Source organism: Ranitomeya variabilis, chromosome 1 (genome assembly GCF_051348905.1).
Source record: "Ranitomeya variabilis isolate aRanVar5 chromosome 1, aRanVar5.hap1, whole genome shotgun sequence".
NCBI lineage: Eukaryota > Metazoa > Chordata > Amphibia > Anura > Dendrobatidae > Ranitomeya > Ranitomeya variabilis.
In genome coordinates, this window is record NC_135232.1 from 1,122,797,043 (window position 1) to 1,122,869,131 (window position 72,089).

The window sequence follows — 72,089 nt, forward strand, 5'->3', positions numbered from 1 at the left end:
TGGGACTAAGTCCTGCTTTTCTTCTTCTGAGCATACCCAAGGGATGACCTCTCATTGGAGGTCGGGGGTCACATGCGCAGGTCCTGTAGCAGCTCCTATTGGACCACTAGGAAGGTCCCGGAGTGCTTCCGCTATAAAAGGTTCGCATGGCCATGCGCTAGTATAAATGTGTGTGTGTGTGTGTGTGTGTGTGTGTGTGTGTGTGTGTGTGTGTGTATATATATATATATATATATATATATGTGTATATATAAATATATATGGATGTATGTATGTATGTATATGTCTGTTCTGGTGAAAGCTCCAAATCATTCCCATCCCTAGAGTTGTTGAATGTTCGCGAATGTTGGAGCTGCCTAGCACCACTTAGTGCCATCCAGCACAAGGCACAATCTGTACTGCGTCTTACCAGCAGGGTCTGCCAGTGCGGCGCCATGCGCAATTAGTGCACTTTCCTTGCCCTAGTCAGGGTGGTTAGTGGCGTCTGCCAGAGCGACGCTGTACGCACTCACGTGCGGTAAATTTATATTCGTTTTTCGAGCTCTAGCGGTCTAGAGGGACTCTTCCCCCAGTCCTTGGGGCAGAGTTCTGTGACCTCGTTCTAGTGCTCACTTTGCGGTACGGCGGCCCTGTGAAGCAACAGGATTCGTCTCCTTACTCATACCGGGTGAAGCTAACGCGTGTGTGATCACGTTATACTGCCATATAGTGTCCGCCATTACTGAGCAGCAGGAGTTTCTGTTCACGGTGGACCCCGGGCAGCGAACGCACCTTATACCTTTCATATTATTATTTGGTGCGTTCCGCTAGCCCTAACATTCAGTAAATGCGCTCAATACTTGGTCGTGGCTCCTTTTGCATCAGTTACTGCATCAATGCGGCGTGGCATGGAGGCAATCAGCCTGTGGCACTGCGGAGGGGTTATGGAAGCCCAGGTTGCTTTGATAGCAGCCTTCAGCTCGTCTGCATTGTTGGGTCTGGTGTCTCATCTTCCTCTTGACAATACTCCATAGATTCTCTATGGGGTTAAGGTCAGGCGAGTTTGCTGGCCAATCAAGCACAGTGATACTGTTGTTTTTACACCAGCTATTGGCACTTTTGGCAGTGTGGACAGGTGTCAAGTCCTGCTGGAGAATGAAATTTCCATCTCCAAAAAATCTTTTCAGCAGAGGGAAGCATGAAGTACTCTAAAATGTCCTGGTAGACGGCTGCGCTGACTTTGGTCTTGATAAAACACAGTGGACCTACACCAGCAGATGACATGGCTCCCCAAACCATCACTGATTGTGGAGACTTCACATTAGACCTCCAGCAGCTTGGATTGTGTCCTCTCCACTCTTCCTCCAGACGCTGGGACCTTGATTTCCAAACGAAATGCAAAATTTACTTTCATCTAAAAACAACACCTTGGACCACTGACAACAGTCCAGTTCTTTTTCTCCTTGGCCCAGGTAAGACGCTTCTGGCGTTGTCTATTGGTCATGAGTGGCTAACACAAGGAATGTGACACTTGTAGCCCATGTCCTAAATACGTCTGTGTGTGGTGTCTCTTGAAGCAATGACTCCAGCAGCAGTCCACTCCTTGTAAATCTCCCCCAAATTTTTGAATGGCCTTTTCTTAACAATCCTTTCAAGGCTGCGGTTATCCCGGTTGCTTGTGCACCTTTTTCTACCACACTTTTTCCTTCCATTCAACTTTCCATTAATATGCTTGGATACAGCACTCTGTGGACAGCCAGCTTCTTTAGCAATGACCTTTTGTGGCTTACCCTCCTTGTGGGGTGTGTCAATGACTGCCTTCTGGACATCTGTACTGGCTGTGTGTGGCTAATCTGAACTAGCCACTGCACCCTCTGAATCCCTTGTGCATCTATCCCTCTTCTAACTGCTGGTATGTTGCTGCTTTTTCCCTGACTTTAATTCCATGTTTCATACTTCAAGCTTGCTGAATGCATATTGATATGCACATGTTCCTCACACCTAGCTCTATCCACCCATCTTATCCTATCCTTCACCAACCTTGATGCTAATCAAATGTACTATTAACTGCAATCTGTGAATTGCTCCCTGCTGTGAACTATCCCCCACCTCCTTTCTCCTCCCTCTTCCTCTCTTACCTGGCTTCATTTCATGGACTCTTCAAATGGTATAAGTTGCATGGTACTGGTCAGATATGGCCTGGGTCAGATGTACCATCATTTGAAGTGACATCTTTAAAGTGGCATCAGAAATATTGCAGAAATAGTCCAGAAATGGGCCAGACGGTAAGACCAATCACTATCTTCTAAATTTACTTGACTTGCTTTTCCTCCCCTGCTCTTTAACCATGCTCACATTATCCCCACCGTTTTTGCTCCACTAATCCTCATTTTCCTTCACCCACCTGTTTCCCTTTTTCTCCGCTTATTCTCACTGCTGGTGACACATCCCCCAATCCTGCCCCCCGACTCATACATTACTACCCCTTACCCTATCCTTCTCACACTATGAGAAACCACCGCAACCCCTCACACTTAAAACCTGTGCAACTGACCCCCACCACACTGCTTCCGCTATCTGGGGCACTTTGGAATGCTCGCTCTGTCTGCAACAAGCTCCACATGGTCCATGATCTCTTCACTTCTCGCAACCTTTTCTTCCTGGCCCTCACTGAGACCTGGCTGACGCCCCCTGACACGGCCTCGCCTGCAGCACTGAGTTACGGTGGCCTCCAATTTACCCACACTCCTCGCTCCGGCAACAGACATGGTGGAGGAGTGGGTATCATTCTTTCTAAAAACTGCTCCTTCAACCCTATCCAACCCCCACCTTCCCTTATCCTCCCTTCTTTCGAGGGTCACTCTGTCCGTAATTACGCTCCCACCAATCTCCAAATGGCTGTCATATACCGACCACCGGGCTCAGCCACTGCCTTCATCGACCAATTCTCCACCTGGCTTCTTCACTTCCTCTCTGCTGACATCCCCACCATCATCATGGGTGACTTTAATATCCCTACTGACACCCACCAGCGAGCAGCCTCCAAACTACTGGCCCTTACTTCATCCTTTGGACTCACCCATTGGTCCACCACAGCCACCCACACAGACGGACATACACTAGACCTCATCTTCACCCGCCTTTGTTCCTTATCTAATCTCACAAACTCTCCCTTCCCCCTATCTGACCACCATCTACTCACCTTCTCATCCTTGTCCTCCTCACCTGCCCCCCATGTCCAGCCATTACCACATCCTCGCAGAAACCTCGCACATCTAGACATTCACAGACTCTCAGACTCTCTCCTACCCCTGTCCTCCATATCTTCACTGCACGACACGGACAGCGCCACCGCTTTCTATAACTCGACCCTCACATCAGCCATAGACTCAGTCGCCCCTCTCACGCATGGCACAGTGCGACAAACCAATAGGCAACCTTGGCATAACAATGTCACAAAAAAACTTCGACAAGCATCCAGGGTTGCGGAGCGGCGTTGGAAGAAAACACGCCTGCCAGACGACTTCACTGCCTTCAAACAAGCTACATTTGACTTCAAATCAGCCCTCACCTCTGCTAAACAGACCTATTTCACTAACCTTGTATATTCACTATCCTACAACCCAAAACAACTGTTCAGCACATTTAACGCTCTCCTCCGCCCACCACTGCCACCTCCAACTCCCTTCATCTCTTCCGAGGACTTTGCCACCTACTTCAAAAACAAGATCGACCAAACAAGGCAAACCTTTACTTGTCCACCACCCCAACCACTCCATATACCAGACCCCTGCCCTTCCCTAATAACCTCCCTCTCCAACATCACTGAAGGAGAGCTTACTCGCCTCTTTTCCAAATCACACCTCACCACCTGTGCACTTGACCCCATGCCTTCCCACCTGCTCCCCAACCTCACTAACACGCTTATTCCAGCCCTAACCCATCTCTTCAACCTATCGCTCTCTTCTGGTACCTTCCCCTCTGCCTTCAAACATGCCACCATCACACCCATCCTCAAAAAAACTAACCTTGACCCAACTGCTATGCCCAGCTATCGCCCCATATCACTGCTCCCATTTGCTTCAAAACTCCTTGAGCAGCATGTCCATGGTCAACTTTCCTCCCACCTCTCATCTAACTCTCTCCTTGACAACCTCCAATCTGGCTTCCGCCCCCACCACTCCACCGAAACTGCCCTGACAAAAATGACTAATGACCTAGTCACAGCCAAAGCTAACAGTTCTCCATCCTCCTCCTTCTTGACCTGTCCTCTGCTTTCGACACAGTCGATCACTGCCTACTGCTACAGATTCTTTCTTCCCTTGGCATCAAAGACCTTGCCCTGTCCTGGATTGCCTCATACCTATCCAACCGCACATTTAGCGTTTCCCACTCCCACACTACCTCATCATCCCGCCCTCTCTCTGTTGGAGTCCCTCAAGGCTCTGTCCTAGGACCCCTACTTTTTTCCATCTATACCCTTGGCCTAGGACAACTCATAAACTCCCATGGCTTCCAGTACCACCTGTATGCAGTCGACACTCAGCTCTACCTCTCTGGCCCAGATGTCACCTCCCTGCTGTCCAGAATCCCGAAGTGTCTGTCAGCCATATCCTCCTTCTTCACCTCTCGCTTCCTAAAACTCAATGTAGACAAAACCGAATTCATCATCTTTCCCCCATCTCACGTATCCCCCTACCCAATCTATTATGGTGAATGGCATCACGCTCTCTCCCGCTCCTGAAATCCGCTGCCTCGGAGTAACTCTTGACTCTGCCCTGTCCTTCAAACCTCACGTCCAAGCTCTTGCCACCTCCTGTCGCCTCCAACTCAAAAATATTGCCAGAATCCGTTCCTTCCTCAGTCCACAATCTACCAAAACTCTTGTGCATGCTCTCATCATCTCCCACCTCGATTACTGCAACACCCCCCTCTGTGGCCTCCCCGCTAACTCTCTTGCACCACTCCAGTCTGTCCTCAACTCTGCTGCCCGCTTAATCCACCTCTCTCCTCGCTACTCCCCTGCTTCTCCCCTCTGCAAATCCCTCCACTGGCTCCCAATCCCCCAACGAATCCAGTTCAAACTACTAACACTGATCTACAAAGCCATCCACAACCTGTCCTCTCCCTATATCTCTGAACTAATCTCCCACTATCTTCCCTCACGTAATCTTCGTTCATCCCAAGACCTCCTACTCTCCTCCACACTTATTCGTTCCTCACACAATCGCCTCCAAGATTTCTCCCGAATATCCCCCATCCTCTGGAATTCCATGCCTCAACACGTCCGATTATCCACCACCCTCGGATCCTTCAGACGGAACCTGAAAACCCATCTCTTCAGGAAAGCCTACAGCCTACAATAACCGAGCCGCCGCCTCACCACCGCCAGAGCCGCCGCCTTCAGGGTGAATAAAAATCAATGTTTTTTTAAAAAAATCAAAAAAATCGGATTTTTTTGATTTAAATCGGATTTTTTTGATTTAAATCGGATTTTTTTCAATAAACTGCTTTTTGAGGAAAATATTTTACCATCCAAAGGTTCTTCCATCATGAGATAAAGCGGAGTTGTTTAACTCAGTAGAATAAAGGCTGTATATGTGTAACATTCACAATGCCATGCTCTTCCAGAGGTTTCTGTAGGATGCTGACTATCCAACAAGTTTGGGCATGTCAACTGAATGGAAAAAGAAACTAAACCAAAAGTGAAACCAAGCTAGAAGTGTGGAATTAAAGGGGCAGTATGAACAAAATGTGGAGGCTATTAATAGTTTATACAATTAAGACATGCTGCTTTTAAACACCTACCTATTGCCATATAGTAAAACAAAAAAGATTTTTACTTACTTTGGGGTCCCCCCCTCACCCTGGCGTTAGATCGTTGCCCCTAGTTTCGTCCGTGTAACTATGGGCGCACATGCGCACTGCTCTCACTTCTCATTTTAATCGTGATTTATATTAAAAAAAACCTTTTGATTTAAATCAGTGATTTAAATCATGATTAAAATCATGATTTAAATCGATCCGATTTAAATAGAAAAAAATCTTTTGATTTAAATCGTGATTTAAATCATGATTTAAATCGGCGTGATTTAAATCAATCCACCCTGGCCGCCTTACCCCTACCTTCTGTCTCTTCCCCACTATCCCATAGAATGTAAGTCCGCAAGGACAGGGTCCTCTCCCCTCTGTACCAGTGTGTCACTGTAAACCTGTTTACTGTAAATGATATCTATAACTCTGTATGTAACCCCTTTCTCATGTACAGCACCATGGAATTAATGGTGCTATATAAATAAATAATAATAATAATAAATAATAATCTGTCAAGTCAGCAGTCTTCCCCATGATTGTGGAGCTACTGAAACAGACTAAGGGACCTTTATAAACGCTTAGGAAGCCTTTGCAGATGTTGTTCGCTAATTACCGTATATATTCGAGTATAAGCCGAGATTTTCAGCCCATTTTTTTGGGCTGAAAGTCCCCTTCTTGGCTTATACTCGAGTCATACCCAGGGGCCGGCAGGAAAGGGGGAGCGGGGGCTGCCTAATTATACTCACCTGCTCCAGGTGCGGTCCCTGCGGGTGCCTGGTTCCCCGACGCCGCAGCTTCTTCCTGTACTGAGCAGTCACATGGTACCCCTCATTACAGTAATGAATATGCGGCTCCACCTCCCATAGAGGTGGAGCCGCATATTCATTACTGTAATGAGCGGTAACGGTGACCGCTCAGTACAGGAAGCTGTGGCGCTGGGGAACCAGGGACTGCACAGCGCCAGGAGCAGGTGAGTATAATGGGGAGGGGGAGCGCTGCGCGATATTCACCTGCTCCCCTTCCGGGGGCCGCTCCGTCTTCAGCGTCTTCTGCAGTGACGCTCAGGTCACAGGGCGCGGTGACGTGGTTAGTGCACGCCCTCTGCCTGAACGTCAGTGCAGAAGATGCTTAAGATGGAGCGGCGACGGAATGAAGTCAGGTGAATATTGAAAGTGCCGGGGGCTGAGTGACGGAGAGGTGAGCATGTGATTTTTTTTTTATCGCAGCAACAGCAAATGGGGCAAGTGTCTGTATGGAGCATCTTATGGGGCCATAATTAACATTTGTGGAGCATTATATGGGGCAAGTGTCTGTATGGAGGATCTTATGGGGCCATAATCAAGGTTTGTGCAGCATTATATTGGGCAAATGTGTCTATGGAGCATCTTATGGGGCCATTATTCACCTTTATGCAGGATTATATGGGGCATATTTTAATATGGAGCATTATATGGGGCTCCTCATTCAATATGGATATTCAAAAACACTTAACCTACTGATGTCTCAATTAATTTTACTTTTATTGGTATCTATTTTTACTTTTGACATTTACTGGTAGCTGCTGCATTTCCCACCCTAGGCTTATACTCGAGTCATTAAGTTTTCCCAGTTTTTTGTGGCAAAATTAGGGGGGGTCAGCTTATACTCGGGTCAGCTTATACTCGAGTATATACGGTATTCTAATTTACTGAGATAATGAGTTTTCATTGGCTGTAAGCCATAATCATCAACATTAACAGAAATAAACACGTGAAATAGATCATTCTGTGTGTAATGACTCTATATAATATATGGGTTTCACTTTTTGTATTGAAGAACTGAAATAAATTAACTTTTTGATGATATTCTAATTTTGTGAGAAGCACCAGTAGCAATCGTGTGACCAGATCAGGCAGCGATCTGATCAGTCTGGAGTGAGATACAGAGGATTAGGATTTATACCTGCAGCACCGCTCTCCTGATTGTCCGGAGGAGAACAGTGCGGTTAGCAGTAATGCAGTGTCTGCCATAAACCACCGGAGGATCCTCAGGTTCTCTGGTCGGCCTGTCCGATGCTGATCTTATGATCATCGAGATCCGAAGTGTGATTTACAATACAAGTTCCCTTCATTATTTTAACCAGTGCACATCAGATACACAACAACCCAAGTTTCTTACCGTGGATTACAAGATTTACCCCGATCACTGAATCTATTTCCATGTTACCTCCTGTGTATGAACCCCGTCTCCTTCATAAGAAACAACACAGCTCTACAATGGCTTCTTATCCGCGACCCAAAACATGTAAAAGACTTTCTTTATAAAGTGAACCATGATGATAATAATGTTGCACTGTGTAGCGCTACAGCATGCAAACATGAAATAAGTGGAATTGGATCTGCATTACTGCTCTACAAAATAGGAAAAAACAAAGATACTTAGCGCAGAAATTGGCCAATTCTAAGGTGATCCTCTTAGCTGGGAATCTAACCTAAAATGTACCTGTCCTGGGCTGCTAAACTGCAATTATAGGCAACTAGGATCCTGCTGTGATTAAAACTGCCATAGGCTGATGGGTGGAGTGATCGGGCAGTGTGTGATATCCATTTTTGTTTTTTATGGGACCACTGACTTGTATTGGTGAGTTTTTCTGCTGCAGAAAATCAGTCTGCAAATAATAAGGACACGTGAAAAGGCACAGAGATAGGGACGGGTGTTATCTATCGGGAAAAGTAATGAGCAGCACGCGGACCAAAAATAATGATGTGTGTGCGAGGTCTCATTATATGTATTCCGATAGGGTCTGTACACAGAAATATTCCAGGTACCAATAAAATTAGGGGTGGAGATTAGTGATGAGCGAACATGCTGGGATAAGGTGTTATCTGCGCATGCTCGGGTGCTAACCAAGTTGTGCTCTAATAATATGTTCTACTCCCCGCGTATGCTTGTCTCACCGCTGTTTGACAGCCACAACACATGCAGGGATTGCCTAACAACCAGGAAGTCGATGACACTTGGTCAGCACACGAGCGTGCATGGATAAAGCCCTCATCACTAGTGGAGATGCCTCACAATGCTGTGACAAAGATTGATTATGGCATGGAAAGAGTTAAAGGGGTTGTCCAGTACTTTTGATAGCCTAACCATAGAATACGTCATTGCCAATCCTGGTGGCAACCAGATGTGATCAGTTGCAAAACTGCACCGCACAGCTCCGTCCATTTTATGGTGTCTGTTGCGGACTGTTGCAGATCCACCATAATCAATTATCCCACTATACAGCTCCACAAATGGATAACATCGGCTACCGCCGGCACCAGGATCCACTGATCGCCGGGTGTAGCCCCCTACTACTTTGGTATTAATGACCAATCATAAGGGTAGACCATTAATATCAAAGTGATGGATGATCCCTTTACGTGTATGAGAGCCACGTAAGACCCTGGATGTGGTTAATTCTTCAGCCCCGTAATGGGATATGAACACAAGTCTTACCTACCATGCCCAGGAATTTAGGCCAAATTTTCACCTCTTTCCATTAATTTTGCTGTCATTTTATCCTAATTAGAACATGTCCACGACTTCATAAACGACCGTTCAGTCTCTTTCATTGGTGGCGGAGGGACCGATCATAGAGCTCTTGGGTTATTCCCACCTTCACAGATGGATACTATTGGACAGTGAGTGGAAAAACAAGCACTGGTGCCATTTACTGTGTATGAAAATCTGCAGCCGTTCTTGAGATATTACATTATTATTACGTTGCCTCGGAGACCGACCACCGCTGCTGTCCAGCTTGTGCTGAACCTGGCCCACATTAGCAGGTATCATCACGCCCTATGGCTCCTGTCCAGCTTCAAGTTCAATAGAAGAGAGCTTTTAAGGCGTATGTGCTGCTGTCTAGCAGCGGTGGTCGGTCTCCAAGGCAACGAGCTGTAAACAAAAAGAAAAGTGTTAATATCTCAAGAACGGCTGCAAATTTTAACAGGCGGTAAATTGCAAAACGACTTGTATTGAAAAGTCCAATCTGATAAATACACATTCATGAGCATGAGAAGAACCACTTCAGCCCCAGCGCACTGCACAGGGATCAAGCAGAGTATTACACGATGGTGACTGTAATAATAAGCACTTTTACAATTTACTGCTTATTAAAATGTGCGGCCCTTCTTACACATCCAGGGGTAACCACAACATACCAGTCTCTATACACTGGACTCGATTCGCGTTTAGATCAGGCATATACTGAGACAGCTCTGGGGTCCTGACCGTTAGTACTGGTATCAGGCAGTGAAATGAACGCCTTAGGGGTCCTGACAGGTAAGGCCCTCTCAGGCAGTGAAGCAGCCAGCCCCGGCAGCTCTAGTCAGGCAGTGCTCTGGCCAGGTCTCAGCCGCCTGCTATGAATCAGTATCCCGGCGCGACCTGGTGAGTGCGGAGGACCCTGCTGCTTCCCGGCAGTGACAGGGGCAGCCCCCGGCGTCCTCTCCTGACCTCTAGGCTCCTCCTCTTCCTGCCTGTGGCCGCTACCTGGGCCCCTGGCTGTCATTGGTGAAGGACCCGCACCATGTTGCAGGGACGGCTCGTCGCCCGCGCTCTGTGTGAGTCCTCGGGGTGTGCTCGCTGGGACGTGTCATGTGGGGGTCTCCTTGTCATGTTTGGGCTGGGGGATAAATCACTGGTTGTCATGGTGACTGCTGTCTATTAGCGCCTGTTGCTCTCTCCTCTGTGGCCGCGGTGTCAGTGTGCACTGCCCCTGGCATGCTATTCCTCTGCTTACACTGTCTGCTCCCCCCCAAGGTCACATCTGCTGGCCGCTCCTGCTTGCCCTGCAGTGAGGTGGACCCCCTAATACAGGTCCAGGGTGTCCTGGCGGCCGCTCTATACACGAAGTGCCTGGTGTGAGAGTCCTGCAGTGATGCCGCTGTGCCCGGACACAGGGGGCCGCAGCCTCCGCAGGGAATGTTCCCTTCCGCCTTGTTTAGGATTTTTGCTTGCTGTCAGTGAATGGACACCGGACAGACGGTAGCTGGGCGCTCACCATTGTGCCCGGCTCATACAGGGGATAGTCTGGTACTAAGCTGCAGCTCACACCGTGCCAGGGGGCATGCTGAGGGTTGTGGTTCTGCAGCAGCTGATGTGGACCATCCTTTGAGTGCAGTACAGTGGTGACCTCCCGGCTGCGGGGAGTGCGGGGGCCTCGGTCTATTCTGCCGTCTTGATAGTTTGTTAGACGATCAAGATACATTGTAGCAAACCCTCCGCGGCGACAGCTTGTCAGTGCTCTTTTTAGGCTGAAATAGGGTTAAATGTAAACCTCTCATCTGTAGCCTCTTTGTGGGCAGATTGAGCTGTCAATCACTGCAGGGCTATAGGAGCGGAACCCCTGACAATCACCGTCCTTCTGCAGTGGCCTCTACCCCCCCCCCCCATATATTCCAGTGAGGCAGAGTCCCCCAGAGCGACTCAATGTAGATTAGGGTCTTCAGCTGTCACACAACTACAACTCTCAGCATGGCCTGGCGGTGTGAAAACCACTTGACAGATAAAGTGACAGACGCACTTTAATCTTTGTGACTTCTAGAATTGAGATTTAGGGGGGGGCAGATGTGATTGTGTAATGCAGGACACAGAGGAAATGCAGAGGAGCTTTACAGGGAGCAGCTCAGTGTGAAGGATCGCACGCTCCCCAGCGTTCCCATTATCTGGTGCCGCTCTACCCCATCCTCTGCCCCTTCACCGTTGTGTTCTACGGTCACACGGCCATGTTCTGTCCTTGGCAAAAAATAATAAATATTTGTTCAATCGTCTGTGCCAAAAGAATAAAAAAATTTCCGCCTGCACGAGCCCCTTCCATATTATTATTATTATTATTATTATTATTATTTATTTATATAGCACCATTAATTGCAGATGAGTCGCCTATTCCAGTCTAAGGGAGCAGAAAAATATCTGGTCTCGTACAGATCATCCGCATTGCTTTTAATATATAATCTTGAAAAAGTATTCATACCCCGTGAACTTTCACATACTTTTTTTTCATGTTACACCCACAATTTATTTATTTTTTTATGGGGATTTTATGTGATACCAACACAAAGTAGCAAGTATCTGTGAAGTCTAAAGGAAGTGATTCATGGATTAGTCATTATTTTAAAAATATTAATCTGGAAATTGTGTGCATTTGCATTCAGCCCCCCTGAGTCAATACTTTGTAGGACCACCTTTTGCTGCAATTCTTTTGGGGTCTGTCTCTACCAGCTCTGCACATCTAGAGGTGACATTTTTGCCCATTATTCTTTGCACATTCCAAGTCAGTGAGATTGGACGGAGGCGACTGTGAACAGAAATTTTTGAGTCTTGTAACAGACTCTTTGTAGGAGACAAAGCGAGAATGTTGGAGGAGTCTGCTCAGATGAGACCAAAGTAGAATTTTTTGGGCTAAATGCAAATCAATGTCTGTCGCAAACTTAACACTGCACATCACCCTGAAAACACCATCCCCAATGTAACACATGGGGGTGGCAGCATCATGCTGTGGGGAGGCTTTTCTTCAGCAGGGGCAGGGTCAGAGCTGATGGGAGCTAAATACAGGGCCATCCTGGAAGAAAACCTGTTGGAGGCTGCAAAACCTTGAGACTGGGGGGTAGGTTCACGCTCTAGCAGGACGACGACCCTAAACATCCTGCCAGAGCTACAGGTGGAGGGTTTGGATCAAATCATATTCCTGTGTGTGAACGGCCCGATCTCAGACCAGACCGAAATCTCATTGAGAATCTGTGAAAATTTGTGATCACAGACGTCTCCATCCAATCTCACTGAGCGAGTGTGCAAAGAAGGGGCAAAAATGTCACCTCTACATGGGCAAAGCTGGAGAGACAGACCCCAAAAGACTGCAGCAGTAATCGCAGTGAAAGGTGAAATTTTTATGACTTAGAAAATTGTACATTCACACTGAAGGCATCAAAACTATGAATTAACACATGTGGAATTATATACTTAACAAAAAAGTGTGAAACAACTGAAATTATGTCTTATATTCTAGGTTCTTCAAAGTAGCCACCTTTAGCTTTAATGACTGCTTTGCACACTCTTGGCATTCTCATGATGAGCTTCAAGAGGTAGTCACCGGGAATGGTTTTCACTTCACAGGTGTGCCCTGTCAGGTTTAATAAGTGGGATTTCATTGACATTGTTTTTTGGGGGTTTTTTTTGTGTGTGTAATGTGGAAAAGTTCACGGGGTACGAATACTTTTCAAGGCACTGTACATTGTAATTATTAGCACAGGAAACGTTTTGAGCTTGTAATTTTTTTAACTGTCGATTTTTATTTAAAAAAAAAAAGCATTTATATGGATGTAAGGGTTTTTTTTTTTAAAATCTTTATCTTGTGTGGAGGCACCCATAGTCTCGTGCTTGATATGTGAACCAGAATGCACAGGATGACCATATGCTTATAGCTTTGCAAGGTGACTTTTCTTTTTTTTTTCTGCCACTTCCGCACAGTTACTGTATGATCACTACTAATGCCGATCATTACGGCAGCCATAAGAGTTTCTCAGTAGGGGTTTGACAACCCTTTATTTTTCTTTCTAAGGCTTGGTATTCTGCTTGTGAATTAGGAGGCTCAGGATGAATCGTTCTCTAAGCTCATGTTTGATAGTGATTACATATGAGTGCTGCCATCAGGTTGGGTCTGCCATCAGGTTTTTTGTGTCCATTCAGCCGTGGTTCTGGTTGCTGATGGCCTATAGATCCGTAGTGTGACGCCCACAGCATGTCGATTACCCTGCCGGGGCATTATATTGGGGGCCATAGATGGACCTTTCATATATATTGTTCGTAGTAGGGGGTCCGGATCAGTGACCCCCCACCTCGGTGATGCCTATGTTCTCTTTCTAAGCTTACAGACAGGGTTGCCTTCATAATAACAGTAGCAGATTTTTTTTTTCAACTTTGACCAAGTCCGTGTCGTCTGCCTGGATCCGCCGTCTCAGCGCTTATTCCTCCTCTTCACGTCTGTTACTTTTTACCTCGTTAATCTGGAGTAAGAATCCCAAACCGGTTGTGCGGGCAAAGTCCAAGGCTGAAATCCACATACAGTTCCCCTCCACAGACAGGATCTCTCCGGCCGTGAACTGTGCTCTAATGCCGGATCCCCGCTCACCTGTCACACAGTGCAGCAGGTCTTACATTAATACTTTAACCCCGTAGTTGTAAGATGGCTAAAAATTCTAGTATTACAGTCCTATTTTACATAAGCAGTCTGGGCTCTGAATCTTCAGCTTTACCCTAATTTTTGTGACATTTCAGTGGAGTAAGAAGCATTTTTGCTTGAAAAAAAAATCCGAAAATTTAAAGGGCATTTTTGATTTTGCCGAAAATTCATGAACTGCTGAACCAAAAAAGTCAGCGAATGCCACGAGCTAAAGAGAAAGTGCCTTATCAATCCCACACATGATCGGTCACAGTGTATGAGAAAGTGGCATAACTAGTTTGTACAGCAGCTCTGTATACCGACTTGTATGTTCTACGCCTATGTTAGAGCAGAATGGAAAGCCCGCAGAAGTCGTGGTGTAATGGAAGGTTTACTTGGTAAGTAGTTGAGATCCACTCCTGGCACGGATAAGTCACCGGCTTACGTGGTTAAGGCCGACACATTTCTTATTCGTAGCAGGAGCTCAGCACAGGCCTGAAACGCGTGAGCGATGACTTCAGTCTCGGAAGTGGATTTCAGCTCCTTAATAAGTAAATCCTCTGTTTACTGAGATTTTCTCGCTGAATCTGTTAGCGGCCATGTGCCGAGCCCATAGGTCGGATGAGCTGCTGGATGTTCTTCTAAAGACATTTATGTTGCAGTATCTTGACTTGTTGGGAATCGATTCCCGCCTCCCGTTTCCTTGGCTGTTATCGCACCTCCATGTTGTTGCTGTCATTTGCCGACACTATTCGACGTCCAGTAACTTCAAGGAGGATACAGGAGCTCTTCCCGGTGCTCGCCAGTCGCAGAGAACATGCACCTTCTGATTCCCACCCTTAGTAGGGGCTTCTTTTAACTTTCTACTATAGAGTTGATATGATGAGCAAGTGCAGGTCTAATCGCCCCTTGCACCCAATGATGTGACACGCTGACCGGCGTCTGGATTGTGGAGATTTTTGTGTCTCTAGTCCGGGTGTGAGTGTAGACACAAGTGACGAGTGCAAAGTCTGCACATCCCGAGCCTTTCTTAGGATTATCAGTGCGTTACAGGATTTCATTGAAGAGAAAAACGCCCCACTCTGCTTATATATTAGTCATTGTCCAGAAAGCCGGAGGGGGAGCAGCGGCAGGAGCCGGCAGCTGTGAGATCGTACTATCCCTCTTCGTGCAGTCGCTGCACGTCCCTGCATCTCTGTTGTCCTGCTGCGGCACCTCTTCCTGTGTTCAGCGGTAACGTGGTACCGCTCATTAAGGTAATGAATATGCATGCGTCTCCACTCCCATAGGCGTGGAGCGCAACCACGTCATGCTCAGCACAGGAAGAGCTGTCGCGCCAGGACAACGGAGATTTAGGGACATGCAGCGACTGCGCGAGGAGGGTGAGTATGACGGGGGAGGACGTGGAGCCGTGCGTACAACTACGAGACCGGGGGAGCCACACATAGCAGGGCAGGGATGAGGGGACAATGCATACCCGGCTTATACTCGAGTCAATAAGCTTACCCAGTTTTCTGTGGCAAAATGAGGTGCCTCGGCTTATACCCGGGTCGGCTTATACTCACGTTTTATACAGTGTTTTTTTTTTTTTAATTTCTTTTCTTTGTAAAACTGCAACAAAGCAGGGATCCATGCATGACTCTTAAGTTATCAAATTAAGATTTCTTCTGTCACCAAAGTGTTAAGCAGCACTTTACAATTCAGAGGGGACATGTAAAGACATAAAGTAATTCACCAGTTACAGGAGCCGTAAGGGTCCTGCTGCTCACCGGCTTGCTCTCTGTAAGGAAATATGAGGGGACAATAGGGAGAACGTGCTATGTATTAGCCAGCTGTCATTATAGTAAATAGGGGTCACGATATAAAGCAGAATGATCTGGTCCTCAGCCAGTAAGTATCTAAGTGCAGTTACCAAGTGCTGTTGGGCGCATGGAGGATGTGAAGACTGATGGAAAGGAGGGAACAGGGAAGAGGTACATTAATGAGGAGAGGTGATAGACCTGTCTAAAAAGATGTGGTTTAAAAGCACGCTTAAAAACATAGGGGCTAGATATTAATCGGGTCAGCCGGGCTAGTGCCTTCCATAAAACCGATGCAGCATGAAAGAAGTTTTAGTGACGGAGGTATGAGGTTTGGATTATGGAGAACGTTAGTCTTGGATCAGTTGCGGAGTGGAGAGGACAGGTTAGGTGATGGACAGAGATGAGGGAAGAGATATAGAGTGGTGGAGAGATTTGTGGGTGAGAGACGTTTATATTGTACTGTGTAATGGATGGGTAACCAGTGCAAGGACTGGCACAGGGTGGAGGCATTGGTGTATCGACTGGACAGGAATATGATCCTGGCTGTTGCATTCAGGATGGAGAGGGTTTAGTAAGAGGGAGAACAATTCTTAGAGAGTTGCAGTAGTACAGATGAAAATTAATAAGTCGTAGTAAGAGTTTTTGCAAAGTAAAAGGTGAGGAAAGGTCGGTTTCTGGTTCTGGAGATGTTTTTAAGAAGCAGGTGACCTGCGCGAGTGATTGGATATAGGGAATGAAGGAAAGTTCGGTGTCAGATATGTCTGGAAGCGCATTGATGGGGTGTTATGATTGTACCACTGAAGGCAATAGTAATATTGAGTATAGAGGGAGGAGCCTGAGATATGTATGGGGTTATAATATAACGGTGTGCATATGTACATTATTTATATAGCATCATTGATTCCATGGTGCTGTACATGCAAAATACAGATATCACTTACAGTAAACAAGTTAACAATGACAGACTGGTACAGAGGGGCGAGGACCCTGTCCTGGCAGGCTTACATTCTACAGGATAGTGGGGAAGGAGACAGTAAATCGGGGGTTGTGGTAGCTCCGGTAGTGGTGAGGAGGCAGCGGGGTCAGTGCAGGCTGTCGCTTTCTTGAAGAAATGAGTTTTCAGGTTCCGTCTGAATGTGGTGGCTAATCGGCCGAATTGGGGCACAGAATTCCAGAGGATGGGGGATATTTGGGAAAAGTCTTGGAGGCGATTGGGTGAGGAGCGAATACGTGTGGAGGAGAGAAGGAGGTTTTAGGAGGATAAGAGATTATGTGAGGGAAGATATTGGGAGATTTACAGAAGAGAAAGCTTATGGATGGCTTTGCAGGTCAGTGTTATTAGTTTGAACCGGATACGCTGGAGAATTGGGATTCAGTGAAGAGATTTGCGGAGGAGTAGCGAGGAGAGGGATGAATTACTTGGGTGAGGTGCGAGAGTGTTGGCAGGTAGGCCACAGATGAGGAGCTTAAGCATTTTGGTAGATTGAGGGTTAAGGAAAGGATGGACACGGTAATTTGAGCTGAAGTCGACAGAAGGTGGCGAGAGCTTGGCTATGTGGTTTGAAGGACATGGCAGAGTCAAGGGTTACTCCGAGCCATCAGGTTTCCGGTACAGGGGAAAATGTGATGTAATTTATTGTAATAGATCAGGTAGGGAAGTTACTTGAGATGGAGGAAAGATAAAGAGTTAAGATTTGTCCACATTGATCTTGAGGAAGAAGGATATGGCTGGCGGACACTCCAGGATTCTGGACAGCAGAGAGGTGATGTGTGGGCCAGAGAAGTAGATCTGAGTGTTATCAGTGAATAGGTGGTACAAGCCATGGGGCTTTGAGTTGTCCTTAGCCAAGGGTATAGATAGAGATGAGTAGGGGTCCTAGGACGGAGCCTTGAGGGGGTGGGATGATGAGTTAGTGTGGGAATCGGAGACGCTGATTGTGCGGTTGGTAAAGTGTGGACAAGGTGTGTGACACCGAGGGAAGACAGGATCTGTAGTAGGAGGCTGTGGTCAGCTGTGTCAGAGGCAGAGGACAGGTCTAGAAGGAGGAGTATAGAGAATCGTCTGTTGGCTTTGGCTGTAAGTTTGGTCAGGGCAGTCTCAGTGGAATGATGGGGACGGAAGTCATATTGTAGGTTGTCGAAGAGCGACTTAATTGAGAAATGGGAGGAAAGTTTAGAGGGAACGTGCTGCTCAAGGAGTTTGGAAGCAGCGATATGGGGTGATAGCTGGACATGGCGGTCGGGTAGAGGGTTGGCTTTTTGAGGATAGGTGTGATTGTGGCGTGTTTGAAAGCAGAAGGGAAGGTGCCAGAAGTTAGTGATGGGTTGGAAAGATTCGTTAGAGATGGGATAAGTGGTGGTGAGGAGGTGGAATTGGATGGGGTCAAGTGCACAAGTGGTGAGGTGCGATTTGGAGAAGAGATGAGTGAGCTCTCCTTCAGTGATGTTGGAGAGGGAGGTTATGGGGTTTGGGCACTGGTCTGCTATACAAAGGGGTTGTGGTTGTCAAACAGTGAAGACTTGCCTTGTTTGGTCAACCTTATTTTTGAAGTGCATGGCAAAGTCCTCACCAGAGATGAGCGAGTGTGACTGAGGTTGTGGACAGGTGTCTTTTATACTGATAACAAGTTCAAACAGGAGCCATTACTACAGGTAATGAATGGAGGACAGAGGAGCCTCTTAAAGAAGAAGTTACAGGTCTGTGAGAGACAGAAATCTTGCACTTTTTTAGGTGACCAAATACTTATTTTCCACCATAATTTGCAAAATAAATCTTACTAAATGAGACCAGGTGATTTTCTGGATTTGTTTTCTCATTGTGACTCTCATAGTTGTGGTCTACCTATGATGTCAATTACAGGCCTCTCACATCTTAAGTGAGAACTTGCGCAATTGGTGACTGACTAATTACTTTTTTCCCCACTGTATTTAGCAGTCCGAGTTACACAGCAATAACTGGAGTCCATCAATCACTGCTGCAACTTGTAATGCCGCTTAAGTGCCATCTAGTGGTCAGTGTACAGTATTACATGATAGATCATTCATTTTATGCTTTTTCTTATTTTCAGTGCAACAGAATGGAGTGAGACACAGCTCCTACACAGCCTCCCGGAAGAACCTGTACATTAATAAGGACACTAAAATAATATGCCAAGGGTTCACTGGAAAACAGGTACGCCTCACCAGATAACTGAGATTGTGTTGCACATACCGGACTACATTTCCTAGATTAGCAGCATCAAGATTGTCAGATCAGGTTTGCTGTAAGCCATCCCTGGGCCCGTCCCTGTCATGTTACCAGAGACCATTCCTTTTCCTAATTTTACTTGACCTAAACACATTTCTGGCTAATAGTCATTTTGTAGGGCAACATTGAGTTGTGTGTATGTAACGGCTCAAGAAAATTAATGGGAACACTTACAGGAGATGTGCCAAGACTGGAAGTTATTCCCTTTCCTATGTTTAGGGGACGACTTCCCAATCTCTGGGGGTCCGACTGCTGAGACCCCCACTAATCCAGAGAATATGACTTTGAACAGCCTTGTGTGAATAGATTTGAGGCCGAGGGCACACGTTTCCTCCATTTATTCATAATGGGAGCCAGAGACTGTCCAACGCTGTTGTCTTAGGCTACGTTCACATTTGCGTTGTGTGCCACAGCGTCGGCGCCACAACGCAAACAAAAACGCAGCAAAACGCATGCACAACGCTGCGTTTTGCGCCGCATGCGTCCTTTTTTTCATTGATTTTGGACGCAGAAAAAATGCAACTTGCTGCGTCCTCTGCGCCCGGACGCGGGCGCCGCAGGGACGCATGCGGCGCAAAACACAAGTGCGACGCATGTCCATGCGCCCCCATGTTAAATATAGGGGCGCATGACGCATGCGGCGACGCTGCGGCGCCGACCGCAAATGTGAACGTAGCCTTAGGCGTTCTCCTTGAGAATGACTGGAGCCGAGGTTTTCATGATTGACCACCGCTCCATTCACATGCGCCTCCTCAGAACCCTCTTCTCTGGGTCGTTGGGGGGTCCCGGCAGTCAGATCTTCGTAGATTGGGAAGTTATCTCCTATGTTTAAAGGGGTAATATCCAGTCATGGCATAACCCCTTTAAATCACACATTACACTTCAATAACCAACATATTAAACGGTAAACAAAATATTAAAATTGAACATTTTTTTGTGTTTAGTCCAATTATAACAAAAAGACATATCGCCGATCAATGTGAACCAAAATCGTCAACCAAGTGAGGGCTGGATTCCAAGTTACCCCAAAAACCAAAGTAGAAAGACAGAAATTGTAGATGAATTTACTTGGATATGAGCACGTGTCTCAGTAATATGTTTGGCCCCGATGTGCTGGCTCTCTCTCCGGACAATGTCTAGGCTCCTCCACCTGGATCAGGGCCGTATTGGCTCCTGCACTGCCCGTACTGTAACTTGGAGCCATCACTGATACAAAATGTCCCAGAGGTTCTCATTTGGGGGAACATGAAGGCCGGTCAATGGCTTCACCATCTAGGAGCTGCCTACATACTCTGCTCACATGATGCCGGGCATTATTCTGCACCAGGAGGGACCCAGGGCCACTGCACCAGTGTAAGGCCTGAGGATTGTATCCCAGTACCTAACACATTGTCCAACCCTCCCCAGTCCATCACTGACCCAACACCAGCCCAGTCCTGCTGGATGATGTTGCTGGCAGACATTGGTGACATGTACTCGGTGTTAACTGCTCCCATCTGTGAAGACAACGGTGTTGTACCTAACACGTCTGGGGTTCTCTGATGGATGCCAAGTGAGCTGCGCAGTGCTGGACTGTGAACACATTACCCACGACAGGACATGGACCACTCCTGCCTCCTCACCACAGGGTGGTCAGAGACATGCAGACCGGGAGGGCGTTTTGTAGGGGCCTGGCAGTCTCCTGCTGATGCTCCTCACCCTAAGGGTGCAGACAGATGGCTGTATAACTCGTGCAATGATGACATCGCAGTGGACGGACTTGCCCGGCGGCTCGCCTGACCTGATCGTGACAGCATCAGGTCAGGAGATCCAATGGTCAGTACTAGGATACGGCTTGCTAAGGAGCAGATGATGGACCCGTGCTGGGCTGATGTCCGACTCTCATAATGGCCATGTCCTGGTGTCTGCTCCATGCTCTGGAGACTGTGGTGGGAGACGCTGGAATCCTTCTTGTCACACCACATATAAATGCGTCATCCTGGACGAGCGAGTCGATCCTGAATGGGCGGCAGGTACCCTCTCATTAGGAAAACACAAAAATAGAGAAGAATCGGAAGGACAAAGAACCATCTGTGGCCGCCATCTGCAAAACTATTTCCTTTTTTGAGGTTCGTCCTGCGCGTCCTCTCCGGTGCTCCTGCGCATCCTCTCAGGTGGCTGATTCTCAATCGCATAGGATGATCACAGACGCTGCGCCTTTGCTATTTTTCAATCACAGCACCTACCCTTATTTATTATTATTAGAAAAGGCAATAGGACGGCCATGTATATCTCAGAATCCACCGTTCTAACCTACCTCGGACTCTTTACAATTTTTTTTGTTATTTACATTTTTTTTCACCGCTTTAAAAAAAAAAAAAAAAAATACAAATTTGGCATCACTGTAATTGTACTGGTGTGGAGAATCTTATTGTCCTGAATCTCTTTTGTTTTTGTGTTTTTGTTTTTTTAAATCTATGCACAATTCAAGGAATGAATTAAAATCCAAACCCAAAAAACAATAGCAGGCTTGCATGGAATTTTTTTTTTCATTAGTACATCATAATGGTGTAATATAAAGCGGCTATTCCAATAAAAATTCTAAATAAAATTAAAACACAAAACTGGAACTTTGCCAAGTCGTTAAGGGGTTAAAATAAAACCATTTCAGTTTTTTTGTTTTTTTTTCCCCCACTTTTTTTTTTTTTGTGTGTGTTTTGCCCTGACGTCCGATGAACTGGCCGAGCCTGCAGCGTTGTGTGAACACGGCACATTAATCTCGTGCTTCTGAATTCTTCTGTCTTTTATCATCCAGGGCACGTTTCATAGCCAGCAGGCTTTGGAATATGGAACTAGGTTAGTTGGAGGGGTTTCACCTGGCAAAGGCGGCAGTGCCCACCTCGGTCTACCGGTCTTCAACTCCGTGGCAGAGGTAAGTGTCCTAAGTGACTGCATGTGAGTAGGGGGCAACAGGCTGTAAGTCATAGGGATCAGCGGGGTCACCAGATGTCAGACCACCGCCGATCCTGACCTTATGGCATATCCATGTTGGCAATAAGGTGCCCTCAGGAGTCTCACAGGGGCTTCCTAGTCACGAGTGATGGCTTTCTATCCGCACCGCACAGCAGGGAGCTTAGTGGTTTAGTTTCTTGTAAATTGGTCTCACACAAATTTTATGTTTCATCTATCAGTGACGAATCTGTCTACAGCAGGGGTGGGCACAAACCAGAAAAAGTATTGACCCCCTAAAATATAACTATGATAAAGTTATATCCAATAACATCAGCAGTCCATGTTTCATCAAATACAGATATATATAAACAATAAGTATGATAAGGGTCTTATTTAGGGAAAGGTCAAGTTACAATGTGTATGGTCTAATAAGCCCCAAAGAGAATCCATACTGTTTCCTGCCTAACACTGGAGGTTGCCCCCTTAGTTTGTACTGGGTGATGCCCCCACTCATCAGAGGTTTTCCCTTATGACCCTACTCCACTCTTAACATACAATGTGATAGACATTAGTCCCAAAAACCACCCTGACAGCATGTGAAATAAATGTATGGCTGAAGGTGTTTGGAGCGATCAGGTCAAACGTCCACAGGAGGGAGTAAGATGACCTCCCATCACAAAAGCCGGTGTGAAAGGCATAATAGAGGGGAACCCATCCACCTTAGATAGGAAGGCAAATTGTGCATGGTACAATGACCACAGTTCTCTTTCTGCACATAGTGCCCTCACAATCAATATAGGGGAGGATAGGTTTTTAAAAATATTCCTAACATCAGTCTTTGAAGAAAAGCCAAAACATCATAACCCGATATCTGCTGCTTCATGTATTGGAATCTCTAGAGAAATCATCAAGATGAGTATCTGATCACCTAATCTGAGGTCCACCAGATAAGTAGCAGAAGCTCAAATCTCCATTACAGATCCTATATGCTCCATTCCCCGCAGGTATCAGTGCCCGATGCGTTCATCAGGGGATCAGGATCATGTGTGCTGGTTCAGGCAGCTTACCGCCCACCTTTTAAATGCCATGTAGAGATCAAACATCCGTCGCAGGCAGAGGTGCAGAACGCTGGGCGCTCTCCACCACACGGCGTGCACCGGAAATGACGTCACCGGACGCCAGATCCGAGGAGTACATTCCATTGGTGCCACATTCCGGACGTGATGCGTTCCATAAACACGGGCACCGGAAATGACGAGCCACAGGCAGAGATGGACAATTCATTTTCCCGAGGAGCCACATGAGAGATTGTGACTGTTGTGGAGGCCGAACAAATAGGCTGAAAGTAATTCTACTCAATATTAACAAGTTTATAATTATTAATATAAAATAATTATATCCCTTAATATTGAGCAGAATTAAGTATGCTTTGGCTGTCTCTGTCTCCGGGCCGGACTGGAGGTTGCCCCCCTGGTCCACAGACACAACCATGGCTCCTACATGAATGTGGCACTGTTCTTCATTACACAGTCTGTATATTTGGAAAAAATCTCCTACCCCCACCCTAGACCTGCATTTGAAAAACCCATTTTTACACATGCAGTTGGTTTATGTATTTTCTTTCTTAATTTTTTTTTTTTTTTTTTTTTTTTAAACAAACTTTGCTTTACTACGCTCCTGGGGTCCTTCGCCGAGTCTGCAGTGCTGTCGACATGGTTTTAATCACACAGCCCAATGGATTTGCTCGAGTCTACGACATGAGCCGCTGAGCTCGCTTTTTGGCTACAGCGCTGTCAACATGACATCAGCACTGCAGACAATCACAGACACCGGGAGCAGCGGCGGAGACTCAGCAGTGGCCCCAGGGAGGCTGAGAAAAGAACATATATATTATATGAATTTTCGCGGACAACCTGGGCATTAAACAATCCCCTCCAATACTAAATTCACCAATGAAGTCGTAATTAATTTGATAATTATAACTTATATCACCGGTACTTAGCTCCATCTTATACTCTGAATTATTTTTTTTTATGTTCCACTAATACAAAAATAAGTTATGAGTATCTCGCTTGCAAATCCATTTAATGATGGTATAATTTTGTTTGTGATTCAGGCCAAAGCAGCCACCGGTGCCAGCGCCTCTGTTATTTATGTGCCACCGCCCTTTGCTGCTGCTGCCATCCATGAATCTATTGATGCGGAGATGCCGCTGGTAGTTTGTATTACTGAAGGAATCCCCCAGCAAGACATGGTACGGGTCAAGCACAGGCTTCTCCGCCAGCCCACCACCCGACTGATCGGACCCAACTGTCCTGGAGTCATCAATGTGAGTTATTGGGGAAACCTTGTAGAATAGATGGCCTATGTATGATTGCTGGGGTTCTTCATCAATTGCAGTAAACCCTATGGTCCATGTTGTAGTGGTGCTGAATGTGTCTCTGGGCCTGTGGATGTGGCACCAGGCACTCTCCGAATAGCTAGTCAGCCTTTGATGGCCAAGAAGTCTGAAATGTTGCACACGCTTATAACTTGTTTCCTATAACTCCTTTAATGTAAGAGTTTAGTTTTTCACTTACGATTTTTACTCTTTATTTTGTTTTCTAGCCTGGAGAATGTAAAATTGGTATCATGCCAGGACATATCCATAAGAAAGGAAGAATCGGTGAGTAAATAACCGGCAAATGGCAGGGAAGGATGTGAACAACGGCAGTCTGTACAGTACTACGGAATATGGAGGAGCTATTAGACCCCTATATAAATCCTTATACACAACTATGTAGAGGCCGCATGGCTCCATGGGTAGGAATAGATTTTTACTAGTGATGAGCGAGTGTACTCGTTGCTCAGGTTTTCCTGAGCATGCTCGGGTGACCTCCGAGTATTTGTTAGTGCTCGGAGATTGTTTTCATCGCCTCAGCTGAATGATTTACAGCTATTAGCCAGGCTGAGTACATGTGGGGGTTGCCTGGTTGTTATGGAATCCCCACATGTAGGAAAACCCGAGCAACAAGTACACTCGCTCATCACTAATTTTTACCACATTTTCACTCACAAAAAAAAAAATGCAATGCTAATTCAATTATTTGCGGTCCACCCATCGTTTTACAATGGGTCGGCCTTCATATGACTCTGAAAATCATGGACTATCGTGGCAGAGTCGGGAGCAGGGAATGGTCATGGATATGTCAGAAGCTGCAGACAGTTGCAGTGCATCTAGCTGCAGAAGTTCTTTGGCTTTGCAGACACCTTCTTAACCCTTCTGACTCTTTGACTCTGTGGCAACCTTTCTCCAGCTCTAATTGACACAACTGGACCTGGGGGTTTATAGACTCCCAGCCTGCTGCTGGGAATCGCCGGTTATATTTCCCTTTTCCCCTGTTGAGGCTTGGAGCTATAGCAGTTCACTATCTTCCTCTTTGGTGTTGCTGGAGGACATCTGTGTTACATCTGAGTCTACTCAAGATAAGTGTTCCCCTTGTTTGTCTGTCCCAGCTATCTTTAATGGTAGTGGTGATTGACTACACCTTCTCTAAGCGGGGCTTATTGCCAGGGTCAGGCAGGGCTTAGGTTCCTGCTTGGCGATAGGTGCAGAACCTATATAGGGACTTTTAGGTCAGACAGGGTGACTTTAGATCTGCCTAGGGGTCTCCTCTCCCCCCTCCACTAGTATTTGGCTCCCTTCCTCTCATCCCTTCGTGTTACACTTAGTCTTTCCTATAGAGTGCATGACAGCAGCGTGCTGTCGTGCGGGAGCAGGGAGCGTGCGGGAGCAGGGAGCGTGCTGTCGTGAGCAGGGAGCGTGCTGTCGTGCGGGAGCAGGGAGCGTGCTGTCGTGCGGGAGCAGGGAGCGTGCTGTCGTGCGGGAGCAGGGAGCGTGCTGTCGTGCGGGAGCAGGGAGCGTGCTGTCGTGCGGGAGCAAGGAGCGTGCTGTCGTGCGGGAGCAGGGAGCGTGCTGTCGTGCGGGAGCAGGGAGCGTGCTGTCGTGCGGGAGCAGGGAGTCGTACACGGCCAGACATCCCATAGAGAAGACTGAGATGGTTTATTACCTTTGTATACACAGCATGGAGCCTGCTCTATACAGATCTTTGTCCTCATTTTCCAGAAGGGAGCAGAAGCTGCTGGGTGTTCGGAGATCGGCACTACTTGAGGCTGGACTACCACTAACCTAGATACAGGGAAAATCAATAACACGAAAAATAAAATTTAATGTTAAAATGTCTCAAAAAGGTTTATGGGGGTCCAATATATGAGATAAATGTAAAAATAATAAACAAAAAAAAAAAACTGTTACCTATGGTCATGTGACCGAAGCTTAATTGAAAAGTGGAGACCTCGTATAACATATCGTAGAGATTTTTTTTTCTTTGCATTTTCTCCTGATATTGACAAGTATAATAAAAGATAAAAAACCACAAAAATCGGGCTCCACCTATCACAAAAAAGGGGCAGAAATGCTTTGAATATCTGAATGAGAAAAAAAAAATTTCTTTTGATCTCAAACAATGAAGAATTGCCCGTTTATAGTTGATGGAAGATGTTCGGGTCTCGAATTGGGTAGGAGGGCATCCATGTTTCCAATTTAGGAGACGGAGTTTTTCGGCATAAAATCCGACCAGCTGAGCACTATCTAACTTCTCACAGACGTGTATGCTAGCTCCGGCTGAGCGTGCATGTGTGGTCAGTGGGTTACACTCCTTCTTTTCCCCGAGGCCTCCATGCCTCAGCTGAAGCCTGCATCTTGTTCTCTTTCTGCGGATAGCCTCCCACCCCGATGACATACCAGCATTTTATGGCCTCCGCACTATATGTGGGTTGTAAAACTTGGCGCCAAAGTTCTTAACGGTCAATACCAGTTACCGTATATACTCGAGTATAAGCCGACCCGGGTATAAGCCGACCCCCCCTAATTTTGCCACAAAAAACTGGGTAAACTTATTGACTCGAGTATAAGCCTAGGGTGGAAAATGCAGCAGCTACCGGTGAATTTCAAAAATAAAAATAGATGCTCCATACCGTTCATTATGGCCCCATTGCTGTGCCATATAGTGCTCTGCACCATTCATTATTGCCCCATAGCTGTGCCATATAGTGCTCTGCACGGTTCATAATTGCCCCATAGCTGTGCCATATAGTGCTCTGCACCGTTCATTATTGCCCCATAGATGTGCCATAGAAAGCTGTGCCCCATATACAATGCTCTGCACCGTTCATTATGGCCCCATAGATGTGCTATAGAAAGCTGTGCCCCATATACAATGCTCTGCACCGTTCATTATTGCCCCATAGATGTGCCATAGAAAGCTGTGCCCCATATACAATGCTCTGCACCGTTCATTATGGCCCCATAGATGTGCTATAGAAAGCTGTGCCCCATATACAATGCTCTGCACCGTTCATAATTGCCCCATAGCTGTGCCATATAGTGCTCTGCACCGTTCATTATTGCCCCATAGATGTACCATAGAAAGCTGTGCCATAGAAAGCTGTGCCATTGCTGCTGCTGCAATAAAAATAATAAGACATACTCGCCTCTCTTGCTTGCAGCTCCTCAGCGTCCCGTCCCGGCGTCTCTCCGCACTGACTGATCAGGCAGAGGGCGGCGCGCACACTATATGCGTCATCGCGCCCTCTGACCTGCACAGTCAGTGCGGAGAGACGCCGGGAAGATGGCGCGGCGCCCGGCGTGTGGAACGAGGACAGGTGAATATGTAATACTTACCTGCTCCCGGCGTTCTGCTCCTTCCCCCGGACAGCTGGTCTTCGGTGCCGCAGCCTCTTCCTCTGTCAGCGGTCACCGGCACCGCTGATTAGAGAAATGAATAGGCGGCTCCGCCCCTATGGGAGTGGAGTCCAAATTCATTTCTCTAATGAGCGGTCCCACGTGACCGCTGAACAGGGGAAGAGCTGCGGCACCCGGAGACCGTGGGACGGGCAGGGGGAGCGCCAGGAGCCCCGGAAGCAGGTAAGTATGCCTCAGCGCCCTCTCCCCCTCGCCCGCCGACCCTGCCGCCGACCGTGACTCGAGTATAAGCCGAGAGGGGCACTTTCAGCCCAAAAATTTGGGTTGAAAATCTCGGCTTATACTCGAGTATATACGGTAAGTAGAGGAATATTGAAAGTTATACAGTACAGACCAAAAGTTTGGACACACCTTCTCATTTAAAAATTTTTCTGTATTTTCATGACTATGAAAATTGTACATTCACACTGAAGGCATCAAAACTATCAATTAACACGTGGAATTATTTACTTAATTTCAGTTGTTTCAAACTTTTTTGTTATGTTTTATATTCTAGGTTCTTCAAAGTAGCCACCTTTAGCTTTGATGACTGCTTTGCACGCTCTTGGCATTCTCTTGATGAGCTTCAAGAGGTAGTCACCGGGAATGGTTTTCACTTCACAGGTGTGCCCTGTCAGGTGTAATAAGAGAGCTTTCTTGCATTATAAATGGGGTTGGGACCACCAGGTGTGTTGTGCAGAAGTCTGGTGGATACACAGCTGATAGTCCTACTGAATAGACTGTTAGCTGCTTTTTTCTTGCCATAAAACAAATTCTAAGTAAAGAAAAGTGAGTGGCCCTCATTACTTTAAGAAATGAAGGTCAGTCAGTCCGAAAAATTGGGCAAACTTTGAAAGTGTCCCCAAGTGCAGTGGCAAAAACCATCAAGCGCTACAAAGAAACTGGCTCACATGAGGACCGTCCCAGGAAAGGAAGACCAAGAGTCACCTCTGCTTCTGAGGATAAGTTTATCCGAGTCACCAGTCTCAGACATCGCAGGTTAACAGCAGCTCAGATTAGAGACCAGGTCAATGCCACACAGAGGTCTAGCAGCAGACACATCTCTACAACAACTGTTAAGAGGAGACTTTGTGCAGCAGGCCTTCATGGTAAAATAGCTGCTAGGAAACCACTGCTAAGGACAGGCAATAAGCAGAAGAGACTTGTTTGGGCTAAAGAACACAAGGAATGGACATTAGACCAGTGGAAATCTGTTCTTTGGTCTGATGAGTCCAAATTTGAGATCTTTGGTTCCAACCACCGTGTCTTTGTGCGACGCAGAAAAGGTGAACGGATGGACCCTACATGCCTGGTTCCCACCATGAAGCATGGAGGAGGAGGTGTGATGGTGTGGGGGTGCTTTGCTGGTGACACTGTTGGGGATTTATTCAAAATTGAAGGCATGCCGAACCAGCATGGCTACCACAGCATTTTGCAGCGGCATGCTATTCTATCCGGTTTGCGTTTAGTTGGACCATCATTTATTTTTCAACAGGAGAATGACCCCAAACACACCTCCAGGCTGTGTAAGGGCTATATGACCAAGAAGGAGAGTGATGGGGTGCTACGCCAGATGACCTGGCCTCCACAGTCACCAGACCTGAACCCAATCGAGATGGTTTGGGGTGAGCTGGACCGCAGAGTGAAGGCAAAAGGGCTAACAAGTGCTAAGCATCTCTGGGAACTCCTTCAAAACTGTTGGAAGACCATTTCCGGTGACTACCTCTTGAAGCTCATCAAGAGAATGCCAAGAGTGTGCAAATCAGTCATCAAAGCAAAAGGTGGCTACTTTGAAGAACCTAGAATATAAGACATAATTTCAGCTGTTTCACACTTTTTTGTTAAGTATATAATTCCACATGTGTTAATTCATAGTTTTGATGCCTTCAGTGTGAATGTACAATTTTCATAGTCATGAAAATACAGAAAAATCTTTAAATGAGAAGGTGTGTCCAAACTTTTGGTCTGTACTGTATGTGAACATGGGAGGAATAGTGTAGACCTGCCAGGATAGCGGGGTTCCCTTTTATATTCCTCCGCTGAGTCGGCTCGGCTGGAGAGAAATGTGTGGAGATGAGCCCCGATATATTTATGGCCTGCAGGGAAGGCTTCTTAATGTGCGGAGGTTCTTCATCTGAAGGTAAGGTCCTTTTTATGGGACTATTCTTTTCTCTCTCAGCAGTCATCTCTTCTCCTTTCTCCGTTTTTTTTAATTTCACTGTACAGTGGGGATAAACAAGAGGGATGGCGGCCATTTATGGAGGATATTATTTACCGCACAGCCGCCCGCTATTTGCCATGCCTTTCCTCTCAGACATCCATTATGATCTTCATATATATTCAGTGCAAGTCCAGGCAGTAAAAAGATGAATTAGACAGGACTCCTGAGCCTCTGGCGGCAATAAAACAGCACATACACATTTTCTGTATGCTCGCTCAGAGCGACTGGGTGCATGGACAACAAAGACCTGGAGACCGAAGCTTAATCTTTTAAAGGGGAAGTCCCAAATTCAGACATTTCACCTATCCAAAAAAAATAAATAATAAAAAAAATCACCAGCAGTGCAATGGAAGGCACTCTCTTCTCAATCTGCTGCAATATGTGGTTACCTTGTTGGTAACAGGGATCAATGGACTCCCATCCTACGAATCGGTGAGGATTACAGAGTCTGATTGTACAGGGTGGGCCATTTATATGGATACACCTGGGTGGGCCATGTTTATGGATAAACCTAAAAAAAGTGGGAATGGTTGGTGATATCAACTTCCTGTTTGTGGCACATTGGTATATGGGAGGGGGGAAACTTTTCAAGATGGGTGGTGACCATGGTGGACATTTTGAAGTCGGCCATTTTGGATTGCATCTTTATAAATAGCCCACCCAGGTGCCTCCATAGAAATTGCCCACCCTGTATATTAAAGAGAGCTTCCCAATTTTGAAAAATAGGGAATTAATAGGGTGAGTCCATCTCTTGCTATAGAGAAACTGCCCTCCCACAGCGCACAATCAGTTGAATGGTTACTGTGTAATACCTCATTTTTCCTGCAGAGGTGCTGCAGGGAGATTTGAACGCTTGCTGCCGTGTTTTCTCATATTTCCCAGCGGGGAGACCGTCTGTGAGCAGCTTTTTGTGAAGCAACTCTTCTAAGAAGTTAGGAGTGTGCCAAGTCAACAACCCCTTTCCAAAGCACCACCAGGCCTATTTCTATTATTTAATAAGAGCCATCTTGTCCCAAACGCTTCTGTGCTAAAATAACCCAGTTAGCATCTGATGTACATTAGAAAGGACTAGTCCTTGGGCCGCCGTTTCACCCCGGACTAGTCTGCTTCAGATATTGAGAGTGATTTCATCTCGGAAACGGCATCACCCATCTTCACTGCACTCGTCCAGGAAGTCGCGGTGGTAACGATCCAAATAAAACGCGATCATTGGGGAGGACGTTGGTCACATCCAGTGGGACGTGAATACAGTATCTGAGGCAGACAACCAGGGCGAACCGAGGCTCCACAGGACTAGTCCTACCTAAGTGGCATGTGCCAGTCGTTGTTGTTTTAGCGCGGAAGTGAACGTTTGTTTGGGACAAGAATTTGTTTATTAAAATGCAGGAAGAGGGCTATGTAACCAAATGGTGGCAGGTTTGGGGGGCTTAAAGATACCTGAAAAGTTCCTGGGAATCCACTGTGATTAAGAACTTCCCAATCTTAACTCTTTAGATGCTGCAGTAAAAAATAAAACCCTGCACATACAAGATGTTGGCAAACGGAAGGGGCTCACATTGTGATGTAAATGTTAATCGTTTTGTGGGCGGCCCAGGGGTGGAAATTTAAAGGGGTTTGTCCAGGCTTTCTGTATAATTTGTGTGCTTGCCTAGGGTGCAGAATGCTGACAGTTTGTTATATACTCTCTGCATCCTGCATTGTGTCCTAGATACCACACTTAGGCACGTGAGCAACTCTCCTGATTCTGGAGGAATGCTGTTCACTTCCCGACCAGAGTTTTCCTGTCTGGCAGAGAATGGTCGTAAAAGTTACAACTGAAGCCAAGGCACGGGATTTTCTCAAGTTTGAAAGTTATTCTCTATCCATGTGATGAGTGGTAACGCTCCGAATTCTGGGACCCACACTGATCCTGGTGTCTTAAATTGAGAGATGGTAAATCGTTGCTCTCGCTTGGTCTTCAGTGCGCCCATGGGAATGAATGGGATGGCCGTGCACATCATGGTGGACCATCTCTCAATGCACATGGTCAGACCCCTCAGTTATCAGAAATATATCTCCTTCACAGTGGATAGGAGATGCCTCCAAACATTTGTGGCAACATGTTTGGAAGTTGTGTGGTTGTGTTCCTCCGACCCAGTTGTAAGTGCAGGGTCAGCCTTCTCCTAGCCTTCTCCTAGCCATCTTTCGCCCCTCGATTTCCCATTAAGTCATCCTCTATGGTAAGTAGAAAGATGGGTGCTCTATAGCAGCTGCTGCCTGCAGCTGCCCCATCACTATCATGTATGGAGCAGGATCTGGATGATTTTCCCTGGCGACCTCTCTTCTCCAGCTCCGATCCCAGCAAAATAATTCAGTGTATTCAGCATCCAAATGGATGAGGCCGATTTTCGTGTGATATTATAACACTACCCCATTAAAATGCACAGAAACGCTCCTCATATAAATGGCTGCTGTACACGGGCGAGTAGACTGATGTTACCGTGTTAATAAACCGCCACCGCCTGTCTCTTGTGTGTTGTTTCGCTGCAATCACCGGTATCAAGAAATAAAACGAACGGCCGGGAAGAGCCCTTGACAAAATCAGTTTTGTTCTTGACGCTAGTAATTAGATTTTGGGCTGACTTTTTTTTACATTTTTTTTTATAATCTATTTTTTTTATTTTTTTGCTTTCACGCTGGTTTTATACCTAATGTAAGCGTTTGGCATAGACATGCGGAGAAGATGAATATTAGTATTCTGCACATCCCTGCGCCGAGGATACTACCAATAAACCGAAAATTGAAAAATCAAATAGGAATGCAATTACATTTTGTAGATATATATTTTTTGTGCGCTCATAAAGAGCTAGTTTAATGGCAGAGTCACACCACTTCCCTCAATTTGGAGCTGAATAAAAAGGGTTTTATAAAAAAAAAAATCTGCAGGAAAGAACGTGCCTGGGGCTGAGAAGTAGAAAGGGGCTATGGTGGAGAAATGAGCAGGGCCATACTGGATTACTGCTGTTACATTGGCAAGGATAATGGACCCCAACCAAAGGAACTCCTAACCAGCAGTATTTGGTGCATAGATTTATTTTTTAATTTGGTTATTACATTGTAAAACTAGTCAAATCCATTTCCAAATACCTTACCATCTTTACAAAAACGATGTAATGCTTAATCTCTCCTGTGGGGGTGCTGTAGGGGTTGTGCAGATGATTGCAGGTGATCTCTCTCTACTTTTTGGGGGACCCTTTTAGTCTGAATCCAGCTACTCTATTGGAAGGGGTTTTTGGGGACTATTGGATTCAGATTGGAGGGGATCTACGACAGGGGTGTCTGGTACAGCAATAGAGGAGGCCTTGCTGTATTTTTCTGGTGATCGTGCAGGCAGGGACCTGGGACTAAACCGTACAATAACAGGTAGATGTGGTTCTCCTGATCAGAAGTTTGGTTACTGTGGTTATTTGTTCGGTTCATCCACCTCTTAGTCCCATTCATGCCGCTGTTCTGCAGATTACTAGTTTATAATTCTTGTGTATGTATGTAGATTGTGTGTGTGTGTGTGTGTGTGAGAGAGACAGATCTAAAATATGAAATATAAGTTTTTTTAGATAAATAAAAAAAAAAAAAAAATATATATATATATATATACGTGTGTGTGTGTATGAGTATATATGTGTGTATATGTATATATATATATATATATATTAGTGCCTACAAGTAGTATTCAACCCCCTGCAGATTTAGCAGGTTTACACATTTGGAATTAACTTGGCATTGTGACATTTGGACTGTAGATCAGCCTGGAAGTGTGAAATGCACTGCAGCAAAAAAGAATGTTATTTCTTTGTTTATTTTATTTTTTTAAATTGGGAAAAGTCTTTTCAGAGGGTCATTTATTATTCAACCCCTCAACCCACCAGAATTCTGTTTGGTTCCCCTAAAGTATTAAGAAGTAGTTCAGGCACAAAGAACAATGAGCTTCACATGTTTGGATTAATTATCTCTTTTTCCAGCCTTTTCTCACTATTTTAAGACCCTCCCCAAACTTGTGAACAGCACTCAAACATGGTCAACATGGGAAAGACAAAGGAGCATTCCAAGGCCATCAGAGACAAGATCGTGGAGGGTCACAAGGCTGGCAAGGGGTACAAAACCCTTTCCAAGGAGTTGGGCCTACCTGTCTCCACTGTTGGGAGCATCATCCGGAAGTGGAAGGCTTATGGAACTACTGTTAGCCTTCCATGGCCTGGACAGCCTTTGAAAGTTTCCTCCCGTGCCGAGGCCAGGCTTGTCCGAAGAGTCAAGGCTAATCCAAGGACAACAAGGAAGGTGCTCCGGTAAGATCTCATGGCAGTGGGGACATTGGTTTCAGTCAATACCATAAGTAACGTACTCCACCGCAATGGTCTCCGTTCCAGACGAGCCCGTAAGGTACCTTTTACTTTCAAAGCGTCATGTCAAGGCTCGTCTACAGTTTGCTCATGATCACTTGGAGGACTCTGAGACTGACTGGTTCAAGGTTCTCTGGTCTGATGAGACCAAGATCGAGATCTTTGGTGCCAACCACACACGTGACGTTTGGAGACTGGATGGCACTGCATACGACCCCAAGAATACCATCCCTACAGTCAAGCATGGTGGTGGCAGCATCATGCTGTGGGGCTGTTTCTCAGCCAAGGGGCCTGGCCATCTGGTCCGCATCCATGGGAAGATGGATAGCACGGCCTACCTGGAGATTTTGGCCAAGAACCTCCGCTCCTCCATCAAGGATCTTAAGATGGGTCGTCATTTCATCTTCCAACAAGACAACGACCCAAAGCACACAGCCAAGAAAACCAAGGCCTGGTTCAAGAGGCAAAAAATCAAGGTGTTGCAGTGGCCTAGTCAGTCTCCTGACCTTAACCCAATTGAAAACTTGTGGAAGGAGCTCAAGATTAAAGTCCACATGAGACACCCAAAGAACCTAGATAACTTGGAGAAGATCTGCATGGAGGAGTGGGCCAAGATAACTCCAGAGACCTGTGCCGGCCTGATCAGGTCTTATAAAAGACGATTAATAGCTGGAATTGCAAACAAAGGTTATTCCACAAAATATTAAACCTAGGGGTCGAATAATAATTGACCCACACTTTTATGTTTAAAATTTATAAAAACTTAACTGAGCAACCAAACTTTTTGGTTTGTAAGATTTATGCATCTGTTAATAAATCCTGCTCTTGTTTGAAGTTTGAAGGCTCTAACTTATTTGCATCTTATTAAACCTGCTAAATCTGCAGGGGGTTGAATACTACTTTTAGGCACTGTATATAGGTTAAAAAAACTACATTGTGGGTAGTGGTGTGTGTATATAGATAGATAGATAGATAGATAGATATTGTATGTATATATTACATTAGTTTCTGTGCTTACCACTACCCACAATGTAGTTGTATATAATTCTTGTGTTTTTATTTTTTATTTACATGTTCCCGAAAAAAAGGCCAATGTGTGAGCGCTGCTTTTGCGCTTCCTTTGTAGCACCGTTAGGTGGTGCTTCAGGTCCTCCCTTTCCATATTGTATAAATATGTAAAAACCTAATTACAATGCATTTTTTACTATACAGAACTACTATATGGCCATAAGTATATTTCTGGAAATAGAATTGAACTGTAGCTAAGTGAGAATGTTATTAAGCTGTAGATTCTTATTATTTTTTCCCTCTCCCTTCACTTCTGTAATTAGCTGTGATGTTTTTGCAGAACGTTGGCACTTTGTGCTGCAGATAACCTCTCTAGTTATGTGATGGAGGCTCCGCATCCACAGGCTGAGCCGTCAGGCAGTGTAGATGGCTTCTAGTCTCTGCCGGACGCCTGTAGTAAGATCACATCAATATCTGTACCATTGAAGAACCATTCCCTGAAAGATTAATGTGTCGGCGCGTGGTTCACAGCTTTTTATTGCCGGTGCGCTGAAATAAAACATGAAATCCCTCTTCCATAATGTTCACACCGGGCCTGTGCTTTCCTTCACCCGCAGGTATCGTGTCAAGATCAGGAACTCTGACATATGAAGCCGTGCATCAGACGACGCAGGTTGGGTTGGGACAGTCTCTCTGCATCGGTAGGTCTCGTGAGCTTCATGTCGGGGAGTGTAGAGCAATGAGGTGCTAATACAGTAAATCAGAAGAGCGGACGAACATGGGGCAATTTATTGAATAATGCCTTAAAAGATACTGTCCAGATCGGAGTATAGGTTTTCCGTATCGAAACTATCGAGATTGTCACCCCTACCAGAGATAAGCAAATCGACTTATGGGTGAAAAAAAAATTGTTGAAATTCACTGAACCAATTAGTTTCGCAGTGCTTCTCCATGACTTCACATCACATGATATAGCACAGCCAATCAAGAAGAATTATCATAGCCTGTATAAAAGCCAAGGCAGGAATGCAGCTGCTGCTAGGTAATTAATCTGGAAAGTAAGAAGGCATCACAGCTTGGCCATGAAATAATGAATAAACACTGCAGATAGGGTGTAATAGAGCTGCCATCCGTTTACTTATAGACATATATGTTGAGGTCACTGTGACAATACTAAGGTATTTGCATGTAAAGTGCTCAATACAGTCCTAGGAAACTTCAGAGTGTTACACATCTTTTCCAAGCAGTTGGAAAGTTTATGGCGAATTGATTCTCAACAATTCTGATTTTTTTGAGAAGACGAAGCTGGAATACTTAGTTATCAAAAGATTTGCTTATTTTTAAACCCCAAGTGGTCAGGTGCTACCAGGCTCAGGATGTACACAGCCTGAACCCCACCGCTCTGCTCGCTGTGGAGGCAGTTCTCAGTTACTGCAGCTTAGCAACTATAGAAGTGAGTGTGAGCAGAGCGGCAGTACATGAAATGGCCAATACCTATTCTATGGAAACGGCGCTTTCCACCGCTGTATACTTTGGCTCCTCTGGACAACAGCTGATCGGCAGAGGTGCCCGGTTTTCAACTCAACCTATGTTTTGTACAACCCCTTTTAATAAGAATGAACAGTAAATGAGTAGGAGCCTTAAATCACTGCAGCCCTTTACGGTCCACACTGATGTTGTGAGCAGATTAAAAAGAGAAACGGCTCCCTGTGATCACGTTCTAATGTCTTTCTAATGTCACCTGTGCTCACTGCAGCTAAGGCTTTTATTCCTGAGAAGTTAGCCCCGTCAGCTGCCACTGTTCCCTAGTTCCTTAGCTCCTTGTTATGTGTAATATCCCTTTAATTCCCTGAAATTCTACTCTCTCTCGTGTTTGACTTCTGACAGCAGCTTTGTTCCCACATTTCATCACATTTACAGTTCTTTAGCCAATTTACCCGCTCCTTCATTCCTAATTAAAAGGAAAAAGTACGGCGCAGTTTAATAAGCCAGCTCGGTGTCCCCGACGCGTGCGCGGCGCGGATCACATCGCCAGCAATGTTCAGGGGAAACTATTGATTTTACCTTTCAAAACTTGGATAATTGGATGTTATTGTTTTGTGCACGAGCAGCAGCATCTCCCTCGCCTCAGTAACATCGCGGTAATGAATTGTCTAATGAGAACTAATTTACCCCTCCGATAGAGACGCACGAAAAAGTGCAAGAAATCACTAAGGAGATCAAGATTTTTTATTTTATTTTTTTTATTTTATCTGCTGCAGAACCTCTTTTTTATCATATGGAAGCAGAATTCAAGATATATTTATAATTGCATAAAAATTTTGCATTTACCTGAAATTTTCCCACCTCCATTGCAAAATTGAACTCTCTGGTCCCCACTGTGTCATGCATTTCTTAGCTCTGCTCACATCTAGTGATGAGCGGACATTATAAGATGTTATCCGAGCACGATTGTGCGCTATTAGTATTCGAGCACGCCAAAGATACTCTATTACCGCATGAGCATGCTCAGATAACACCTTATCCGAGCTCGCTCACTAATCACGACTCTCGTCCGGTCCTGACCTCCCTGGGAACCTGAACCTACAAGGCTGTTCACATGTCATCTGATATACCTGTAGGAGGCTGGTCTGACGGGGTGTGATATCATGCTGATTGACAGCCAGCTCCCCACTGGCGAACTGCAGGAATGCGGCTGTTAATCAGCACGATGGCAACATTCATAACTCATCAACAGAGCAGCTCGGAAGAAGAAGAGCTGCTCTGTAGATGTGAAGCACCTGATTCGCTGGCAGGAGTGGTTCGTGACTGGTCGGGTAGAACAAGCAGGTAGTTGCCTCTGTTACTAAGTACCTGCCTGTTAGTTTTTAGACCCAAAATGTAAAAAAAAAATAAAAAATTATTTATGGATATGCCCTGGACAACCCATTCCCATTTAACCGGTCCCCTCTGAAGTTCTTTTTTTTTATCCAAAAAGTCACGCCCTTTGGTAACCATTTCCACCCTTTGTGATTGTTCCCGGGCATTTGCAGCTCTGTAGTCACTTTCGTTGACTTGCTTCTGAAGGTATCGGCGGAGACCCCTTTAACGGAACAAACTTCATTGACTGCCTCGAGGTTTTCCTAAATGACCCCAAGACGGAGGGGATCATTCTGATTGGTGAAATTGGTGGAAGTGCTGAGGAAAATGCTGCTGAATATCTGAAAGAACATAATACCGTAAGTGTCGTAGTTCATTTCAGAATAAAGCTTTCTCTTGTGATTTCTCCCACCCTCTTTTTTATATTGGAAAGTAGGATTTGTTAAGAAAGCAGTGATAAAATATTTGCAATAAATGCATGTAAAGAAAAAGAAAACCTTAGCCAATATATGTCTTCTTTTGATGTGTGTAAATCTGTCTCCATGGCAACAGACTACAAATAAACTCTACGTAGTCAGATCCTGCAGTTTTGCTCCTTAGCCAATTCTTAGTAACTTAAATTCCTTTTTTTTTTTTTCTTTGTAGCGTCACTACTAGGGTGCTAAATGGCATTTACGACCGCTTTGTCCCCTTAGTTATAGTTATAGTTAGTTAGTTATCAGTTAGGGTACCACTGAGCGGAGGGTTTGGCCAACTTTAACCTCTTTCCAACATCATGCGTAATAGTACGCCGATGTCGGGCTCCTTCCCTTTTGATGTGAGCTCCAGCAGTGACCCTACATCTTTCCCAGGATAGGTCAGCTGTTTTGAACAGCTGACATGTGCCCGCAATAGCCGCTGGTGGGATCGCAATCCACCCACGGCTATTAACCAGTTATATGCCGCTGACAGCAGCATTTAACAAGTGCTTCTGGTAATCGCGCCGGAAATATGCCCACCGGTGACCAGCGTCACCTTATCGCGGGTCACCGGTTTTGGCATGACAACCAGAGGTCTCCTGGAGACCTCTATTATTGTCAGTGCCTGATTGCTGTGAGCGCCACCCAGTGGACGGCGCTCATAGCAAGTGAGCAATTCTGCTATACAGGTCCTTCTCAAAAAATTAGCATATAGTGTTAAATTTCATTATTTACCATAATGTAATGATTACAATTAAACTTTCATATATTATAGATTCATTATCCACCAACTGAAATTTGTCAGGTCTTTTATTGTTTTAATACTGATGATTTTGGCATACAACTCCTGATAACCCAAAAAACCTGTCTCAATAAATTAGCATATTTCACCCGACCAATCAAATAAAAGTGTTTTTTAATACCAAACAAAAAAGCCATCAAATAATAATGTTCAGTTATGCACTCAATACTTGGTCGGGAATCCTTTGGCAGAAATGACTGCTTCAATGCGGCGTGGCATGGAGGCAATCAGCCTGTGACACTGCTGAGATGTTATGGAGGCCCAGGATGCTTCAATAGCGGCCTTAAGCTCATCCAGAGTGTTGGGTCTTGCGTCTCTCAACTTTCTCTTCACAATATCCCACAGATTCTCTATGGGGTTCAGGTCAGGAGAGTTGGCAGGCCAATTGAGCACAGTAATACCATGGTCAGTAAACCATTTACCAGTGGTTTTGGCACTGTGAGCAGGTGCCAGGTCATGCTGGAAAATGAAATCTTCATCTCCATAAAGCATTTCAGCCGATGGAAGCATGAAGTGCTCCAAAATCTCCTGATAGCTAGCTGCATTGACCCTGCCCTTGATGAAACACAGTGGACCAACACCAGCAGCTGACATGGCACCCCACACCATCACTGACTGTGGGTACTTGACACTGGACTTCAGGCATTTTGGCATTTCCTTCTCCCCAGTCTTCCTCCAGACTCTGGCACCTTGATTTCCGAATGACATGCAAAATTTGCTTTCATCAGAAAAAAGTACTTGGGACCACTTGGGACTGGTTCAAAAGTGGCTTTACCTGGGGAATGCGGCACCTGTAGCCCATTTCCTGCACACGCCTGTGCACGGTGGCTCTGGATGTTTCCACACCAGACTCAGTCCACTGCTTCCTCAGGTTCCCCAAGGTCTGGAATCGGTCCTTCTCCACAATCTTCCTCAGGGTCCGGTCACCTCTTCTCGTTGTACAGCGTTTTCTGCCACATTGTTTCCTTCCAACAGACTTACCATTGAGGTGCCTTGATACAGCACTCTGGGAACAGCCTATTTGTTGAGAAATTTCTTTCTGGGTCTTACCCTCTTGCTTGAGGGTGTCAATGATGGCCTTCTTGACATCTGTCAGGTCGCTAGTCTTACCCATGATGGGGGTTTTGAGTAATGAACCAGGCAGGGAGTTTTTAAAAGCCTCAGGTATCTTTTGCATGTGTTTAGAGTTAATTAGTTGATTCAGAAGATTAGGGTAATAGGTCGTTTAGAGAACCTTTTCTTGATATGCTAATTTATTGAGACAGGTTTTTTGGGTTATCAGGAGTTGTAGGCCAAAATCATCAGTATTAAAACAATAAAAGACCTGACAAATTTCAGTTGGTGGATAATGAATCTATAATATATGAAAGTTTAATTGTAATCATTACATTATGGTAAATAATGAAATTTAACACTATATGCTAATTTTTTGAGAAGGACCTGTATAGAGGCGATCTGATCATCACCTCTATGTAGCAGAGCTGATCTGGTTGTGGCAGCTTCTAGTCTACCATGGAGTCTACTGAAGCATGCCCAAAGTAAAAAAAAAAAATAAATAAATTAAAATAAAAAATAAAATAAAGTATAAACACAATATAAAAGTTCAAATCACCCCCTTTTCGCCCCAATCAAAATAAAACAATAAAAAAAAAAATCAAACCTTCACATATTTGGTATCGTCGCGGTCAGAATCGGATTAACCTGATCGCTAAACGGCGTAGCGAAGAAAAAAGTAAACTCCAAAATTACGTTTTTTGGTCGCCGTGACATTGCATTAATATGCAATAACGTGCAATCAAAGATTGTGTCTGCACCAAAATGGCATCATTAAAAACGTCAGCTCGGCACGCAAAAAATAAGCCCTCACCCGACCCCAGATCACGAAAAATGGAGACGCTACGGGTATCGGAAAATGGCGCAATTTTTTTATTTATTTATTTTTTTTAAACTTTGGAAATTTTTTTCACCACTTAGATAAAAAACAACCTAGACATGTTTGGTGTCTATGAACTCGTAATGACCTGGAGAATCACAATGGCAGGTCAGTTTTAGCATTTAGTGAACCTAGCTAAAAAGCCAAACAAAAAACAAGTGTGGGATTGCACTTTTTTTGCAGTTTCACCGCACTTGAAATTTGTTTTCCTGTTTTCTAGTACACGACATGGTAAAACCAATTATGTCATTCAAAAGTTCAACTCGTCCCGCAAAAAATAAGCCCTCACATGGCCACATTGACAGAAAAATAAAAAAGTTATAGCTCTGGGAAGGAGGGGAGTGAAAAACGAAAACGCGAAACAGTGAAAAGCTTCGGGGGTTAATCTAATGTTCACGGTGATCTTTTAAAATCTGGTTTCAGCACAACGATCCAACTGTCAGACTCTGGACAAACTGTCGGGGGTGGGCAGTTTCAGGCCTAATCTTTTTGATGTCAGGGGATATCGGCTGATGCCATTGTGGCCTGACAAAAAAAAGCATGAGCGCTCGGTAATGCCGCACTTTGTGTATGGGTGAGGAGAGGGCCAACAGTATTTTATGTGTATGGGTAGCGTAATAGTGTATTGTACAGGCGTACCATCAACGTCTGTTTTTAGGAAAAGTGCTGTAAATGAAAAGGAACCATGAATGTAGGAAATACGCCAATGCTTTTTTGGAAAACATACGGATCCTTGTGTACAATTCTCTCGGATAAGAGCTCTCTCTGACTGTAAGGCTGTGTGCACACGTAGCATATTTTTCGCGGTTTTTCGCTATAAAAACGCTATAAAACCGCGAAAAAAACGCTACCATTAAGCATCCTATGTAGCGGAATGCATTCCGCATTTTTTGTGCACATGCTGCATTTTTTTCCTGAGCGGAATCGCATTCCAGAAAAAAACGCAGCATGTTCATTAAAATTGCGGAATCGCGGCGATTCTGCACACATAGGAGTGCATTGATCTGCTTACTTCCCGCACGGGGCTGTGCACACCATGCGGGAAGTAAGCAGATCATGTGCGGTTGGTACCCAGGGTGGAGGAGAGGAGACTCTCCTCCACGGACTGGGCACCATATAATTGGTAAAAAATAAAAGAATTAAAATAAATAGCGATATACTCACCTTCGATGTCCCCCGCAGTCTTCCGGCCTCTCCGCTGCACGCTGCCGCTTCGGTTCCTATAGCTGTTGTGCGGTGAAGGACCTGCGATGACGTCACGGTCTTGTGATTGGTCGCGAGACCGCATGTGACCGGTCACGTGACCAATCACAAACCGTGACGTCATCACAGGCCCTTCACCGCACAACAGCTATAGGAACGGATGCCGCTGAGGTCTGCAGGTGAGTATAACCATGTTTTTTATTTTTTTTATTATTTTTAAACATTCGATCTTTTACTATAGATGCTGCATAGGCTGCATCTATAGTAAAAAGTGGTTCACACTTGTCAAACACTATGTTTGACAAGTGTGACCAACCTGTCAATCAGTTTTCCAAGCGATGCTACAGATCGCTTGGAAAACGCTAGCATTCTGCAAGCTAATTATGCTTGCAAAACGCTAGTTTTCTGCGGGTATATGCATGCTAATTCTGCATGCGATATACCCGCGGCAGGAGGCGCAGAATTGCCGCGGAAATTTCCGCGGAAATTCTGCAACGTGTGAACTTAGCCTTAGGCTTCTCCTGCACAAGCCCTCCCCCTCTATTATGTCTTCAATGGGATATAAGGCTTAAGGAAGGATATAATTCCTTTTTTAACACTTATTTAAAGTTTACATAAAAAATTGCTATACATTTAAAATTTACCCCCCCCCCCAAAAAAAAAAAAAATAAATAAAATAAAATAATAATAGTTCCAACGTTTCCGAATTTGTTTTTTCTTATTTCCCCTCTGCGACACGTTTCTGCTCCGGTCTGTTGATTTTTATCGCTCTTTTCACCTCTATTTGCCACTAACTTATTTTTCTTTAAAGGCTGGAAATGCAAAAAATTATGCTTGGTAACTTTTATGTTTATTTTTTTTGTAGAATTGAATTTAGAATTTACTCAGAACTTACACACTCCGACTTCCCACAAGGAAGAGGGGAGGGGGTTGGTTTCGACCCTAAAGCTTTTGGGGGAATTATTAAAGATAGTGTTCCTTGATTGGGATTGGTGCCGCCACCTTTTTTGTGTATTTTAATTTTTTTTTTTTTTTTTTTTTAGCATGCTGACTAAGAATATTATCAGGAATTGTAAAGTGCTGCGGAATATGTTGGCGCTATATAAATAAAAATTATTATAAAAAATTATTATAAGGAAGGGACTAAGGGATAACAGTATTGCATCTTTAGTCAACAATAGATGGGGATGTAGTAAGGAAAGGGGTAAGTGACATGGCGAATTAGAAGAACTATACTACATTTTTATGTAGCGGTATTTGCTAATTTTATTATTTTTACATATTGGGATAGGAACTTGGAGATGGTACCACCCCTTTTAACTTAAAGAATAAGATCTGTTCATTGCAGATTTACTGTGATTTTCTCGATTTCGTTAGTGACACGAATGTCCGTTTTTGCACACTCAGCTCCTATTGAAGTAAATGAGATCTGCATTACAAGCTGGGTGTCACGGCTATTCCTTATACTTTCCTATTGTATCCAACAGGGCTCTAATGCTAAGCCTGTGGTGTCTTTTATTGCTGGCCTGACCGCCCCTCCGGGCAGGAGGATGGGACACGCCGGTGCCATCATTGCCGGCGGGAAAGGAGGAGCGAAAGAGAAGATTGCAGCCTTACAGAGAGCCGGCGTGGTGGTCAGCATGTCTCCTGCCCAACTCGGAAGCACCATGCACAAGGTAAAGCCCCCAATTCTGAGTGATTTGTAGTTGACCGTCAGGTCGGTGACTGCCTTGTTCTCCGCAGTTCTGGCTGCCGTTCATATTATTTTTACCCTCCCCCTCTGCACCTGCAGGCCCTATTTGCGCTCTCGGCCGTGCTCCGCGCACCAGTCTTTATGTGCAGAAAACGTAACTCTTAAGAATTAAAATTGCATTTGGCATAGGAGCAAGGAAATGGCGAAAAGAAATGTTTCCAGCACAGCGGTCACCCTATTCGGGGAAACCTTCATCCTGCGATGTTGGTGGCGGTACAGAGCTGAAAACTGCTTTGGCTTCACTTTGTAATAACGTGTAATTGTCAGATTAATCCAGAGAGCGCGTTCTCCAGGTGATCGTCTGCAGCCTCATCCAACGGCTGCACAATATTTTTGTCACTTCTGGAGATTTTTTTTTTTTTCCCTTTTACAATAGCAAATTTGCAAAGTACATTGGAAGCAAAGTCTTGCAACCTACCGTAGGCAATGACAGGGGTGTCTTAATGAATGGGCTTACTCCACCACCGAGGGTCAGTCCTACGCTACTTTTGCAGTATAAGGGTAAGTGCACATGTTGCGGATTTTGCTGCGGATCCACAGTAGATTTGATGCAGCACTTTTAAATGCGATTTACAGTAGCGTGTAAACCTATGGAAAACAAAATCCGCAGTGCACATGCTGCGGAAAATTCCGCACGGAAACGTTGGGGGATTATTTTCCGCAGCATGTCAATTCTTTGTGCGGATTCTGCAGCGTTTTACACCTAATCCATTATAGGATTCTGCAGGTGTGAAAACGCAGGCAAAATCCGCATGGAATCCGCAGGTAAAATGCAGGACATCTTGCCTTCGGATTTTGCTGAAACAGCGCGGAAAAATCCGCAAACAAATCCGCAACGTGTGCACATAGCCTAAAAAAAAAAAAAAAAAATGAATCCCTCAAAGGGATTAAAATATATTTAAAAGTATAAAAAAATAAAATTCAAAAGAAACCAACGTTCCCCCTTTTTAGCAGTTTTAAAAAGTAAAGTAATAAAAAAGACCTATTTGGAATTGCTGCGTCTCTGAAATTTTAACTCCAATCTATGAAAATACTTAATATATACTTACCTTGTAATGTCGTCACATCCTGTTCCGTCCGGATCCCAGAATTCCAAGCGGCGGAAGTTCACCATCCTCCATATTGGGACACCCTAGTGATGAGTGTCAATATGGAAACTGCTGCTGGTACCAGCCTCTTGCGCGGTACCACCAGCAGAACACCGTTGCACCACACACACATTGTACACTCCGCAACACACACACACACACACACACACACACACACACACACACACACACACACACACACACACACACACACACACACACACGTCTTATGCACCACACACTGTATACTATGTGTACACACACACACACACACACACGCACGCACACAGAGACTGTATACGCCGTACACACCACACACACTGTATACGCGTACACCCCACACTATACGCCATATTCAGCCTCTTGCGCGGTACCACCAGTGGAACACCGTCGCGAACACGCTGCTGCCACGATTAGCCGAATGATTCACTGACTGCCGCCATCTTTGTACACGAGGAATGCATGCGCAGTTTTAATGTGACCGCTGATTTACTGCACCTGCGCGAATAATTTGGCTGATCCCCGCGGCAGATCCGCGACTTGTCTACAGGCAGAGGAAGCCTGTCACGTTAAAGGGGTTTTCCCAAGAACAAAAGTTCATTTTAAAAATTTGACTGTGTCTGACCGTGTACGGAGCATACCACATCTCCTGGGCAGGGGAGGAAGCAAAAGACAATACTGACATTACAGAGGATTCATTTTGTCAGGTAAAATATTTCACGGACTGTTTTTAAACAATACTTTACCTCACAAAATGTATCCTCTGCGATCTCCTGCTGTAATGTCAGTATTGTCTTTTGCTTTCTCCCCTGCCCAGGAGCTGTATACAGGGGGAGGGGAGAGTGCACATAGGAAAGAGGACACACAGGGGGGAGACAGCTCAATGGAGAGAACACATGAGGGAAGAAGACAGCACAGTGGTGGAGAGAGAGCAGACCAGGGGGAGAGCACATGGGGTACACAGGTCAAAGAAGAGATGACATGAGAGGAGAAGACAGCAGATGGGAGAAAGAAAGCGCACAGGGGTGAGAGAGTCAGAGCACAGTGGGGAGACAGCTCAAACAGGACAGCACATGAGGGGAGAACACAGCACAGGAAGGAGAGAGACAACAGACAATGGGGATAGAATATGGGGTAGACAGGTCAAAGAAGAGAGCACAGGCAGGAGAAGTCAGCACATAGGGAAAGAGAGAGTGGATAGGTGAGTGAGCACATGGGGAGGAGAGATTCTCAACACTCTAAAGCCTGTCCCATCGCGACATTACCGCCCTCCCGATGCGATTGAATCGGGCCTTCATCTAGTATAAAATAATTGACCAGTACAGTAAACACGGTGGGGTCACTATATCTCCATTAAAAGCAGGAAAAGATTTGATTTCCTCAATCTTTTTTTGTACTGGAAAAAGTATTAAGGGGATTCTGCCGCATGGAAAAAAATGCTATTAACCTGCTGATTAACCCCATATCTGCAGGTTAAATCTGCTGGCTAACAGCGTAATGACCCTTCTGTGCGCCGTCACTTAGACCCCCGCTGCCATGAAGAAATGAACTTTACTCTTCCCGGAAGCGTTCAGTCACTGCTCTGTGTATATAGAGTGGCGGCTGGAACCCCCACCACTGGCACTGACTGACAGCCACTATTCATTAGGGCTGGCTGTCAGTCAGTGCCGTGTGCGCAGTTATAGCCGCCGCTCTCTATGCACAGTGGTGACTGACCCCTCTTGGCAGCGGCGCTCTAAGTGCTGGTGCCATGCAGGTTCAGAACACTATTAACCCCATATCTGCTAGTTAATAGTGTTTGTTTTCCTTTTAAACACAACAAATAAAAGGCAAAGTGCAGAAGTATAAATCTGTCATCGAAGATTGTTTATTTTGGTGTGGACACCTGCAGAAAAGACAGGGTAAAAAGCAACAGAACAAAAATGCGCTACGTGTGAACACTGCTTAATTGTGTGTTGAAAGGGGATCCTGCGTGCGTGCGACTGCTGGGTTCCTGCATGTGTGCGATGGCGGGGAGCCTGCGTAGGACAGCAGAGTATGTTCATGCAGCACTGAGTGATTCCTGAGCTGTAAGGGCTTTTCCCTTGCACATGATGGCAGCAGAGGATCGCTCTTCTACCATATTTTGCCGGTGACAGGCAGATGGAGAGACAATTTGTAATGTTTTTGTTATGGAGCTCTGTGGACGTCTTCTGTGCGAATTTGAGCAAGGTGTGATTTACTGAGGTTATAGGTGGCAGATCGACAAATACCCCAGTGCTTCTCCTACGTTCCGTGCGTCCTTCACCTTCCCATATATTTGGAGCCTCCTAGAACGCTGCCATGCGTCTGTTTGGTCCCTATGCCCGTACTACATAAAAAAAAATAAAAAAAATTACCAGGTGTTAATCTGAAGGCAGCGTTCGCCTGCAGCTTGTTCCATGTCACTAACATACATTATTTATCTCCCTGCAGGAATTCGAGAAGAGGAAAATGCTGTAAGGGAGGAGGGAGAGACGGCAGCAGCACATCATCGCGTCCGCGTCGTTTCCTTTCGTCCAGATCTTTGCTCTCCGCACCGGTGTCTTTTGCACAGCCACATGTGAAGCCATAACTGTTATTTTAGCCTGTCTCCCCCCGACATGAAGAGCATAGAGGATCTCTCTGTGGATCTGCTCACTAGACTGTACAGCCTTCCTAAAATAAATATTTCCATTTATTTTGGATCCTAAATATGTGTTTTTGTTTTTACTTAAAAACCAGTGGCAAATTTTCATGATTTCATGATTTTTAAAACAAATGTTGCTTCTAAGATGATGCTCACTGAGGACCGGAGTTATGACCCAAGGGCGTGTTCCCTTGATGCTCCTTGGGAACAGACGAGAGACATGCAGCCGCAGGGACTCTAACTTATTTTTCTAACACACCGAAGTCGCTCAAATAACACCTTATCCAAACATGTTCGCTCATCCCTAGTTCCTATCACAAGCAATGAAAAAGCTCAACTAGGATTTCAACATGAGAGGATGAAACACTAAGTGGGCCTCCAACCCATAATTTACAACTACGATGTCGCCCCATAATCTGAAAAGGGGTTATAGAGGGCACCTCAGCAGAGGAAATGCTCCGGCGTCCGTCATCTTTGCCAGTGATCTTTCAGTAGGGCAGAGAGAAGTATGCCCGCGCAAGAGCACAATGGAGGACACTGTGTGAATGACACAGGACACGTTATCGACGCAAAGCGAGAAGGACGACAACTATCGTAAGAGAGTAGGCGCCTGGATCAACACTGAGTCCCATCGGACCGCACCGTAAGCATTGCGAACATATACAGCATGCTATTATGATGTCTATATGAGGGCATATAGGTGCTGGCCCTCTGTTACTGGTGACCGGTTCTCTTTTTAACTTCTATTTGAGGATTGTTCGCTGACTATAAAGTTTCCTGAGGACATTCCTTGTTTGCACAACTGAATCCTTCCCTTATTTAACGCAGTGCTGCCTGAGGGACCATAGATCACAAGCGTCCAATATTGACCGTCTGCTTTGTCCCTTGGGCACATGGTTTTCTCTAGTATCTCTTGATGATATTATGTAGTGTGGATATTAAGAGTCTTGGCGAGGAAATCCTTTCACAATTCTTAGACGCAGTTGTTCACAGATTGATACTTTTTATACATGTTTTCTTACTCCAAGCTGTTCAGGCTTGAGAGCCAACTACCAATTAACTAAATCAGATGATGTGCATCTCTGTAATGAGGAGGGGTATTGTCTAATGACGTCAAAACCCTATATAAGGTGTGCTTAATTATTAGGCAACTTCCTTTCCTTTGGCAAAATGGGTCAGAAGAGAGATGTGACGGGCTCTGAAAAGTCCAAAATTGTGAGATGTCTTGCAGAGGGATGCAGCAGTCTTGAAATTGCCAAACTTTTGAAGCGTGATCACCGAACAATCAAGCGTTTCATAGCCAATAGGGTCGCAAGAAGCGTGTTGTGCAAAAAAGGCGCAAAATAACTGCCCATGAATTGAGGAAAATCAAGCGTGAAGCTGCCAAGATGCCATTTGCCACCAGTTTTGCCATATTTCAGAGCTGCAACATTACTGGAGTAACAAAAAGCACAAGGTGTGCGATACTGAGGGACATGTTCAAAGGTGGTCGTTTTTTAGCCTTCCTTACCTTGGCCAAGAAACATAAGATAAAACGTCAAGACTGGGCCAAGAAATATCTTATGACTGACTTTTCATAGGTTTTATGGACTGATGAAATGTGAGTCTTGATGGGCCAGATGGATGGGCCAGAGGCTGGATCAGTAAAGGGCAGAGGGATCCACTCCAGCAAGGTGGAGGTGGGGTACTGGTATGGGCTGGTATTATCAAAGATGAACTTGTGGGACCTTTTCTGGTTGAGGATGGAGTGAAGCTCAACTCCCAGACCTACTGCCAGTTTCTGGAAGACAATTTCTTCAAGCAGTGGTACAGGAAGAAGTCGATATCGTTCAAGAAAAAGATGATTTTCATGCAGGACAATGCTCCATCACATGCCTCCAACTACTCCACAGCGTGGCTGGCCAGTAAAGGTCTCAAAGAAGAAAAAATGACATGGCCCCCTTGTTTACCTGATCTGAACCCCATAGAGAACCTGTGGTCCCTCATAAAATGTGAGATCTACAGGGAGGGAAAACAGTCCACCTCTCGGAACAGTGTCTGGAAGCTGTGGTGGCTGCTGCACGCAATGTTCATCGTAAACAGATCAAGCAACTGACAATCTATGGATGGAAGGCTGTTGAGTGACATCCTCTGGATCAACATGTTAGGGCATGTTGGTTAGGTTACAGGTTGAACTAGATGGACTTAAAGTCTTCCTTCAACCTTAATAACTATGTTACTATGTTACATCATAAAGAAAGGTGGCTATATTGGTCACTAATTTTGGGGGGTTTTGTTTTTGCATGTCAGAAATGTTTCTTTCTAAATTTTGTGCAGTTATATTGGTTTACCTGGTGAAAATAAACAAGTGAGATGGGAATATATTTGGTTTTTATTAAGTTTCCTAATAATTCTGCACAGTAATGGTTACCTGCACAAATAGATATCCTACTAAGATAGCCAAATCTAAAAAAAAAATCCCACTCCAACTTCCAAAAATATTAAGCTTTGATATGAGTCTTTTTGGTTGATTGAGAACATAGTTGTTGATCAATAATAAAAATAATCCTCTAAAATACAACTTGCCTAATAATTCTGCACACAGTTTATATGTTGTAGTAATATCACAAATGGAAACACCTTTGTTTCCCTGATTTTCCATTTTTAATATTTTTCTTTAAAGAAGCACGCCTCTTCCTCCTCCCATTAAAGCTTTTTTATTAATATACTGCAATCATCATATTATGTAAGCGTTGTGTACTAGTGTTGAGCGAGCGAGTATCATGGGTGGTTCAAGCACAATGCTCAAGTGTCTGACCTGCAAGTTTCACAGCTGTTAGCCAATAAAAGTGCAGGGATTGGCTGTCGTACACTGTAATGCCATAGCCATGTTGACTTTACTGTGAATGGCGAGCCGCATCATGTCATCGGGTCTTATAGGAGGCTCGGTGACGCAATGCTCGGTACACTGTGTTCAGGGAGAATTGTTATATGAGGGAGAACGTAGGTATAATGTAACAAAACTGTGGGTCCTCATTTCTGATAACCAGCCAAGGTATAGCAGACAGCTGGAAAACTATATATTATCGGGCTGCGAGTGTCCATGGTTTAATGAGCCCCCCCGAGCCGAAAAATAGCAGCTCGCAGACGCCAGAGAAGTGGCACATCACGTAGATGTGCCAATTATGGCCCTTTACCAGTCTCCTTCCAATTTGCCCTGGTGCAATGGCAATGCGGTAATATTTTTGGGGGTTGATGTCAGCTGGCATCAAGCCCAGAGATGAGTAATGAAGAAGCGTCGATCAGACATCCCCATTTCTAACCTAGAAACCCTCCCAAAAAACGCAGAATAAAAAGTGCCCATACCTCTAAACGTTTTGTGGCTGTATAGAACTGATATTCAATATAGTTAAGTTTTCCGATGTTTTTTGCTGTATACTTTGCACTAGATTTTACCCATCGTATTAAAATGGACTAGTATTCATCTACAGGGGATTTTTAAACCTTTTTTGCTAGTCCCCTTCCACGACGGCATATGGAGGTTGCCTCTTTGCCCTGATGGGGAACAGGAAATACAGAGGGGTTAAAAGGCCCTCCCACATCCCACTTGCCCATGTCTTTCCTGTTCTCCATGGGGCAGGGAGAGGTTCAGTTTGCTGTGGTGGCCGGCGACTGCAGTACCTTTGGTGCAGGCTTTGCCTGTTTAGCCGGGCAGCGGATGGTCGCTTCTGCCTCTTCCGACGCTGCTCCTGTTGTCCCTTGTGTGGAGGCCTCAGGACCCCTCCTGGTCTTCCCACGCCCCCAAAAGGGCAAAGCAGACCAGGGATTCCCGGCCGGGGGCCTCCCTGAGTTCCCCAGCCTTCTCCTCCATGTGCGGCACTCTGTGTCCCGGAAGTGGCTCAGCGGCTCGAGCGCACCACTTCCGGGACTTGCATTCCAGATGGAGCGCATCGACTTCCGGTTGTCGGCAGAATGGCACCTGCTCCCGTGTGAATGCCAATGAAGGGTATGGACCCAGGAGAGAGAGGGGGAGTGTAATTGCACTGGACGCAGGTGCTACTGCTTGATGGATATAAAATCCTGCAGAAGTCGCATCTGAGGTAAGACTATCCCTCAGCATGGAAGCCAGTTCATGTCCTGCATCTGTAGAGCCCAGCGCTGCCCCTGCTACAGTGAGTGTATGCAGGGAATGGGTCCGGGAGGTGGTTACTTTCAGGGGGTCCCCTTTTCTGACACCTCTCTCCCTCTTATTTTAGGGAGACAAGTCTGCCCCCAAAAACCGCCAATAGGAAGAAATGTCAGTCTGTAATATTTTATCCTTTCATCACCTTGGGATTTTCCGTTTTTCCGTGTTCGTTTTTCGCTCCCCTCCTTCCCAGAGCCATAACTTTATTATTTTTCCGTCAATTAGGCCTTGTGAGGACTTTTTTTTTGCGGGAAGAGTTGTGCTTTAGAACGACATCATTGGTTTTACCATATCGTGTACTGGAAAATGGGAAAAAAATCCCAAGTGCTGTGAAATTGCAAAAAAAGTGCAATCCCATGCGTGTTTTTTGTTTGGCTTTTTGCTAGGTTCACTAAATGCTAAAACTGACCTGCCATTATGATTCTCCAGGTCATTACGAGTTCATAGACACCAAACATGTCTAGGTTATTTTTTATCTAAGTGGTGAAGAAAAAATTCCAAACGTTGCTAAAAAAAAAAAAAAAATTGTCATTTTCCGATACCCGTAGCGTCTCCATTTTTCGTGATCTGGGGTCGGGTGAGGGCTTATTTTTTGCGTGCCGAGCTGTTGTTTTTAGTGATACCTTTTTGGCGCAGATTCGTTCTTTTGATCGCCCGTTATTGCATTTTAATGCAATTTCGCAGCGACCAAAAAAACATAATTTTGGCGTTTTGAATTTTTTTCTCACTATGCCGCTTAGCAATCGGGTTAATCCTTTTTTTATTGATCGGGCGATTCTGAACGCTGCGATAGCAAATATGTGTATATTTGATTTGATTTTTATTGTTTTATTTTGAATGGGGCCAAAGGGGGGTGATTTAAACTTTTATATTTTATTTTATTTATTTCATATTTTTTAAACTTTTGTTTACTTTTGCCCTTCAATAGTCTCCTTGGGAGGCTAGAAGCTGGCATAGCCTGATCGGATCATCAGATTGCTGCTATGTAGCTGAATTACAGGCTGGCTATGAGCGCCGACCACAGGGCGCATTGTCCTACATTACTTAGACCAAACCTGTTCTTGTAGAATTGATCTGAACCGGTTTGTCGACCTCTCAGGGGAAAATAAAGGGAAGAAGGTGGCTAAAAGCACCATCTCTAATTGGATTAAGAGCTATAACGGAAGCATGTCTTGCTCAAAATAAGTCGCCCCCAGTAGGGGTCAAAGCCCACTCAACCAGATCCACCTCAGTTTCCTGGGCAGAAAAAGCAGGCGCATCTCCAGAGCAGATCTGCAGGGCAGCAACATGGTCCTCACTTCATACTTTTTCCAAGCATTATAGACTGGATGTATTGTCCAATAGGGGCCTAATTTTTGGCCGTAAAGTACTCCAGGCCGTTGTCCCTCCCTAGTTCCAAATTAGTTGTTATTCCTCCGTATGCCGTCATGGAAGGTGACTAGAGAACATAGAATTAGACTTACCGGTAATTCGGTTTCCAGAAACCTTCTACGACGGTGCTAATCCCCCCACCCCACACACTTCTGGATTGAGGGCTCATTTCCACTTGCGAGACTTACGTCCGTGTCTCTCAGGTTAAATCCCTCTTCTGGTGTCAGCACTCCAGAGCGGAGCGTGCGGCCGCAGAGCAACACATGGAGCTGCACGCTCTGCTCCCAAGTGCCGGCGCCAGAAGAGGGTTTTAACCTGCGAGACACGGACGTATGTCTCGCAGTGGAAATGAGCCCTAAATCTGTGATTCAGAAGGTAAATTGGTGCTATGGCCTCAGTTATAAGTCACTGGCAAGTGGGGGGGCCTCTTAACCTCTCCGTATTTCCTGTTCCCAATCAGGACAAAGAGGCAACCTCTGTGTGCCGTCATGCAAGGTTCCTAGAAACCGAATTACCGGTAAGTCTAATTCTATTTTTTTTTTTTACTGCAGTTGTTTGATATCTTATATATCATATAAAGCAAAATACTGGATAGATAGACCCTAGAGAGTGAAAGGGTTAAAATGTTTTCTTCTAAAGTCTCAAAGTACTAAATGCAACACTTCAAAAATCCTTCTACAAATGGAAGTTTAATGGAAGAAATGGCTTCAACCACTTTGAGTCAGAAGTGCAAGACGACCTTCAGTTCCTGTTGGATTAGGAATCAGAGCACTTGTCTTCGAAAAAGAAAACGAGCGTCCATAAAGCATACTCATAAATTTGTTTTCTGTACAATTCACTAGTGTATGCAAACTTTTTAATATATCTGATTTAAAATATAATATATATAATTTCCTTTTTTTTTTCTTGTTTTTTTTCCCTCTGTACATCTTTTTTTTTTTTTTTCACTACCGGTAACTTTTCAGATACTCTGCACTCACTGAAAAATCTAGACACTTGAGAGACATTAAAGTGCAGATTTTCACTGAGGGATCACATTACAGAGAGGAGATACCCGGCCCGTACATATCATGGAATAATGAAAAGATGGGGGAACAAATATACTGTGTATCTTTTTGTTTACCAATGAAAACCATATATTATTTAGAGATAAGACTGATAAGTGTATGATCGTCGCATAGTGCGGTGGTCACGCATGCACATTGTCCTTAGGACTGACAGAAATGGTTGTGTACCCTGCATACCTGCCATATTAATTCATAGAGTAGGTTCACACAACCGATTCCTCCACATACGTGAAAAACTGTCCTTTTGTTCTCAGTTTGATCAGAGTAGGATCAGTTTTCCTTGGACATGGAGAGAAAGGAAAAAAAAAAAGTTTCTCATGTTTGCCCTTTGTCAGTCTGTGAAAATCACACCGCACTTGGATGTCATCGAAGTGTGCCAAGTGTGGACAATTTTGTATTTTTATTTTCACGGACCCTTAGAATTGCATTGCCAATTTTGATGTGACCCCCTCAGCGGTAGAAGTGCACGAAACTGATTGGTAGGAAATAAATGAAGGGAAGAGAACAGTGCAGAGTGCAGTGATGGACGGGTATGTGAGCAACCGTTTATTCAGTGATATCATTTTGTATTAGACACTTGGTTACAGTTGATGTAATATGATGCTCTGCAGCAGCTGAGGTCCATTATGAGGTTCTGCAGCAGCTGAGGTCCATTATAAGGTTCTGCAGCAGCTGAGATCTATGAGGTTCTGCAGCAGCTGAGGTCCATTATGAGGTTCTGCAGCAGCTGAGGTCCATTATAAGGTTCTGCAGCAGCTGAGATCTGAGGTTCTGCAGCTGCTGAGATCTATGAGGTTCTGCAGAAGCTGAGGTCTATTATGCTATGCTATGCAGCAGCTGAGATGTATTATGAGGTTCTGAAGCAGCTGAGTTGTTTTATGATGCTCTTCAGCAGCTGAGGTCTATAATGAGGTTTTGCAGCAGCTGAGGTGTGTATTATAAGGTTCTGCAGCTGGTTACAACAGGCATCAAGAGCTCAGATGGGCATCCCCTCTTGCACATCTATGACATTTCCACAGGATCGGTCACAAATGTATGGTAGATGCCGATATGATGCAAAAGAGAATGTGGCCCTGACACTGCTGGGAACTAAAACATCGTCAGAATTGACCGTTATTTGTATAGGTATTTCCAGGTAGAGCATGACAGGGTCCCGGTCTTGAGATAGATGTGGGTCCCATTGGTGGGATCCGCTCCTGCTATTTATTTCTGGCATATCTTGTTGATATCCCAAGAATATATGAGATGTAATACCACTTAAAGGTTGAGTTCTGATGTTCTCATTGGTATATAACACACACATTAAGCGTTGTAAAATTATTCTTGATTCAATTATTTATCCATACAGTATAACTTGCTCTGTGGTATATAACGATGGTACTAAACTTCAAAAAAACGCTTTGACTGCAGCCGATAACCACATTTTTTTTATTTATATTAAATAAAAATGGTTTAAAGAGATCTAGCAATTAGAAAATGCTTAAGACGTGAGGTGAGGAATGAGGAAGTGGAAATGCTGATGATGGTGCATGCAGAAGCCAAGGATGTGGGGTTGGTGCAAGTACCCCTGTTGCTGGAGCATAAGAAACACAACTATCCATGACTCCATTTCCTGTCCCACTTTGCAGGGAGGCACAATACACCACTTCTGAAGCCAGAGCAGTGCAAACTGGTTGTCGGCTGGATAGCAGATAATGCTTCCAGCATGCTTGGCAGCACCACCAAGTCTTCCACACGGTTCAGTCTTACTAGCCAACAGTCTGGATCACTTCATCCTCACCCTGATCCCCCTTCCTCCCATGATTTTGAGTGCCAGGAGACTAGTGATCCCACAGTAGGATACTCCGATGAGCTCTTTACAACATTTCTTGATTGTGGCCCCCTAACCCTCCATGTTTCAAGAGGGACACGAGGACATGCTGTTGAGTGGTGCACAAAACTTAGAGCAGCCATGGCCACAAGAACATGACATTGAGGAACGGCATATTTAGGATAAGGAGGAAGATGATGAGACACAGTGGTCATTAAGTCTTGTTGATAAGTTAGGAGGACAAGGGTGCTGCAGTGGAAGATGAAGTGGTGAATGATGAAGTTACCGACCCTACCTAGAAGCTGGCCAGTGGCTGGAAGGCTGGCAGCGCTGAGATGGGAGAGACTGACAGCACCGAAAGAGGAAGAGGCAGTGGGGTGACCAGAGGAACATGGCGGGAAACTGTTTCGCAGAACACAGACACTCCTGAATTTCTCCATCTTAGAGATAGGTGTTCACCAGTCTTGGGATTTTTTTTTAAAGGGCATTCTGTGACAAACAAAATAGCCATTTGCAACGTGCCATGCCATGATCAGTTGACTACTAAGAACCCAACCATCACCAGCATGATCAGGTACATATCATCTAAGTACCTTACTCGGTGGTCCAAATGCCCGAGTATGCGATTGGTGTCATCTGGTAACACCACTACCTCTTTCCTTGTGCTAGGTGCTTCTCAATCCTCTGTCCATAATACTGGCACAGATGCTTCCTGCTCTCCACCTATCATTGCACATTCTGACTTGCCATCAGGCATTTCTAAATCCTTGTCCCAGCACAGCGTTCAGCTGTCCCTACCCAAGGCCTTGGAACCAAAGAGAAAGTTTCCAGCCACAGGCCCAAAGGCTAAAAGTACCCATTTTACAGGCTGCTTGCCATAGAAATTATTATTTATATAGCATCATTAATTCCATGGTGCTGTACATGAGAAAAGAGGTTTCATACAGGGTTATGAATATTGTTAACAGTAAACAAATTTGCAATGACAGACTGGTACAGCGGGAAGAGGACCCTGTCCTTGCGGACCTACATTCTTCGAGATAATAGGGAAAAGACAGGAGGTCGGGGTGCTGCAGCACTGGTGGTGGTGATGTGGCAGCTCGGGTGATAGGTGATGTGGCAGCTCGGGTGGTTGGTGAAGTGGCGGCAGCTCGGGTGGTTGGTGAGGAAATGTTGCCGCTTCGACTTGTTGACATAGGGGATTTCCACTGACTCATGGTATCAGCTGTCCGTCGGTACTCTGTCCCCAGGCCCCACTTTTTCTCCCGTTGTTGCATTCCCACTTTGTACCAGTACATGTCCTGGAATATCACCCATGCCTTTACCATTGTGGTTACTAGGATTGTCCACCTAATGACAGACACGTGGACAAGCACTTGTAGCCAGAGAAGCTACATTTCACTGACTGCGCACTGGGTGAACATTGTGGAGGCCGCTGCGGAGTCTCGCCCTGGCATTGGACATGTGCTCCTGACACCGTGGATTGCTTGTCCTTGTTCTATCAGCGTTTCCTCCACTTTTTACAGTAGTTCCTGCACCCCCTTCTGCTCCTCATCCTCAATCTCCACTGTGTTCTCTGAGCATATGTCATCCGCATCAACTGGCAACAGGCTCTGCTGAAGCTGATTTGTATAGGACAGAAACTGCACACCATGGTAGAGTTGCTTGAACAGTCGAAACCGCTCACAGCTGACACCATTTTGGTAACTAGACCCCTTAGGGAACTTTCCTAGATGTGTGATGAGCACCTTGAACCCCCAGGTGCTCTACAGAAGTTCATAACGTTGAGTCGCAAAAATTTAAAATCCCATTTTCTCTTCGCCACGACAGCACCCACTGAGAGGGGATCCGCCCCTAGGAACAGGAAACCCTACGGAGAGATAAAAGGGGCGGTCCCCCTCGCTCCCACAGTTTGGTTTCCTGTTCCTATGGGAAATCCACGGAGAAGAGGATGCCTAGCCTGGATGCCGCTTGCGCGGTTTACCTGTGAGGACGGCAAGGGCTCCAGAGCTGGAAGCAGCGTCGGGGGTCCTGGTGTCAGCTTCCCCCCTCTGCTGGCAGACGCTGTGAGGCCAGGGCTGGAGAGTGCTGGCTCACAGAAAGTCATCCGGAACGTCTGCGGGGAGTTAGCGCTGTAATGGGGAACGCTGCGCCGTCCTCGGCGAGCGCTTATACGGCGTGGAGCCCCAGTATGCCCCCCGGAAGTATAAGCTGGAAAGCTTCCGAGGAGAGGGAGGAGACGGCGCCGGCGCTGGTGCCGGTGACAGCGCGGGCATATGGAATATGGCCGCGACCCGGAAGTGATTAGCACTTCCGGGTTCAACAGGAAGAAGATGGCGGCCCCCATGTGAAAAGGACGCCGGCGGTAACGCTCCGGCGTCCAATATGGATTCGGCACAGGACCCTGCGATGTCTTCTATTGAGGCCACCGCAACTACTCCTCGCAGCCATGCCAGCAGCAGCAGCCGCTCCAAGCGGAGTGGATCTTCTAAAAAGAGCAAGCCTCTGCAGTCTCCTCCCCGTCAGCCGGTACCTTCAGACGCTTCACTGGGGTGAGTGTACATCTACCCTATTAAGCTGATTGCTGTCCCCTCTTCTCTAACACTCTAGGCAAAATGTACTGAAAAAACGAAACACAAACAGTGTGCGATATGTCTTCAGCCCCTTCTGGATAGTTACACAAAGAAACTTTGTAAACCATGCATTGATTCCACCTTACGGGAAGAGGCCTCGGTTAAATCTGAGGACATTAGAGTGTTGATTAGAGAAGAACTACAAGCCCTGCATAGTTCGGGAAAAGAAACGCGTCCTAAGGGGACAAGAGAGTATGTTTCACCCATATCTGACCAATCTTCCGAATTAGAGAATGCAGATTCGGATGTTTCTAGGGATTATGTTTCCTCGGATGAGGATCAAGATACGTGCTTCCCCACCGACAGTATAGATAACCTGGTGAAGTCCGTCCGTAACACTATGGGCATTGAGGATTCTAAGACCCCTAAAACACAGCAGGACATAATGTTCGCTGGGCTGTCCGAAAGGAAAAGACCCTCCTTTCCGGTGATAGCAGCAGTTAAAAATTTAATTAAAAAAGAGTGGGAAAGCCAGGGGCAGAGGGGACTACCACCATCTTCAAAGAGACGTTATCCCTTTAATGATGAGGAATTCTCGACCTGGTCAAAAGCCCCAAAAGTAGACGCAGCAGTGGCTTCCACATCTAAAAAATCCCTGCTACCTGTGGAGGATTCAGGTTCACTACAAGATCCTTTGGACCGCAGAGCCGACTCTCTCCTTAAAAGAGCGTGGGAATCTTGTGCGGGAGCCCTAAAACCGGCTGTGTCAGCTACATGCACCGCTAGGTCCATGCTAGTCTGGCTAAATGACTTGGAAGAAGGACTTAAAAACGGTCTCTCTAGAGACAAGTTGAGAGCCTCTATACCTTTAATTAGGGGTGCTACAGCCTTCCTGGCAGACTCATCTGCTGACTCAATACGATTAGCGGCCAAGTCGGCGGGGCTGACTAATGCAGCACGTAGAGCCCTGTGGCTTAAGGGCTGGAAAGGCGATCCCCAGACAAAATCCAAATTGTGTGGTCTTCCATGTCAGGGTGAGTACCTATTTGGTACTAAGCTGGACGAGATCCTGACTAAAGCAGGGGAGAGGAAAAAGGGCTTCCCTAATAATAATTACCTTCCATCTTATAGGAGGGCGTTCCGAAAGCCCATGTTTAACAAGAGGAAGGATTTCAAGAACCAAGATCGCTGGGCCACTAGAGACACCAGACAGAGAGGAGCACTTTTTGGGAAGCGCCCTTACAAAACTGAGGAAAAACCCCGTTAGAACAGATCTGCCTGTCGGAGGTAGATTGTCTTCCTTCTCAGATCAATGGCAGAAAATAACTTCGAACATTTGGGCAAATAGTATCATCACCTTCGGCCTAAAATTAAAATTTTCCCGAGTCCCGCCGGACTCATTTCTATTGACTTCTTTAAAAACCCAGTTACAGCAGGAGGCTTTGGAGCAGGAGGTATTGAACCTTCTAGCCAAAGGGGTTTTGGTGGAAGTCCCATTTCTTCAGCAAAAAAAGTGGTTCTATTCCCCTCTATTTTTAATCCCAAAGCCAGATGGATCTTTCAGAACCATATTGAACCTTAAAAAATTGAACACCTTTTTGCAGAATCAAACCTTTAAAATGGAGTCTATCCGATCCACCATAAAACTGTTGTCTCCCCATTGTTTTATGACGGTACTCGACCTAAAAGATGCGTATTACCATCTGCCAATTTTTATAGAACATCAACAATATCTCCGCGTGGCGATTGTGTTGAATGGACGTATACGACACTTTCAGTATACAGCAATGCCCTTTGGACTATCAATAGCTCCAAGGGTATTCACTAAGTTAATGTCGGAAGTAATGTCATACCTAAGAGTAAAAGATACCCTCATAATTCCGTACCTTGATGATCTTTTAGTGGTAGGAAGCTCCCCGTCACAATGTCACCAACGATTGTGTAATATGGTCTCGTCCCTGCAGAGGCTAGGGTGGTTGGTGAATTGGGAAAAGTCTAGACTTCTTCCAACTACTCGACAAACATTCTTGGGGATTATAATAGACTCCATAAGCCAAAAATGTTTTTTACCACAATCCAAGCAATTGACAATAAGAAATAAGGTACAGTCGGTAATAGATAAACCTCTAATATCTTTAAGACAAGGCATGTCCCTCCTTGGCTCCTTCACGTCATGTATCCCAGCAGTACCATGGGCCCAATTTCATTCAAGGTGTTTACAATATGCAATTTTACATGAGGAAATAAAATTACAAGGTCATCTAGACGGTAAAATTTTTCTTTCTGAAGACGTAATTAAATCTCTATCCTGGTGGCGAGAACCAGATCACTTGGTTAGTGGGGTCCCCTGGGTAGTTAAACCTTCAAACACAATATTCACGGATGCCAGTCCTAGTGGTTGGGGAGCACATATGAGAGATCAGGTAGCCCAAGGTCTATGGTCGGTTACGGAGTCAGACGACTCGTCTAATATAAGAGAGCTGAAAGCTATCCATCACGCTCTTTGTGAATTCCTTCCGCAGCTACACGGAACACATACAAGGATTCTGTCAGACAACATGACATCAGTAGCGTATATCAATCATCAAGGAGGAACAAGATCAGGAACACTCATGTCTATAGCCGAAGACATCCTAACTATAGCCGAGAAACATCTACTGTCTCTATCAGCACTACATGTCAGAGGAGTGAACAATTCAAAAGCGGACTTCCTCAGTCGCCATACCCTCCACCAAGGGGAGTGGGTTTTAAATCATCGAATCTTCAAAATGATAACCGTAAAATGGGGTTTACCAGAGGTAGATCTCTTCGCTACAAGAGACAACAGGCAATTAAAAAAGTTCGCTTCAATGTTCCAATCCGACAAACCCGATTTTCTCGATGCTCTCCAGGTACCCTGGACATTTCAGAAAGCGTATGCCTTTCCTCCTCTGATACTTCTACCAACAGTAATCAGGAAGGTAAGAGAGGACAAAGCCAATATAATCCTGATTGCCCCATTTTGGCCAAAGAGACCATGGTTCTCCCTGCTCAGAGCTATGTCCATCTCAGATCCATGGATTCTCCCAGAGGATCAGGATCTTCTTTTCCAGGGGCCATTCAACCACCCTCATGTGAAGGGTCTACGGTTGACAGCCTGGAATTTGAGAGGCAATTGTTGAAATTAAGGGGTTTCTCTGATCAAGTAATTAATACTCTATTATTAAGTAGGAAAAGATCCACTACTTCTATATATGTAAGAGTATGGAGGAAGTTTCTAAGTCTTTATCCATTGGCCTTGTCAAACGAAATTCCTATACTTAACATTTTAGAATTTCTCCAGAAAGGACGTGACTTAGGTCTTTCAGTTAATACCTTAAAAGTACAAGTCTCTGCTCTAGGGGCATTGTATAGTCACAATGTAGCGGGTGATAGGTGGATAACTAGATTTATTTCAGCCTGCCAGAGGTCAGAACCAGTTCAGATTCCCCGCATACCGCCTTGGGATGTTAATCTAGTCCTTGAGGCCTTGACAGGTCACCCATTTGAGCCACTACACTCAGCTCACATTAAACACGTTACTCTCAAAACTACTCTTCTTGTCGCATTAGTATCGGCAAGAAGGGTAAGTGACATACAGGCACTATCAGTAGATCCTCCCTTTCTGTCAATATTTCCAGATAGAATCGTCCTGAAAACAGACCCTTCCTACCTACCTAAGAGATGTACTAAATTTCATAGATCTCAAGAAATTCTTCTTCCTACTTTTTATGATAATCCTACAAATCAGGAAGAGGAGAAATACCATACCTTAGATGTGAAAAGGGCTGTAATGACTTACTTAGACAGGACTAGCGCCTGGAGGAAGAGCAGGGCTCTCTTTGTTTCCTTCCAGGGTCAAAGGAAAGGAGCTGGTGTCACAAAAGGCACATTATCTCGATGGATTCGGGAGGCGATATACCTGGCCTATTCATCTAAAGGGGAAGATCCACCCGAGACTGTAAAGGCACACTCAACCCGGGCAATAGCATCATCCTGGGCAGAGCGAGCAGAGGTTCCAATAGAACTCATATGTAAGGCCGCAACCTGGTCTTCACCTATTACCTTCTATAGTCACTATAGATTAGATCTATCTGCTTCCACTGATTTGTGTTTCGGTAGATCAGTTCTTAACACGATAATCCCCCCCAAATAGCTGTCTCTGAAAGTCTCTCAGTGGGTGCTGTCGTGGCGAAGAGAAAACACCGGATTACGTACCGGTAATGCTCTTTTATAGAGCCACGACAGCACCCCTTCACTTCCCTCCCTTATATATTAGTTTACATATGAGCACTGATAAGGGTGATTGGTTCTTGTAAATATACGTGATTAAGTCAAAGATGAAATGTTAATATAGAATGACCTACTAAAACTTGTGGGCGGTTCCTCGCAATCTCTGTAACCCAAACTGTGGGAGCGAGGGGGACCGCCCCTTTTATCTCTCCGTAGGGTTTCCTGTTCCTAGGGGCGGATCCCCTCTCAGTGGGTGCTGTCGTGGCTCTATAAAAGAGCATTACCGGTACGCAATCCGGTGTTTTTTCTCGCAAAAATGTTCTTTAGCCCCAATTTGTTTATTTTCACAAAGGTAACAGGAGACAATACAACATACAATCTTTGTGCAATTTCTTCTGAGTACAGCAATACCCCATATGTGGGGGAAAACTATTGCCTGGGATCACAGCTGGTCTCAGAAAGGTTTAAGTTTTGGAACGCAGATTTTCATGGAATGTTCTGCAGGTGTCATATCCTGTTTGGAGAGCCCCTGATGTGCTTAAAGAGTGACCCCAAGTGACCCCATTTTGGAAACTAGACCACTCAAGGAATTTAGCTATTTAGTAAGCACCTTGAACCCCCAAGTGCTTCACAGACGTTTATAATGCTGAGCCATGAAAAGAAAACAACATGTTTTTAGCCCCTTAGTGCTAAGAGTCCAACCTCAAGTTACCCCATTTTGGAAAATATTCCTTTGGAAGTTATTTACAGGTGTAGTGATCATTTTTACTTAATGGGTGTTTTCCAGAAACAAGCAGTAATGGATGTTGCTGAGTGAAAATTGCAAACTGTTATTGCAGTGCAAAGTTTGTTGCAGTCACCAACCAGTACATTATTTTGCCCAGCTCGTGCTTCTGGAGACACGTACCCTTAAATTAGGCTGGCTTTCATCACTACAGAAATGCCAAACATGGGGTTTAGACACACTGTGGGGCTCAGAAAGGAGGGGGGGCATTTGGATTTGGGAGCGCAGAATTTGATGAAATTCTTTTGGGGTGCATGGAGCTATAGCACTTCTACATAGCCTTAGTACTACCAGTAACATGGAGGCCCTCTATAATTCCATTGACAGATGATGGAACTGAGTGAGGCCTTTTTTGTGGATTGATTTGAAGCTTTTGTTGGGAACATTTTATGTAACATTTTGCATCACCTACAGCCTGCAGCGATCCTCTGTCTGCTGAACCGCCGCATGACCAACTCTGCCCTCTCCTAGCGTATCCTCGCCCATCCCCTGTAGACTGTGAGCCCTCACGGGTAAGGTCCTCTCTCTTCCTGTACTTGTGTGTGCCTTGTTTTAGTCATGTTTATTTTGCTTGTCTATATTTGCCCCGTTCACATGTAAAGCGCCATGGAATAAATTACGCTATAAAAATGTATAATAATAATAATCACATTTCTCCTATGCTCTACTCTGAGCACTTACATCGGGGTTTATATCTAAATCTCCCGAGTGACATGATTCAGATGAAACCCCCAAGGATCCATTCACTATAAGGAGGCAGCAGAGTTACTCTGAACTCCATCCGGCCTCTGTTCAGCGATGTCCTTTTTTTCAGAAGTGCAGAAAACTGTGGCCGACGGCACTTTTTTTCTCATCTAAAAAGGTCACCACTGGATCATAGGTCCTATGGCATCCACAGTTCCTCCATCTGCCTTATAGGGAATCTTTGCCAGGGGTTCTGTCTGAATCGCTTATTTCAGAGATTTACATCTCTGAAATACGATACTTCTTGGATCCCGGTCACAGGCCTCTCAATCAGCCAAACCAGATCTCCACTTTGCACTGACGAGGGGCAGTACCCTGAAACAGTGTCTGCAAATTGAGATTCTGGTTTGGCTGTCATGTGACAAGGCTCGTTAAAGAGTCGACATTGATTGTTAGGATTGCTACTTCCAATAGGTGGCACTAGAGCTCTAGTCCTCATCCTCTCTGAAGAGACAATTTGCATATTTCCCAGAGGAGCATTGCGGCTTTAAGTCTCCTCACCTCGACATGCTTATCATGTCACTCTCCTCAAGGAGAAACGATATTTCTTGGAGAGATTTACATGGAAACACTTTTGTAAGTACTGAGTGTACACCGCAGGATAAATGTGAGCCGAGCCTTAGGTTTCTTTCACATTTCCGTCTGTAGTCGGCCGTCACAAAGCGTCGGCGCGACGTACTGACGGATGTTTGGAAAATAGTGGCAGTGGATGCAGTGTTTCAACAGTCCGCTGTCCGGAATGCTAAAGTCTAAAATCCCAGGGAGGAGAGAGAGATTTCCTGCCGGGCATGCGCAGTAGGAAACACAGGATGCAACGTACAGAAAAACGTTCCCTTGAACGTTTTTAGCAGACGACGGTCCGCCAAAATGCACAGGATCGAGTGCACGACGGACATAACATGTGCCCATACGTCGCTACTATAAGTCAATGGGAAAAAACAGGATCCTGCATACAAATTTGCAGGATCCAGTTTTTTCACATACCGACCGACGTGTGGAGGAAGACAGAAATGTGAAAGAAGCCTTACTTCGATCTTTAGGAGGCAGAATGAAAAAATCAACAGCATGGGAAGAACTAATTCTATTTATTTTTTATGCCGTTTTATGCCTTTCCTATAAGTGATTAGACGACATTATTCTTCAAGTCGGAGCGATTACAGCAATACCAGATTTATATATACATTAAATCAGCATTTCAGATGCAGGAAGGAGGGTTGTCAGCTCATGCTCTGAGCATGAGCTGACAGGCCACCATCCCTGGTTGGCCTTGTGGCCATGTTTTGGCTCGGGGTAACCATGGAGACCATCGGCACAACGCGATCACAATCGTATTATGCTGATGGGAGAGTACAGAGGGAGCTCTCTCACTCCGCGATGCCTCACGAAGTTGCTTCACTTTTGACAGCAGCATCAGAGGAGTTAAATGCTTGCTATCACCAATCGTGGGCATTGCTGCAGGTGTCAGCTCTTATATAAAGTTTACACCCACACTTGATCGCGGCGGCACTCAGCATGAGCCCACACGCTCATGGCACCGTATATATATACTTCTCTTTGCAGGAATGCAGCCCCCCACAGAGCAGTATGTATATTGAGTATGTCGGGAAGAGGTTAAAAATATTTGAATGAGGCATGCCAGTTTTTGTCTTTCAGGGGTCTATGGATGACCACATTTTTTTCAGTATTGTATTGCTCATCCATCCAGTATTGCATATTCTTGGGTACATGTCGATGATATATATGACTGCAAAAAAGCAGTGAGAAATTTGTCTGGATTCAATTACTCATCCATAGAGTTATATGTGCTTTCTGTTACATCATTTGGTTATGTAAAAGTAAAATAAAAAAGCTTGAAATATTGTTTATGGATTTAATGATTCATTTATACACTTCACGCTACAATTCGCTGGTATTTTAAAATCTGGAAAAAAAACACTTCTCAAAAATTTTTATGGTTTCAATGATAAATGCACACAGTTTAACATGCTTTGTGTAAAAATTGTAGGATAAAGCTTTTTAAAGCTGCTTGGCCTGGTACAGTTCACAATATTTTTTATCAAAAAATTGACTATTGTCATATATTCTATAGAACCTGCTTTGTGTGAAATTTCATTGATTTGAAATAAAAAAAAACAAATTGACCTGCTACAAGTGTACACTTTCTTAATATTTTAATGAGACCATCTACACTATGTTCCAAATTATTATGCAAATGACATTTTTCTCGGATTTTTCTAAATGGTCAGTGCAAATGACAGTCAGTCTAATAAAAGTCATCACCCGTTAGAGTATACATCTAATTTTATTGAACAAACCTCCCAATGATAACATTATAATCTCCAAAATGAATAAAAACTCAAAATGCACTGTTCCAAATTATTAGGCACAGTAGTATTTCTAAACATTTGATATGTTTTAAAGAACTGAAAATGCTCATTTGTGGAATTTGCAGCATTAGGAGGTTGCATTCACTGAACAAAAAAGCTATTTAACTCCAAAACATCCTAACAGGCCAAGTTACATGTTAACATAGGAGCCCTTCTTTGATTTCACCTTCACAATTCTTGCATCCATTGAACTTGTGAGTTTATGGAGAGTTTCTGCTTGTATTTCTTTGCATGAAGTCAGAATAGCCTCTCAGAGCTGCTGTTTTGATGTGAACTGCCTCCCACCCTCATAGATCTTTTGTTTGATGATACTACAAAGGTTCTCTATAGGGTTGAGGTCAGGGGAAGATGGTGGCCACACCATGAGTTTATCTCCTTTTATGCCCATAGCAGCCAATTACTCAGAGGTATTCATTGTCATGCATGAAGATGATTTTGTTCCTGAAGGCACGTTTCTGCTTTTTAGACCATGGAAGAAAGTTGTCAGTCAGAAACTCTATTTACTTTGCTGAGGTCATTTTCACACCTTCCGGAACCTTAAAGGGCCATACCGGCTGGTTCCCCATGATTTCATCCCAAAACATGACTCCTCCACCTCCTTGCTGACGTCGCAGCCTTGTTGGGACATGGTGGCCATCCACCAACCATCCACTACTCCATCCATCTGGACCATCCGGGGTTGCTCGACACTCATCAGTAAACAAGACTGTTTGAAAATTAGTCTTCATGTATGTCTGGGCCCAATGCAACCGTTTCTGCTTGTGAACACTGTTTAGGAGTGGCCAAATAGTAGGTTTATGCACCACAGCAAGCCTTTGAAGGATCCAACACCTTGAGGTTTGAGGGACTCCAGACGCACCAGCAGCTTCAAATAACTGTTTGCTGCTTTGTAATGGTATTTTGGCAGCTGCTCTCTTAATCAGTGAATTTGTCTGCCAGAAAACTTCCTCATTATGCCTTTATTTGCATGAACTCTGTCTGTGCTCTGTTTCAGTCACAAATCTCATCAGAGTATGATGATCACTCTTAAGTTTTCATGAATTTTTTCATACCTTGTCCAAGGCATTGCACTATTTAACGCTTTTCAGCAGCAGAGAGATCCTTTTTATTTCCCATATTGCTTGAAACCTGTGACCTGCATAATAATGTGAAACATCATTTTTGAGTAGTTTTCCTTTAATTAGAATCACCTGGAAAACTAATTATCACATGTGTTTAAGATTGATTTCAGTGATTCATTGAGCCCTGAGACACTACCATCCACAAGGTTATTTGAAAAACAAAAAATTAAATCTTTAAGACACTTAAATCCAATTTGCATAATAATTTGGAACACAGTGTAGTTGTCTTCAAGGGTATATAGATGACACTGTTTCTAACTTTTGGCAGGCTTTGTACTGTGCAGAACTTTTGAGTGGACAATATTTGAATGAGGTACTACAGTTGGTGCCTTCAAAGTTGTTTGGATGAGCCTGCTTGTAATTTTTGGCGGGCTTTGCACTTAGTGCATAGCCTCTGAGTCTAGGAGTACAACTACATGACAATTGGAACAGTGTGTATGAGACCCTCCTTTATGTTTAATAAAGTGTGTATATCAGTTCTTCTTCCATCACATTTTTGCCAGTTCTTGCTTCCTTCATAAATTACACTGAAATTTCCATTTTTTTACAAAAAAATTTAATTTTGTTTTACTTAAATTATTTTTTCAGAAATCCTTCTTAAGTTTTGCCTTATATAATAGTTATTAAATAGGAAAGAATGTTTCTTAACAATTTTTTTCCTGTAAACTCTAATTTCTTTTCGATTTTGAATGTTTTTTTTTAGTCCTTTAAAGTGGAGTAAAAATGTGACACCATTGTTCTGCGCAGCAATCTGGGAGTCAGAGATGCTACCAGGGGTCTTCCCATCCTGTTCTCATTCCTTTCAGCACTTTTTCTATCCATTTCGTCATTTTCACTGCCCCCCCCCCCAGACTTCTTTGTAGGTTCTGCTGGAAAAATTCTTGATTTCCCATAGACTAAAATTATACCCTTTGCGAAAAACGAACACTCAAGCATTAGGAATTGCTTGATTCGAGTAAAGAGCATTCGAGCATTTTAGTGCTCGCTCATCTCTATTTTCCTAAAATTCTGTGCCTTTTTTCTCCACACACACCTTTGATCATTGTGGCAAAAGAGTTCTAGTTTAACTTCCACAGGACTTGTTTCCAAAATGCACAAGGCTTGTTTAGATGTTCTTATTCATACTTCTGATGCTGAATTTTATAGTGAAGACACAGGAGAGGTTTTCTTCTGATGACTGTTCCATGAAGGCCATATTTGTGCAGCTGTCTCTGAACAGTAGAACAAAGTACCACAATTCCAAAGTCTGATAAATCTTTCTGAAGATTTTTTGCAGTCAAATGGGCATTGTAATTTGCTTCTCTAGCAAACCTGCGAGCAGCTCTCACTGAAAATGTTGCTTGGTCTTCCAGACCTTATCTTGACCTCCACTGTTCCTGTTAGCTGACATTTCTTAATTAGATTTTGAACTGAGGAAAGGGCAACTTGAAAACGCTTTGACTTCTTCTTATATAGCCTTTTCCTGCTTTGTGAGCTTCCTCCACTTTCATTTTTAGAGTTCTAGCCAGCTGCTTAGAAGAACCCATGGCTGCTGTTTTTTGGCGCAAGGTTAGAGGAGGCTGGGTTTTTAGAAATCAGGGAAAATTTCATAACCTGGCCTTTCCTAGCGATGATAATTAACAAGCCAGCCCATAACCCCAACAGGCCAATTAAGGCCTCAAACTTTGGTTAAAGTTATCTGAGCAGACACATAAACAAGGGTGCCCATACTTTTGCATCTGCTTTTTTTCCTTTTTGTAATTTTTTGTACGATGTAAAAGATGAAAATGTTTTTTTTTTTTGCCTAAAATACAAATTCAATGTGTCATCTTTAACATTAGGCCTTTTAGAGATCATATCATCTTCACCTTGCTTAACTGGTCACAATAACAATAATTTTGACCAGGGGTGCCCAAACTTTTACATGAAACTGTATTCCATATATAACACAGTACTAGTAAATTAGGGAGACAAAAAGTGCATATAGGGTCTTATCCTCAGATTAAATGCGTTTTTTTAACAGGGAGCTGCTCACCTGATGGTGTAAAGCAAAAGCATGTACGTATCGGCTGCTGCAGATCCATGGGTCGCCCACGCGACCTTCTCAGAGACGTTGTACAGGATAGTTTGTGGATTAAGTCCGCACTGCCACAATAATACAGATTCAAATGTAATGAGTTTTTCATTACGTTCGAATCTGTATTATTGTGGCACTGCGGACTTAATCCACAAGCTATCCTGTACAACATATATAATACAGTGGCAGTTTTCAAGCGTAAGTTGTCAGAAGAAGGGACCGGTCGCTTCTTTTAGCCACCTCACAGCTATCAAAGCCTCAAGCATTTATTTTAAAAAACTGGAAAATATTCACAGCAACTCATTTTGACATTGCTGTGAATACTGAATGTTGATTTTTTTGTGTGTGTTTTTTGGTGCTTTTTCAGGCGTGTTCCAGGTGTTGGGTGCACATACCCTTAGAACATCATGGCAGCCATAAAGTATGCTTGACTGCAGCTCTATTCATTCTCTATGTGACTGCTGGAGAGAGACAATCACGTTGCTTGGCGGTCCCATAAATAATGAATGCAGCAGTGCCGAGCACACAACCGCCATTCTAACAGGGGTAAAAGTGGCTAGATCGTGAAGGTCCCAGCAGTCGAACCCCCATCATTCCCCAGTGGTTCTCAGCTTGGACCGTCACATCTTGGCACCGTCCAGGTTGAAAACTGTTTACCCCCCAGACATGAATTACGGCATGGGACAAAAAGACGGACAGGTGAGGGATATTCTTTTTTTTTTTTTTTTTGTTTTATTACAGGAGATGAGAGATTCAGTGGAAATAGAGAAGCTATGTCATTGGACGTGGTATATCTTGATTTTTCCAAAGCGTTTGATACCGTGCCGCACAAGAGGTTGGTACACAAAATGAGAATGCTTGGTCTGGGGGAAAATGTGTGTAAATGGGTTAGTAACTGGCTTAGTGATAGAAAGCAGAGGGTGGTTATAAATGTTATAGTCTCTAACTGGGTCGCTGTGACCAGTGGGGACCGCAGGGGTCGGTATTGGGACCTGTTCTCTTCAACATATTCATTAATGATCTGGTAGAAGGTTTACACAGTAAAATATTGATATTTGCAGATGATACAAAACTATGTAAAGCAGTTAATACAAGAGAAGATTGTATTCTGCTACAGATGGATCTGGATAAGTTGGAAACTTGGGCTGAAAGGTGGCAGATGAGGTTTAACAATGATAAATGTAAGGTTATACACATGGGAAGAAGGAATCAATATCACCATTACACACTGAAAGGGAAACCACTGGGTAAATCTGACAGGGAGAAGGACTTGGGGATCCTAGTTAATGATAAACTAACCTGGAGCAGCCAGTGCCAGGCAGCAGCTGCCAAGGCAAACAGGATCATGGGGTGCATTAAAAGAGGTCTGGATACACATGATGAGAGCATTATACTGCCTCTGTACAAATCCCTAGTTAGACCGCACATGGAGTACTGTGTCCAGTTTTGGGCACCGGTGCTCAGGAAGGATATAATGGAACTAGAGAGAGTACAAAGGAGGGCAACAAAATTAATAAAGGGGATGGGAGAACTACAATACCCAGATAGATTAGCGAAATTAGGATTATTTAGTCTAGAAAAAAGACGACTGAGGGGCGATCTAATAACCATGTATAAGTATATAAGGGGACAATACAAATATCTCGCTGAGGATCTGTTTATACCAAGGAAGGTGACG

The 72,089-nt window shown here is 44.8% G+C and overlaps 1 protein-coding gene across 1 annotated transcript; it reads left to right on the forward strand.

The window, feature by feature from the left end:
* The first annotated feature begins 10,118 nt into the window (after positions 1-10,118).
* Positions 10,119-48,147, forward strand: SUCLG1 (succinate-CoA ligase GDP/ADP-forming subunit alpha). Its single transcript, XM_077280274.1, has 9 exons — positions 10,119-10,376; positions 18,843-18,946; positions 21,816-21,932; positions 24,069-24,281; positions 24,560-24,617; positions 35,957-36,040; positions 38,406-38,557; positions 44,082-44,270; positions 47,890-48,147. The coding sequence occupies exons 1-9, from the start codon at positions 10,343-10,345 to the stop codon at positions 47,914-47,916; spliced, it is 978 nt and encodes a 325-aa protein (XP_077136389.1). The 5' UTR covers positions 10,119-10,342; the 3' UTR covers positions 47,917-48,147.
* Positions 48,148-72,089: the final 23,942 nt, after the last annotated feature.

Excerpts from the sequence above, each read along its gene's own strand:
- SUCLG1 (XM_077280274.1), top strand. The coding sequence starts at position 10,343 with ATGTTGCAGGGACGGCTCGTCGCCCGCGCTCTGT. Across the intron at positions 18,947-21,815 it reads AAGGGTTCACTGGAAAACAG|GGCACGTTTCATAGCCAGCA; the intron begins GTACGCCTCACC and ends TTTATCATCCAG. Across the intron at positions 38,558-44,081 it reads ATCTGAAAGAACATAATACC|GGCTCTAATGCTAAGCCTGT; the intron begins GTAAGTGTCGTA and ends TGTATCCAACAG.